At 38.6% G+C, this 72089-nt stretch overlaps 1 protein-coding gene and 2 pseudogenes across 3 annotated transcripts; 1 reads left to right on the forward strand and 2 right to left on the reverse strand.

Annotated features, from left to right (window-relative positions):
* Window positions 1–8111: 8111 nt before the first annotated feature.
* LOC101968488 (etoposide-induced protein 2.4 homolog pseudogene) lies at window positions 8112–8946 on the reverse strand (annotated as a pseudogene).
* Window positions 8947–15331: 6385 nt separating this feature from the next.
* On the forward strand, window positions 15332–28083 carry LOC101968781 (glutathione S-transferase-like; annotated as a pseudogene).
* Window positions 28084–29028: 945 nt separating this feature from the next.
* Window positions 29029–44232, reverse strand: Tmem14a (transmembrane protein 14A). Of its 3 annotated transcripts, none has more exons than XM_021721831.3 (5): window positions 43980–44232; window positions 35219–35304; window positions 33052–33153; window positions 31090–31177; window positions 29029–29622 (listed from the first exon to the last, which is right to left on the reverse strand). In XM_021721831.3, the coding sequence occupies exons 2-5, from the start codon at window positions 35286–35288 to the stop codon at window positions 29583–29585; spliced, it is 300 nt and encodes a 99-aa protein (XP_021577506.2). In that variant the 5' UTR covers window positions 35289–35304; window positions 43980–44232; the 3' UTR covers window positions 29029–29582. The 3 variants fall into 3 exon arrangements, with proteins under 3 accessions (XP_021577506.2, XP_077876021.1, XP_005318623.2); XM_078019895.1 differs by lacking the exon at window positions 43980–44232 and adding an exon at window positions 43689–43958; XM_005318566.5 differs by lacking the exon at window positions 43980–44232 and adding an exon at window positions 40245–40398.
* Between the last annotated feature and the right edge of the window lie 27857 nt (window positions 44233–72089).

Raw genomic sequence — 72089 nt, forward strand, 5'->3', positions numbered from 1 at the left:
CTCTTTCTACAGCATGACTAGAAAATTTATCATGTAGGCTTGGTATTATTAGTAACTGTGCTATTCTATCTCCTGGTGAAATTATTGATATACCCTTTGGAGAACTGGCTATAATTTTTATTTCACCTTCATAATCAGGATCAATTACCCCAGGACTTATCAAAAGTCCTTTCAGAATAGAAGAGCTGCGTCCCAATAATAAGCCTACTGTTCCTTTGGGAAGAGGTCCTTTTACCCCTGTGGGAATGATTTGAACTCCCATCTCTGGAGTTAGTACTGATTTGGCGGAGGCGCAGATGTCCAACCCTGCGCTCCCTCTGGTTTGTCTGATGAGGGATCTGATGTCCTTGGCACTACCCTGATGGGGTTGCTGGGGTTGCTGGGTTCCTCCAGTGCTCCATATATTTGTGGTTTGGGGCCCTGGAGCATTGGGGCCCCCTGTCCATTTTTTGGCAACGGAGCCCGATGCCTTTGTCCACGATATTGTGGATAAACACCTTGTCCTTGTTCATTTTTTGATAATGGAGTACCCTCTATGGTGGTTTGAGAACGGCATTCATTAGCCCAATATAATGGAGTACCCTCTATGGTGGTTTGAGAACGGCATTCATTAGCCCAATGTCTCCCTCTACGGCATCATGGGCAAATACCCGGTATTCTACTCCTTTGATACCTAGTTTTGTTAAACCCTCCTCCTATGGGGCAATTCCTTTTAAAATGTCCTGTTTGTTGACAATTGTAGCATGTTCTTGGCCTGGCATATAAAGCCTGTTTTACTGCAGCTGCCACAATTTGCCCTTGTTCATTAATGTCTCTGGCATCTAAAGCCTGTTTTACTGCAGCTGCCATGACTTGCTCTTGTTCATTAATGTCTCTACATAATTTAATATATGTGTTTAAATCTTCCTGTTTCCATGGTCTAATGATATCTCTGCACCAACGATTTGCTTGGTCATAAGCCAGTTGTTTTATTAATGGCATTGCTTGTTCTGTATTCCCAAAAACTCTAGTAGCTGTTTGAATAAGCCTATCTACAAATTCAGCATAAGGTTCATTAGCTCCTTGTATTATCTTAGATAATTGACCTTGTAAACCTCCATGTCCTTGTAAAGTCTTCCATGCCTTAACTGCATCTACAGCAATTTGTAAATATACACCAGGATCATATGCAATTTGTTGCTGCCGATCCTCATAAGGTCCCTTTCCTAACAACATATCTAGATTTCTCTGAGGATAACCAGCTGCTGCATTTCACCTAGCCGTCTCCTTGCAAAATTCCTCATTGGCAACCTTCCATAACAGGTATTGTCCTCCAGTTAGCACAGCTTTACAAACATTAGCCCAATCTGCTGGCGTCATGTTTAAGTTGGTAATGGATTCAACCAAGCTTACAGTGAAGGGTGCTTGAGGACCATAGGTTGTTACAGACTCTTTTAGCTCCTTCACTGATTTAAACCCTGGTGAATTCGCTGCCCTCCTACCTCAAATACAGGGCATACTTGAGATCCTGTCTCAGGATCCCAACTATCAACTGCGGGGGTTGGGAGTCTCCTAGCATATGGAGGTGGTGCTGTTGATTGGACACTTATGCCCTCTGGTGATAGAATGCTGTTAGTAGCAGTCTCCTGTAGAGGTGGTGCTGTTGGTTGGACACTTTCGCTCTCTGATAGAAAGGTGTTATTAGCAGTCTCCTGTTGTAATTTTTCCCCTGATGGCTTTTTCTGCTCTAAACTTCCTTCCTCTGTCTCACTAGCTCGAAAGACCTTCTCTTTTACTTGAATCTTTTCCTCTTTCTGACTAACTTGAGAGACCTTCTCTTTTACTTGAATCAATATGTCTTCTCCTTCCTCTACCTTTGTCTGAACTGAAGGCTTTGGACTAAGCAAACCAGATACGTTCGTCCACAATGGCAATGTGCCAACTGGCAGAGTCCCTGGGTTGTTCTTTTCTATTCTTTTTAAATCTTCACCATGATGGTCCCACTGTGATATATCTAACAACTCCTCCTTAAAAAGCCATGGGCTACATTTTTGTATTATATCAACATATGCCCTGACTGCTCTTGATTTTACTGGGAAGCCTCCTTGCTCTAACAATTTACTTAACATTCTTTCGGTTTGTTTTTTACTAATTGCTGATCCCGTATTTCTACTATAATACAACCCAGCAAGATAACACCAAACCAAACCGAGACAGAATCCAATAAAAATGGAACAACAAAAATTCATTATAGCCTTTCTATCCTCCTGACATGTGCATCCGTCCTTTCTCCCTATTTGTTCCTCAGACTCAAATAGTTTTTCCTCAGATGTGAGCGGTTTTTCTTCCCTCTCACTCATCTCCAGGGACAGGCAAGTTAAACAAAACTGAAGCAAAACAAAAGAGGAAACTTAGAATGGCTACCCATCCTCTCACCCTGCCCTCAGGGGCGAGCAGTTTACTTACCCTCAGTCGCTCCCCGTGTGAGCCACCAAATGCCGCAGTCTGGCTGGGCACAATTCAGGAGCCACTTGTCAAAAGAAACTAACTTTATTTTTAGAACTACAAACGCCAAGCAAAACAGCTCCTCAGGAAAAAAAAAAAAACCCTCAGAGCCCAACTGCCACCACCGGCTTCCACAAGCCTCTCACCCACACAAGCCTCCCCACCTCCCACAATCCTCCTGCTCTTGAGGCCGATTGGCTGGGTCACATGGGCGGAGCCAAAGAAGTCCCCCAATGAGCAGCTCCATGGTCTGAAAGGGCAGGGAAACAGCCCAATGAGCAGCTCTGTGGAGGAGCCAATCAGCTAGATGTTGCTGGGGCCGCTGTGAGCCAATCATCAGCTGGCAGCTGGAAGTTTGCTGGCAGCTGGAAGTTTGCTGGGGCCCCTTTGGCTGTGGGTCTCAACACTCACCCTGGCTAAGCAAGCACAAGAAAGAGGCAACCCCATGCAAGACTCCCTGCTACCTCAGCAACAGGATAACTGCTAGCATCACCTAGTTGAGATACCTCTGGTACAGCCAGTCCCACAGGGCCCTTGGTGACGTCTTACCAGGTCCTTATTGTTGTCTCTTGATAGAAGTGGCCATATTCCAGTTTCAAGGTGGCAGCAGCCTCAAGCTTATATATACCCTGATATTGCACTGTGGAGTCATGCTTTGGTGAATAAGGAACCCCAGCACAGGGCACCTCTCCCCAGGTTGCTGGGGCAGTGCGGTGGGGTGGGCCTCTCCCTGGGCCTAATTTATGCTTTTATATAGCTATGAATTATTAGAATTATATTTTGTCAGAGATGACTCACTTGTAATCTTTCTTTCTTTCTTCTTTCTTTCTTTCTTCTATCTTTCTTTCTTTCTTCTATTTCTCTCTCTCTCTCTCTCTCTCTCTCTCTCTCTCTCTCTCTGAGATAAACACACCAATACCATACAAAGACAAGACACTTTGACTTGAAATATCTAACATAACAACTAAGTTAAATGCTTGAGTTCCAAATCCATGTTTGCTTTTAAGAAATATTAAGTCAAGCATAGTGGTGCTCACCTGTAATAAATCACAGCTACTCAGGAAACTGAGTCAGGAGAATTGCAGGTTCAGGGCCAGCTTGGGCAACTTAGCAAGAACCTGTCTCAAAATGTTAAAAAAAAAAAATCTAAAGGGCCGAGCTTGTGGCTCAATTGTAGAGCACTTGCCTAGCAGTGTGAACCCCTGGGTTCAATCCCTAGTACTGGAAAACAGAAAGAAGAAAGAAAAGAAGGGAGGGGAGAGAAAGAAGGAGAGGACCAAAGAGGACAGGAAGGGAAGAGAAGGATAGGATAAGATAGGATTTGTTGAGAGCCACAGCCAAAGGGGCCCCAGCAAACTTCCAGCTGCCAGCAAACTTCCAGCTGCCAGCTGATGATTGGCTCACAGCGGCCCCAGCAACATCTAGCTGATTGGCTCCTCCATGGGGCTGCTCATTGGGCTGTTTCCCTGCCCTTTCAGACCACGGAGCTGCTCATTGGGGGACTTCTTTGGCTCCGCCCACGCGACCCAGCCAATCGGCCTCAAGAGCAGGAGGATTGTGGGAGGTGGGGAGGCTTGTGTGGGTGAGAGGCTTGTGGAAGCCGGTGGTGGCAGTTGGGCTCTGAGGGTTTTTTCCTGAGGAGCTGTTTTGTTTGGCGTTTGTAGTTCTAAAAATAAAGTTAGTTTCTTTTGACAAGTGGCTCCTGAATTGTGCCCAGACAGACTGCGGCAAGGATTAAAATATTGCCAGCCTTGCTTCTCAGAATAAATTCTAACATGCCATTTTTATGGAACTCTAAAACTCTGAGATCTAACAGAGTCTTGGAAATTATTATGAAGAACAGACTTGTGAATATAAAACAAGATAGTTTCCTCCATTTCTGTGACAAAAGTGCACAACATTGTAAAGTTTCTTTTGATAATGAAGAAATTGTAAGTAATGTCCACTCTGAAAAGGAAACTTTATTTTATATAGATGAAAAACTTTATAGAGACAAACCAATTCACAAATTCCAGGCTGCAAGCCTTTCTTTATATTTCCAAACTGAGTTTAATTTCTGTTTTGAGCTACATTCCATCAGGAAGCACAAACTAAATCTGACAGTTTCAGTCCCCGCCTCGACCCAAGGCACAGCCTACATTTTTGTGAAGGTGGCATCTATGTTTATGGAATACCAAGGCACTAGGAAGAGGGACATCTTGACCTCAACAGATATCTGTCTACAAACAAGACTGCCAAGATGTCTTCATCTTCACACCCCTCTAATCTCCCAGTGAAGATCTTTGCAAAAGACTGTTGCGTCTCCTTTGTTAACACACAGGCCTTTTAAACTTGGAACTGCATTGCTGTGACATGGAGAGCTCTGAGGCTCTTTCAAGTCCACTTTTCTAGGCACAGACCCAGACATGTCAACTCAATGTTTTTGAGTCATTCTGAATTTGCAAGAAACAAGGCAATGGTCTCCCATGTTCTCACATACCCGAGATCACAATGGGATTCTTAACCATCCTCCCCTAGGATTTGATGAGGCTAATATGAAGACTAAGAAGAATACAAACAAACCAGCAAATGTAAGATAAAACAACTCAAACTCATATAACTATACCTCACCTAAGACAAATCAAGCCTCAATTATAAATACGTGCAGAGTAAACCAATTAATATGAAAGTAAAATTATATGTATAAATATAATAATATATATTTTATTATATATACATATATAATTATATATATAATTATTCTCTCTCTCTCCCCCCCCAATATCTCCTTCCCTTCCCTCCATCCATAGATATGAACCATTTACTATTGCTAGTCATCCCCTGAGGGCTAAACACATTACATGTTTTATTGCATTCAAAAATGTCAATAATTATAAGATCGGTGCTACCATTCCCATTTTACAGATGAAGAAACTGTGGCATATGTTTTGTTTGTGGGAAGTCAACTTGCATTTGTGAAATTTTAAAATCGTACAAGTGTCTTGACACCCGCTCCCAACCCATATTTAGTCTCCTAAAATGACAGGAAAACTTCACCAATCACAGGCTTAATGGAGTTAAAAAGTTCACCCCTCCAGTTCCTCTTTGCAGCACCCTGCTTTTGAAATACCAGTCAGACCCAGCAACAGCCAACAGTAAATTCCCACCCTCCAAAGTTAAAAAGTTGCGGTTCTCTGTGCATTGGGTTGCAGTGACATTTGTCCAGAGTTGATACCTTCCAGAGCTGGGAGCTTTATATGTACCAGTGGAAAAGCCTATTTTGTCCTCAAGGGGTAGAAAGAAAACTATTTCTCAAAACCTGAGTTGGCTGTGAAGGTCTTTCTTTCTGTCCTGTCTTTTTGGGGTCTCCTCTCCACTCCACCCCTCTTTCTTTTTATAAGAACAAATCAGCAAAATAAAATTTCAGTTTATTGTTGGACAACTTTGTTTCCCACATACATCAAAGAGGCCAAAAATAAAATAAAATAAAACAAAAAGCAACTCCATAAACAACAACAACAAAAAGAAACCTTTTACCTTTTTAATGATCTCATACAAACCAACTAGTTACATGCAGCTAAAGTGCATAAACAAAAAACAATTCCTGGAATGCTTGCAGTAAGATTACTTTCTTTGTTTGTTATTGTTGTTTTTGCTTTTTGTTACAAGGGTTCTCTCTCTCTCTCTCTCTCTCTCTCTCTCTCTCTCTCTCTCTCATAATGAACATGGTCATGTCACAACTAAAAACAGAAGTAGGACAGAGAATATTCTGAAGGCTGGTTTGGTCATCTGACATCATTAAAACTGGCTGACCCCTAACCATATGTACAAAAATATAAATTTTTTAAATAAAAATATGAACATTTTCTTTTTTAAAGTACTTTTGAGAAAAAAAAAAGCAGGGCCTTGGAAGTCTTAGTTGTTTTTTGTGGGTTTTTTTGCTCCCTTGTTGCAAATTCACGCTGTGGTTTTGGTGGGGCAGTAGAGACCACGTGTTTTCTGTGGGTAGCACTAACGGAGCGGGGGGTACAGGTGGACCTCTGTACTCCAAGGTGAGTACATTTCATTCTGAGACTCAAAGTGGAGGGTGAAGAGGCATGGTGGTCTTTTTTTTTTTTCTGTTTTAACACAGAGCATGGATGGGTGGGTTCTTTGTCTCAGGAATTCAAAGAATGAAATCCTTGGACACAAGAGTGAAAGCAAAATAACATGATTTATTAGAGGAATAGAAAGAATGCAGAGATCCTGAAGAGGGATGGGTCCTGAGAGGGATGCGAACAGGTGCCGGTTGTCTAGGGGTTTTTAAAGGCATATTTGATGGCCCAGCACAGGTGATTGGTGGGGTGAGGAAAGCTAGCAAGGGCCAACGAAGCTCTTCAAGCTCCCACCTTAATAAGCCAATCAGAAGTGCATACTTAAGAGGATGGTCCAAACTGAGAGAAGGAGTGATTCAGGCGAGGGTAGATTGGTGGTCTGTTGCTAGGCGTAGGGGTAGGGTTAGCAAAGGAAGAGCCTTAGTTGACAATTAGTGAGCAGCAGTGACAGCTTGTTCTCCAGGCCTGATGTCTCCTTTCAGGATGGCATGGTCTTATTCCCTCTTTCCCTTCTCCGAGGCCATTATCCTTTCTGCTTGTGGGAGGTCTACCTTCCTGCTTCATTCCCCCACTATCTAGCCATCCTCATGGTCTTCTGCTTCTTGGTATCAACATCATCATCTTCAGCTGCCCGTTTGCCTGTAGCAGCCTCGGCCTCCTCATCTTTATCACCCTCCTCCTTCTCTTCTTCACCACCCTCTTCCTCCTCTTCTTCCACCTCACTGTCTGCTCTCCATTTTCCTCATTAGCATTTCCATGGGGGGGACATCTCTTCCATTCTCTGCTTCCTCCACAACTTCCTTCTCCTTTAAGTCCTTGGTGATCTTGGAGCTGGTATCCACCACATCTGACATAGTGGGACACATTGGTGATCCTATGTAGCGTATTAAAAAGAAAACTGGAGTTCAGAGACTCTGCCCATAAAGCTATCAGAGTCTGTGGTGGCAGAGGAGGTTGCAGCAATGGGGAAGCTGGACAATGCAAAAATGGCTTTGCAGAGTAGCCAGTATCTATCTATCTATCTTCCTTCCTTCCTTTCTTCCTTCCTACCTTTTCCTCTCTTTGCAGAAGAGCCATTGAGACCAAAATCTAACCAGAGTTACAAGACACAAGACATGACCATAAATGGTGTGACTAGGAGCACCTGAAATACTCTTCACTTCCCACTTGCAATGTATGTGCTTCACAGAAAAACAACAAAAATAACAAACCCACAAGGTATGACAGAGAGCATCATAAGATCCATTCATCCAAAGATGCTGGAGGGCAGGAAGCAGAGGTGGGAGGGTTGAATGGCACAGGGAGAAACCAGTCCAGGCACAGGGGCTGACAAATGCTAGAAAATAACTGCAGAAAAAAAATTTCAGACTAATGGTTATGTTAAAAAATTCACATATTGGTGTGAGGAAGGTTCTGCCTTATGTGTACCAGAAACAAAAATTTCAATTCCTCAAAGGAAAGGGAATATGAAGAGGACCCTTGGCAGAGTGAATCCTGTCTTTCTTGGCCAGGAGAGGTTGGAGAAAAGAGTTGCCACTGCTTCCTTCCAATCCATCATCCTCGTTGCAGGGCAGGTGGCTCAGGGACCTGCATGGCCTTAAGTTGTGCAGGAGATGGATGAGGTGAAGGGGACTTCTCTGCAGAGAAGTTGAACTCCTCAGGGCAGATGGAGGTGAACTGTCTTGTGGAAGAATCTTTTGCTTAAGAAGATCACCAAGGAAAAGAGGTGCAACTGCAAAAGTTTGCTTTTTTAAGGGTCTTTGCTCAATTGACACTGATGGTGAATGAAGGAAAGAGGCTAGAGAAGAGGAGCCACTGGTAATATGTGAGGACTGCATTGCTGAGAAAGCCAAGGGCAAGCCGGTTGCAAAGCAGAAAGGCCAATTCCTTTATGTTGAAAATCGCTGGTGCATTTAAATCCCTTTATTGAACCAACAGTGTTCAAAGGTGTACAGGGAGCAGAAAAGGGATTTATGCAGCAAACTCACCAATTAACCAACATGATGGATGGAAAGAAACTCACAATCATTCTCTGGATAAGGAAAAGAGCCTGCAGCAAAAGGTTGAAGAGCATGTCAGCAATTATTTTGCTGACACATGGGAATGGTGAGGCAAGTCTTCCCTGATAGCACAAATGCTAGGTCAGCTCTGTCTTGAAACCAAATGGTGTTAATGACTTTTCCAAGCACGAACACGGCAACTTTTCCAAAGAGCACTGGGAATTGACTCCTAATTCAGGCTACTACTGACAAGCACAGAGAAAATCACTTGAGAAAACAAAAGGATACCAAACCAGAGAACAGCACAGGGAGATTCTACTAATCATCATGGCTCACTCTGTTTCCACTCTATTCTCTGCCCCAGAACACTGCTCGCCCTCCTTCAACATTGCTCCCCTCTCTTTTACAGAATTCAAGCATCTAGCTTAGAGATGATACAAGGAGCCTTTGATTCCCCTGCCAAGGTCCAGGGAAAAGGTTTGGACACTATCAGCCATCTCTTTACCACTCACACCATCAACTATACAGAGGAGACAGAAGCTCCCCCAAACCTCTCATTATGAAGAACCTTCTCTTTAAGGAAGAGGAGACTCAAATTTATTTATTTATTTTATTTATTTTTTATTTTTGATTCTTTTTTATTATTAGTTTTTCAAAACATTACAAAGCTCTTGACATATCATATTTCATACATTTGATTCAAGCGGATTATGTACTCCCATTTTTACCCCGTATACATATTGCAGATTCACATCGGTTCCACATCCACTTTTTTACATACTGCCATACTAATGACTGTTGTATTCTGCTGCCTTTCCTATCCTCTACTATCCCCCCTCCCCTCTCTTCCCATCATCTCTCTCTACCCCATCTACTGTAATTCATTTCTCTCTCTTGTTTTTTTCCCCTTTCCCCTCACTTCCTCTTATATGTAATTTTCTGTAACAATGAGGGTCTCCTTCCTTCACCATGCAATTTCCCTTCTCTCTCTCTTTCCCTGCCCCCTCTTGGCCCTGTTTAATGGTGATCTTCTTCTCATGCTCTTCCTCTCTATTCTGTTCTTAGTTGCTCTCCTTATATCAAAGATGACATTTGGCATTTATTTTTTAGGGATTGGCTAGCTTCACTAAGCATAATATGTTCTAGTGCCATCCATTTCCCTGCGAATTCCATGATTTTGTCATTTTTTAGTGCTGCGTAATACTCTATGGTGTATAAATGCCACATTTTTTAATCCATTCATCCATTGAAGGGCATCTGGGTTGGTTCCACAGTCTAGCTATTGTGAATTGTGCTGCTGTGAACATCGATGTGGCAGTATCCCTGTAGTATGTTCTTTTAAGGTCTTCAGGGAATAGTCCGAGAAGGGAAATAGCTGGGTCAAATGGTGGTTCCATTCCCAGCTTTCCCAGGCATCTCCATACTGCTTTCCAAATTGGCCGCACCAATTTGCAGTCCCACCAGCAATGTACAAGAGTACCCTTTTCCCCCACATCCTCGCCAGTACTTGTTGTTATTTGACTTCATAATGGCTGCCAATCTTACTGGAGTGAGATGTTATCTTAGGGTGGTTTTGATTTGCATTTCTCTGACTGCTAGAGATGGTGAGCATTTTTTCATGTACTTGTTGATTGATTGTATGTCCTCCTCTGAGAAGTGTCTGTTCAGGTCCTTGGCCCATTTGTTGATTGGGTTATTTGTTATCTTATTGTCTAAGTTTTTGAGTTCTTTGTATACTCTGGATATTAGGGCTCTATCTGAAGTGTGAGGAGTAAAAATTTGTTCCCATGATGTAGGCTCCCTATTTACCTCTCTTATTGTTTCTCTTGCTGAGAAAAAACTTTTCAGTTTAAGTAAGTCCCATTTGTTGATTCTTGTTATTAACTCTTGTGCTATGGGTGTCCTATTAAGGAATTTGGAGCCCGACCCCACAATATGTAGATCGGAGCCAACATTTTCTTCTATCAGATGCAGAGTCTCTGATTTGATATCAAGCTCCTTGATCCATTTTGAGTTAACTTTTGTGCATGACGAGAGGAGGGGATTCAGTTTCATTTTGTTGCATATAAATTTCCAGTTTTCCCAGCACCATTTGTTGAAAATGCTATCTTTCCTCCATTGCATGCTTTTAGCTCCTTTATCAAATATAAGATAGTTGTAGCTTTGTGGATTAGTCTCTGTGTCCTCTATTCTGTACCATTGGTCCACCTGCCTGTTTTGGTACCAGTACCATGCTGTTTTTGTTACTATTGCTCTATAGTATAGTTTGAAATCTGCTATTGATATGCCGCCTGATTCACACTTCCTGCTTAGAGTTGCTTTTGCTATTCTGGGTCTTTTATTTTTCCATATGAATTTCATGATTGCTTTATCTATTTCTACAAGAAATGCCATTGGCATTGCATTAAACCTATAGAGAACTTTGGGTAATATCGCCATTTTGATAATGTTAGTTCTGCCTATCCATGAACAGGGTATATTTTTCCATCTTCTAAGATCTTCTTTTATTTCTCTCTTTAGGGTTTTGTAGTTTTCATTGTATAAATCTTTCACCTCTTTTGTTAGGTTGATTCCCAAGTATTTTATTTTTTTGAGGACATTGTGAATGGAGTGTTTTTCCTCATTTCCGTTTCAGAAGTTTTGTCGCTGATATACAGAAATGCCTTTGATTTATGCGTGTTGATTTTATATCCTGCCACTTCGCTGAATTCATTTATTAGTTTTAGTAGATTTTTTGTAGACCCTTTTGGGTCTTCTAGGTATAGAATCATGTCATCCGCAAATAGTGATAATTTAAGTTCTTCTTTTCCTATTTTTATGCCTTTAATTTCTTTCATCTAATTGCTCTGGCCAGTGTTTCGAGAACTATATTGAATAGAAGTGGTGAGAGAGGGCATCCCTGTCTTGTTCCAGATTTTAGAGGGAATGCCTTCAATTTTTCTCCATTCAGAATGATGCTAGCCTGAGTCTTAGCATAAATAGCTTTTACAATGTTGAGGTAAGTTCCTATTATCCCTAGTTTTTCTAATGTTTTGAACATAAAGGGATGCTGTACTTTGTCAAATTCTTTTTCTGCGTTTATCGAGATGATCATATGGTTCTTATCTTTAAGTCTATTGATGTGGTGAATTACATTTATTGATTTCTGTATATTGAAACATCCTTGCATTCCAGGGATGAATCCTACTTGATCATGGTGTGCAATTTTTTTGATGTGTTTTTGTATCCGATTCGCCAGAATTTTATTGAGGATTTTTGCATCTAGGTTCATTAGAGATATTGGTCTGTAGTTTTCTTTCTTTGAGGTGTCTTTGTCTGGTTTTGGAATCAGGGTGATGTTGGCCTCATAGAATGAATTTGGAAGAGCTCCCTCTTTTTCTATTTCCTGAAATAACTTGAAAAGTATTGGTATTAATTCTTCTTTAAAGGTTTTGTAAAACTCTGCTGTATACCCATCCAATCCTGGGCTTTTCTTGGTTGGTAGTCTTTTGATTGCATCTTCTATTTCATCCATTGATTTTGGTCTGTTCAAATTGTGTGTGTCCTCCTGACTCAGTCTGGGCAAATCATATGACTTAAGAAATTTATCGATGTGTTCACTATCTTCTATTTTATTGGAAGACAGGGTTTCAAAATAATTTCTAATTGTCTTCTGTATTTCTGTAGCATCTGTTGTGATATTGCCTCTTTCATCCCGTATGTTAGTAATTTGAGTTCTCTCTCTTCTTCTCTTTGTTAGCATGGCTAAGGGTCTGTCGATCTTATTTATTTTTTCGAAGAACCAACTTTTAGTTTTGTCAATTTCTTCAATAGTTTCTTTTGTTTCCATTTCATTGATTTCCGCTCTGATTTTAATTATTTCTTGCCTTCTGCTACATTTGCTGTTGTTTTGCTCTTCCTTTTCTAGGGCTTTCAGTTCATTTATTTGTTGGTTTTTTTCTTTTTTTGAGGAATGACCTCCAGGCGATGAATTTCCCTCTTAAAACTGCTTTCATTGTGTCCCATAGATTCTGATATGTTGTGTCTGTATTTTCATTTATCTCTAAGAATTTTTTGATTTCCTCCTTTATGTCTTCTGTAACCCATTGATCATTCAGTAACATATTGTTCATTTTCCATGTGATGTAGGATTTTTCCTTCCTTCTTTTATCATTGATTTCAAGTTTCATTCCATTATGATCAGATAAAATGCATGGTATTATCTCCACCCCTTTATATTTACTGAGGGTTGCCCTATGGCATAATATATGGTCTATTTTTGAGAAGGATCCATGTGCTACTGAGAAAAAAGTATATCCACTTGATGATGGTTGATATATTCTATATATGTCAGTTAAGTCTAGGTTATTGATTGTGGTATTGAGTTCTATAGTTTCTCTATTCAACTTTTGTTTGGAGGATCTGTCCAATGGTGAGAGAGATGTGTTGAAGTCACCCATAATTATTGTGTTGTGGTCTATTTGATTCTTGAACTTGAGGATAGTTTGTTTTATGAATGTTGCAGCACCCTTATTTGGTGCATAAATATTGATAATTGTTATGTCTTGTTGGTGAATGGTTCCTTTTAACAGTATATAATGTCCTTCCTTATCCCTTTTGATTAACTTAGTCTTGAAGTCGATTTTATTCAATATGAGAATGGCCACCCCTGCTTGCTTACGAGGACCGTGTGAGTGGTATATTTTTTCCCAACTTTTCACCTTCAGCCTGTGTATGTCTTTTCCAATCAGATGTGTCTCCTGGAGGCAGCATATTGTTGTATTTGTTTTTTTAATCCATGTTACCAGCCTATGTCGCTTTATTGGAGAGTTTAAGCCATTAACGTTTAGAGTTACTATTGATATATGGTTTGTACTTCCAGCCATGTTTGATTACTTGCCTTTTTTTTTTTTTTAATTTGGTTTGTTTCTCCATGATTAGCTTTCCCCCCGCCCTCTTTCTTTACTGAGGTACTTCCCACTGTTGGTTTTGGTTATTGTTTTTCATTTCTTCCTTGTGTAGTGTTTTGCTCAAGATGCTTTGCAATGCTGGTTTTCTGGCTGCAAATTCTTTTAACTTTTGTTTATCATGAAAGATTTTTATTTCGTTGTCATACCTGAAGCTTAATTTTACAGTGGAGAAATGGGTACACTTGTACATTGCTGGTGGGACTGCAAATTGGTGCAGCAATTCATAGCAGCACAATTCACAATAGCTAGACTGTGGAACCAACCCAGATGCCCTTCAATAGATGAATGGATTAAAAAATGTGGCATTTATACACCATGGTGTATTACGCAGCACTAAAAAATGACAAAATCATGGAATTTGTAGGGAAATGGATGGCACTAGAGCAGATTATGCTTAGTGAAGCTAGCCAATCCCTAAAAAACAAATACCAAATATCTTCTTTGATATAATGAGAGCAACTATGAACTCAGCAGGGAGGAAGAGCAGGAAGAAAAGATTAATATTAAACAGAGACATGAGATGGGAGGGAAAGGGAGAGAAAAGGGAAATTGCATGGAAATGAAGGGAGACCCTCATTGCTATACAAAATTACATATAAGAGGTTGTGAGGGGAATGGGAAAATAAACAAGGAGAGAAATGAATTACAGTAGATGTGGTAGAGAGAGAAGATGTGAGGGAAGGGGAGGGGGGATAGTAGGGATAGGAAAGGTAGCAGAATACAACAATTACTAATAGGGCATTATGTAAAATTGTGGATGTGTAATCGACGTGATTCTGCAATCTGCATTTGGGGTAAAAATTGGGAGTTCATAACTCACTTCAATCTAATGTATGAAATATGATATGTCAAGAGCTGTGTAATGTTGTGAACAACCAATAAAAAAATAAAAAATAATAAAATTATATTTTTAAAAAAGATAGTTATTTCTGCAACCTATCCTTTCCTCATTTGTTTTGCTGAGTTCTTCATGTGTAGAGGGGCCAGTTTTGAAAGTGAGCCAATTGACTTGCTACAAAATAAATCAGCTCCCCCTTATACCACGAAGACCCTCCCATTCCTAAAGCCACTCTCCACCTCCCCACAGCTCCCTCTTGCAACCTTTGAATGTTCAGAACCTGTCACCCCATCAAGCCAAACTCTCACATCCCTCAAGCCACATAGGCTTTCTTGGGATGGTGTGAGGATGGGCATTTAATTTCTATACTTCTGCATTATTTCAATTTCTTCAAAATGAGTATGAGTTGTTATTTCTTAAAAATTTTTTTTCCAAAGGGAAAAAAATGTGAAGGTGGGAAAAGTCACCCTTTGCCTAACTGTACTTTTGCTTTAAATCCCAATCGTCAAAAACCCTCTTGCATGCTGCTCTTGGCTCCAGAGTATGCTGTGACTAATATGTCAAGATGACTTTGGAAAGTGAAAAATGCTAGCTTCCTCCTCAGTTCTCCATTCTCACTCAGTTTCTCCAGCATAGGCTTGTCCTGGCAGGAGGAGGGAGGAGGAGCTGTATAAAAAAGAGAGAGAAGAAAGATTAAAATGCTAAAATCTTGTCACCTGCACAAGAAGAAAAACAGGTTAGCCTTAGTCCTGAATTCTTTCCTTCTATCTGACTTGCTTACACTTATCTTCTTTCTATTTTTAAAGTCAGTTATTAAATTAATTTTTAAAAATCTAGAACACCAGTTTCAGAAGACAGGCTCCACTCGTGAGGAAGGAACCTAGATTACAGGCAGTCTTGGAGCTAAGATCCGCTTGGGTCTGGGGCATAAGTTGCAAGCCCATATCTTTCTGATGAATTTTGTGATGCTCTATAAGTTTCTGTTTCTCTTTGTGAACAAATCTCAGTTGTTCCCTCTTGATTTTCAGGGATTCTTAGTCATGGCGGGGAAGCCTGTGCTTCACTACTTCAATGGCAGGGGCAGAATGGAGTCCATCCGATGGCTTTTGGCTGCAGCAGGAGTGGAGGTAAGGTGGCTGGGTGGACTGCTATTGTTTTTGTCTGCAGATCATTAAATACTTATTTCAGGAAAGTTATAGAAAACTACTTTTGAAAATTTTTGCACTGGGGTTGAACTCAGAAGTGCTTCACCACTGAGTTGTATCCCCAACTCTTTTTGTATTGAGACAGGGTCTCGCTAAGTTACTTGGGCCCTCGCTAATTGCTGGGGCTGGCCTCAAACTTTCAATCCACCTGCCTCAGCCTCCTGAGTTGCTGGGATTACAGGCCTACTCTACTGTACCAGCTAGAAAACAAAAAGCAGTTATTACCACATGCTCTTTAAATGTTGGCTGTGAAAGAATTAATTAGTCCTTTTAATTAAGTGCCTAAAGACTGTAATAATTGTTAATACTAAACATATCCAAGATGTTACAGTGTTCTATAATAATTAACAAAAAAAGAAGAAGGAAGGGTGTGGGAGGAAGGAATGAAGGAGGGAGGCACAGAGGAAAGAAAGGAAGAGACTCATTTTGCTTCATAGCTTCTGATTCCATTCTTCCCAGCCAAGTATGGCATTCATTTAACTACATTTGAATCAAGACTATTAAGATAATAGTACTTTTCTTTAAAAGCACAAAACAGTACTGACATAACATTATCGTTTACCATTAAATTATAGCTGTCCTACACGTCAATGATTTTTTTAATTATTAAAAATTTCTCAATACATTTTAAAAGTAGTTTATTAAAGTTTATAAAAAGCTTTCCAAAGAAATCTTTGTGCCTCTAGCACATTCTGAGTATAAAGCAATTGGCCTCTTCTGGAATCCATACAAAAGTATTTTTCAGTTACTCTTAAATGGTCTCTTAGATAAAGGAACAAGTTTTCTTTGAACTTATGGTCTGTCCCATGGTGACTTAGTGAAAAATTAGCAAGCAATACTGGTAACTTGACATTCACTAGGATATTCTATATGCTGTCTGAGATCTAACAGAGGTCTCACGTTCATCTGTTCTCCAGAAATGAAAATACCTTATATGAATGCATCTCAGAACATGGTTTAATTTGGAATATTTTGTGAAATGTACCACATTATGTCTTCCAGAAGTGTTTGAATAAAGCAACAACAACAAAACATCTGTAGAAGTTTCATTTTTTTCTAAAAGTCGTATCTGGATTTTTTTTTTAAATTTTAAATCAAGTTAGAAGGTTAAGCATGTGCAAAGAATATTGTAAATGAACATGACCCTGCTACCTGAGATGAACAATTGTTAAAATTTAGTCCTAATTCACTTAATATAGTCAGATAGTCTTCTGTTAAAAATAAAACATTAACAGATAAAACTAAAATTCAGTTGGACCGTCATCTTCCGGTCTGCTTGAATAACCTGTATCTAGCAAGTCTAGCTTTTATATTTTTGCATTTTTATCTGTATTTGCCAAAATTTGACTTGTGCACTTTTGGGAAAAAATTTACTTACTTGGCTCCTTCTGTGTATCATTCTTTATTTTTCTCTTTAAACTCAGCTGGATAAATGACAGATGATAGATGTTGAAGATGAAAGAGAGAGACACAAGGTCATTCTTTTATATCTTTTTTTTAATCTCAATTTTTTCATATTGTTGCTTTATAATACTATGGTATTTATAAGAACAAATGATATGGTCAGTAAATACTTTTAACATTCAAGAAGAAAGAATATGCATCATAAAACATGCACAGGAGACAAGGGTTACCTATCAAAAACATTCCAACTTCTTTGGAGGTTACTAAATATTTTTTAGTATAGTTTTTTAAAAAAACGTAAACTTCTCATTTTTCCTTCTAAAGGCCTAATTTTTACAAAACAGTAATAGATCAGTCTTTTTCTCTGAGCCTCATGAATCTCTGTCTTGGGCCTTCTGATTCCTCCCAGAGTTTTAGATTCATGTTGATACCATCATAACTTGTCAGAATTGGAAGGCAATTCTACAGTAGTATCCATCTTCTTTTCCCAACTTTTCCTTGTCATTATGAGTCACAGTGAATTTTCAAAAGCTTAAATATGCTCTTGTATATACCAGTTTGCTAAAATAGCTATGCTTCACTTATCTTTGGAAACCCCACAGTGCCCAACACAGATTCTCACTCAGCCTTTATGCAAAGCACAAAATCATTAAAAAAAAAAAAGTTCAGGAGGAAAAACTCAAAATAAAAAATAAAAAGGGATGGGAATGTAGCACAGGGGTAAGACATCCATGGGTTCAATTCTCAGTAACACCCCCCAGCCACCACAAAAATAAATAAATAAAAATAAAAATAAAAGGAAGAAAGAAAGCTTTGCTTTATACCTTGATTGTCCTTCTCTGTACTCCCATACTTGGTACCAAGTGCGGAATATGGCTTCAAATTGAAATGATTATTTAAATAAAGACAACACAGTTACTAAGCTAATAATATCTGAAATGTAGTGGAAACCTTTTCCCTTGGAATGAAGGGAACCCAGCCCTGGTTCTTCTATCCTTTAGCCGAGGGTCTTCAGGCAAGTCACTTGGCCTCTCTGGGCTTCCTAAGCATCAAATGAAAACTTGGAGAAGAAGAGCTCCAATATTATGCCAGCTGTCAGCAGAGCTTGTTTTTGTTTTTGTTTTGTTTTGTTGTTGTTGTTGTTGTTTTTTGTGTGTGTTTCTTTTGGCTTTTGATTCATGGTTCTTTTTACTGATGAAAATATAAAAGAGAGAACACCACCAACTATCTGAACCAAGAATAGAAGGTGATGGTAAGATAGTACTTAATACTTAGTACTGGGGATCATCAAGCAGAAGAAAATTTATCAAATCAAAGGACTAAGAGAAAAGAGACCCCACACACACACATACATATTACACACCCTATTCCTGCACAAAGATTCTTTTAAATGTGTAGCAAGTGTCCAACTTCCACCTTTTGAACGCCATATTTGTGCTGACTTAGCTATAGGGAAAGAACATGTCTACTGAATACCTTCTCATTTCTAGAGGAGAGCCCAATGAGGATGACTTACAATTTTTTAGCATATCTTTATTTTCTGATTTTTCTATGAAGAGTTCTATAATTTATACAATAATATTGATAATATTTTAAATGAGTAAGAATTCTTACATCTTTTTTTTTTTTTTGGCACCAGAGATTGCACCCAGGGGCACTAACCACAGAATCACATCTTCAGTCCTTTCGATTTTTTTATTTTGAGACAGGGACTCTAAGTTGCTGAGGCTTACTTTGAACTTGAGATCCTCCTGCCTCAGCTTCCTGATCCACTGGGATTACAGTCTTTGTTGTCTTATAAAAATAGCAGAATTCCCTGGAGACTGCTGAGTTTCCTGCTCTTGGATTAGAGTTAAAGTTAATGCTGGTCTTTGAGGTGTAGAAATGAGGTGATCTGACACTTCAGTTTCATATTGTTAAAGGATTCAGGAGTGACACAAAGGAACTACATATTTGGTATACTTAAAACTTTACTTTAGTCAGTAATTAGGCCTTGTGCTTGTTAGCTTTTCATCACTGTGATTACTGTGATCAAAATACCTGACATAAACAGCATAAAAGTGGAAAGATTTATTTTGGCTCAAGGTTTCAGAAGTTTCAGTCTATGGTCAGTTGAATCCAAGGCAGAAACCTCATGACAGAAGGACATAGCAGGGGGAAACTACTCAGCTCATGGCATCTGGAAAGCGGAAAAGGAAAGAGAGAGAGAGAAAGAGATGCACATGTAGGGAACAAGAAATACCCTACCTACCCTTTCAGAGCAAGCCCACAGTGATCTACTTCCTCCAACTAGGTTCCCCCTCCTAGTAATCCATTCTATCATCAAATATCAGCTACCAAATATCAAATGGATTAATCCACTGATGAGATCAGATCCCTTGTGATCCTATCAAATTCTCAAAGCCCCACCTCTGAACTTTGTTCACTGGAGAAAAGGCTTCAACACTTGAGTCTTGGGGGTCACTTCATAACTAAACCTTTGACTTCCATGTAACTTTTTTCCATGGTATCAACAGCAACAATAATAAAATGCTAATAACAATGTATTCTTACATTCTTTTTGTTTGTTCCTTAGTTTGAAGAAAAACTCTTTGAAACACGTGAAGAATTTGAAAAGTTAATTCAAGGTGAGATGAAAATCTTATTACTTTTGATGTTACATTAGATCAAAGAGATGAGATGGTGTCTCCATTACTATGATCACTCTCCCCGCCCCCATCCCCACCCCTCTGTTTAATACTCTGAATAAGAGAAATAAAAATCGTACTGACAGTAACTATCAATATCTTACTTCTATATCAGGAAGGAATTACCTGAGTCTTGCAACGAGCAGGAACCCTGCCTCCACGCTTCTAAGTCTAATAGTTCCAGCTCTCTCCTTTTCTTTCCCCTGAACTTTGTCTTCTTTTTGTGGTTTCCAACGTCACGATACTGCACTGCTCCTTTGTTTCTTTTCAGTTTTCCAGGACTTGGTTAACTTCTTTATATTAAATTCTCTCTGCAAAAGTAACTGGCGTGGCTCAGTTTCCCAGTTAGACCCTCAGATAATGGAAAGGAGAACTGGCCCAGCTTCAGGTGTTTGATGGGGAAAGTGCAGAGCCAGCCTTACGGTTGCCCATCTGAGGAAGAGATGAGACAGATGGACACACAGAGTTGAGGGAGAGAGACAGAATTCTTTTTAATCAAAACATGGCCCTCTCTAGATACTATTAGTTTGTTAGTCGGTTTTATTACAGAGAGTAATACAGTGGTTAAATAGTTCTGCTTACTCACTGATAATTAATAGGGATTGATGGAAATATGTTCAATAGTCTCATGACTTCATGAAAACAACCAGGCAGAGAAGGTGGGATAGACAAGAATGGCCCATCTGGAGCCTGAGTTAACACTCAGGGTATTATCATGGTAGCTCAAAGGTAAAAAGAATGGAGTGGCCATAGGAAAGGAGACAAGGGAGGACTAGGGTTGTGGCTTAGTGGCAGAGTGCTTTCCTAGCGTGTGCAAGGCCCTAGGTTCAATCCTCAGCACCACATAAAAATAAATAAACAAAATAAAGAATTGTGTCCATGTATAACTAAAAAAGAGTATTAAAAAAAAGAGAGAGACAAAGGCAAAGGAATTAAAGAGGAATCTTTGGCAAGAAAGAGTGTGTGTGTGTGTGTGTATACACAGACTTATATTTATCTATGATATATATAATATATATAATATATATATATTATATATATTATATATATATATATATATTTTGTGTGTGTGTGTCTTCCAGGATATTCAATATTGTGTCTGGCCCTCCACACTTTGTTTTTGTATAAGTGAATGCATAAATATTTCTCCTTTTACTTAGTCTCTAAAAATATTTTGATAAAAATTATTTTATTATAATAGTTCCATTTTGTATCATCTTTAGAAAAGAAAACTCAGTTACCACTATCAAGAACAATATATAATCCAGCTTTCTTTTGTGTTTTTCAAGGTGGAACCCTGATGTATGAACGAGTGCCTATGGTGGAAATGGATGGAATGAATTTGGTAGAATCCAGGGCCATTCTAAGATACATAGCTGCAAAATATGGCTTGTATGGAAGGAACCTGAAGGAGCAAGCCTGGTACAGAAAACACTTGTGACTTAAAAACAGAATAAAAACCTAACATTGAGGTTTATTAGCTGCCACATTTAGTGTAATTCTTGATTAACAGAAAATTCTTTTCTTGTTTTTTAACATTTTATCATGAAAAATGTAACACATATCAAAAGAGAGAATATAATAGCACCTATTAAAAAACATTTATCTTCATAGTTACCAATTCATGGCCAAACACTACAGTTTTTTTTTTTTTAACATCCAGATGCTATATTTAGCTCTCATTCATAAAAGAAATCAGGCATTTCTCATGATTTGTTTGCCTCCACTAGGTGGAAGCAGCACTCAAGAGTAAATCCAAAGAATACTGAATATTTTGTCAGGGAGCCATCTTACCCTGTGAAACTGAATCTGGACACGGTCCTGGAAACTACCTCATCAGTCTCAGAATACACCAGATACACCCCCAGCTTCCCAGACTCTATAGATAATTCTCATGTGCACCAACCAGTCAATTTGTGATGGGCAGACCATCTACAAACTAGTAAAAGTCTTGTCTTACCTGTTTAAAACAACCACCCTAAATTGTAAAGTACTGCACAGAATTAGAAAGCCATTATTTGGTAAACAACAAAGAGTTCGTTTTTACTAAATAAGAAGTGTTTTCTCATTGATTAAGCCATTGTTTCATTTCAAAAATGTATTTTTAGAAACTTAGTTTAAAATTTTCATGCAATACAAATTTTTAGATTGACCCTGTGTTATGTCTTAACCATAAGCATTCTCTTGCTTTCTAGTAGTTCCTTCTAAATTTCTGCCGACTACATTGCTGCAGTGTAGTTTAACATGTTCCTTTGTCTCTATTTTTATAAAGGGCTAGTTGGATTTAAAGGGTTTATCAGACTCGGGTTTTTTAGATACAGGTTCCAGGGGATTTGCAAGACTACTTCATGGGTGTTGAGAAGCAGAACGTCTACTTATCTATCCATCATGATATTAGTAGCTGTAGGCTTCAGTGCTATCATTCCTTCCACATTTATTATCTGGAATACTTCTTTAAAAAAAACAACTCCCTCACCTACTACCTGGTTACTTGGAGGTACATTTTCCTATAGAGAAGACAGAAGACAGGATTGATGCTTGGTTCTTTCTCCTTGTTGACCAGTTTTCCAAATAATGAATTGGTTCACATGCGTCCTCCAAAAGTGACCTATTGCTTGTTTTTATTCTTTATGCATCTGAAGGAATCAATTTGCACATCTTTAATATGTTTCAATTTATTTCCGTTGTTATATGCTCAAATTGTTCTGCCTTTGGTCAATGGGATCCAAATGGCTCCTGGAATTTTTTTACCTTACCCTAGTGGCTCTGATAACTTATTTATTTTCTGGTATAATGTGTTGATCCAGATCAGTCCTATTTATCTCTTGCTTCAGGCCTGGTCTCATTCATTTCTCTAAGGAGCTGTGGTTCTTTTTAATGTAAAATAGTTTTAAAGTAGTTAATTTCTAGAACTAATGTTTGTAAATTGAAAATGAATCAATGATTTACTTATATATACTTTAATTGGTTTGTCACTATGATAAAGTCTCATATGTGTTTATATTTTAAAACTCCTTTAACCAACTACACAGTCCCACAACATCTCTAATGCTTAATGGTTCTCTAATATTAATCCATTGCTGCCACATACTCTCCCACAGTTCTAAGCTGACAGGGCTCAGCTCTCATGCAGCATTTCACTCATGTCTGCCACCTGGGTTGGGAGACCTGGAACATGTGGACAACGTCAGGCATTTTTCTCTCTCCCCAAATACCTTCTCCATGTGGCCAGCTTGAGTGTACAGCAGGAGGTTCTCAGAGTAGTTAGACTTCTTAAATAGAGGCTGGCTGCCCTTAGAGCAATTGATAAGAGAACCAGGTGGGATTTGGAAGGATTCTTATGGCCTACCCATGGAAATCCAAGAACATTACTTCCCTACACTGGTCTAGAAAGTGCCCAAAGCCCATTCATATCCAAGGGGAGAATGAGACTTAATCCAATGGCAGGAGGAGCAAAGAATTTGAGACCATTTTCAAGACACACATTACTATTCTGGGTTAAAGCTAAAAGGCCCATGTTTCACAAAGATTAGGAAACTCCCCTTGGACAGAGATTTTTCCAATACCCACACCAGGAGTATTTATTCTCACTATGCCTTGGTTCCTTGACAGACATAAGGCCATCTTTCCTTCCATTCAGGCATGGAAATGAAGGTGGAGGCAAGTGGGAACTTGCAGAGCAAGTTTTGTGCTCTGTTAAATTGCTCTACTGTCTGTGTTTGAGAACTTCTGAACCAGATGGAGAGGCTTGGGGCCAGACAGAGGTCTGTAGTTACCTCTTCCTCCACATGCATCACATGTACTAACATGGTGATCACACTATTATTACATTCAAATAACCAAATACAATCTTTGTCCAGTTTATTATTATGGCATCCTTTTAATACTTTGTGTGAGTATGTCTATGTGTGTGAGAGATTAACATTAGTGTTACATAATTGACGTCACACACACACACACACACACACACACACACACACACACACCTGCCTAGATATTTGAGTTCTATAATTATTCCTATCTCTCAGATTGATCTTTCTTAATATCCCAAAGGAACAGCATTCCATTATTATGCTTGGTGTTAGCTCACAAAACAATATTCCAGGAGGACCCCTGGTAGTCAAGAAGATGAAACTGAGGCACTACTTTAAATGTTCCTTTGGTCCATAATATGATATTCCCTTCTTCTGGAAAAACACGACCTGGAAAGTTAGGGTACCTATGACCTATGCTAAATAACTGTTAATTAAATAATTTGTATTATATGATTCAGCCATGATAAATATATTTAAATGCATATATTAAATCATTTTTGGAACTATCACCCTTCCTATAGGATTGACATATATGTAGAAGGCTTGAGGGACCTGAGTGACATGATTATGTAACTTTCCACTATCTCTGCCTGAAGAGAAGGAAATGAATCTTGAGTATATTCTCCAGCGAGCCACTACGAGATTCTTCCCTGTCTATGAGAAGGTAAGTGACAGACTTATGTTTTGCTTGATGACTTGGATCAAGGAGAAGAAAAATGAACTAAACTAAGTGTAAATAAAGAATTTTATTGGTGGATGAAGGATGGCCAAACCCTCTGTAAAAACTCAAAATTCTTCCCTCACTTGCAGTTATAAAACAAATCTGCCTTCTTCCCACTAGGCTCTTCTGAATTTTATTTTATTTTTTAAGGATTTCATGCATAATTTCAGAACCATTTGTAGTTCTGGTGCTGAGAGAATTTCAGTTACCTGATTTAATTCTGGAGTAAAATAAAGCTTTAAAACAGGACTTGGGGTGGAAATCAGAGTCCCACACTAATTAAAGAGTTGTTGGGGAGGATAATATTATTTCTAAAATACACTGGCTAATACTAGGGTTCAGGGAAGTTTATCAAGTTATCAGAATCCTATGCAACAGTCTAAAACTTTAAAAAATGTTTTCAAAATAACCCTTTTTTCTTGTGTCTCTAAACTTTTAGCATTTATAAAATTATGTCTGAAAAGCTTGTGCCTTAAGCAAACATCTAGACTGCATTGCTAACACCAGGGTTAGGACCTTCTTTAGCTATCTACACTCTTACCTCTAGGAACACTCATTATAAATTAGTAAGTGTCGGAAAGAATCATTAAAAATGTCATGGTTTTGGTAAAAATAATAAATGATCCAGGTGAGTTTTCCAAATCTACTGCCAATGCTGGTTTAGTCCACCCTTTCTGGGCTCAGGAACAATAGTTCTAAAAGAATGACTTAGTATATATATTTAAATGTATTTATCACCATCAAATCATGTAATCAGACTATTTAATTAATACTTAGGTATTTAGCATAGATTACAGGTAGCCTAACTTCCCAAACCACACTTTTTTTTCTCTTAATCACATTCAGTGAATTTTCGGTGTCTTTGTTCCAAGTTGTATCAAACTGTAAATATTCTACACCTTGCATTTTCTCTGTATCATTTCCTTCATAAATATATAAGATAATATACTAACTTGTAATCAGCACATAATTTAAGACATTTTTACCCTATAATTTTATAAATATTGGCAATGAAAGGATGTCTGACACCACTCTTCCTAATGACTGAAGTTTTTGTCATACAGTATCATAAAGTATAGACACTTCTCTCATGGCTGAAGATAGTGACAATGACAATATCATTAACTGCAGTATTAATCATGATGATGTCATTGTCATCTCCACAGAATGATAACTACTGTGCTGTGTATTTGGCATATTTGCCCTTTTAATCTTAGTCCATGAAAGAGGTGCAATGATTGTCCCTTTTACAGATGAGGCAACAACAGCTGAAAGTAACTTGCCCAATGTCATACAACTAACAAAGCTGACACTTGCACTCAAGTCTCTAAATTCTGATCACATGTCCATGCACCATAAGATCATAAAGTTGGGGAGCTAGCATATCCTTTACTATCTAATTTTTCATTTTGTATTCAATCAATTTTAACTCAGAGTGACTCATAAATTACAGTCCTATTACAAGAAAACTCACTTGTAAAAACTCCCTGAAAACAAAGTCCCCTCCAGAAGCAGCATAACTAAGGAATCTGCTCAGAGGCAGGGCAAACTCAGACCTGGAAAAGCCACCAAGCCAGGTGCTGCACTAAAACCATTCATAGAGGTTCACAGGGTAGGTAGAGGGAGATAAAAGACGACCAAGCTCATGGGAGCAAGCTGTTTCCTGTGGTCAGGTCAGGGGGATTGGAGTTGCTCCACCTCTTTCAGGTGAACTGAAGCTCCAAGAGACGGGGTTGGCTCAAGCTCATACAGCTGCCCAGGGGGCAGAGAACAGATTAGAAACCAGGTCTCTTTAACTTCTAGAACACTTTCTAGAAGACTTTTCTAGAACACTAGATCACTAGTTTACATGTGAGGTGTGCCCTTAGTCCTTTACCTTCTTCTCAACTATCATGCAGGCACTAAGAGACCCTGGGAAAGATTTCCTTGTGGGCAGTCAGCTGAGCTGGGCTGATATACAGCTCCTTGAAGTCATCTTAATGGCTGAAGAGTGCAAACCCAGTGTCCTCTCAGACTTCCCTCTGCTACAGGTAATGCTATCCAGAGTCCCCAAGAACTTCAGAGAGAATGAATATGCATCATTCCTTTTTTTATTGTCATTCACTCAAGAACGTTCTAACTTCTTTATGCCAAGGCCTGTACTAGAAATATAAAGATGCCCTCCAGAAACATACCTAGTCAGGGAGACAGACACACAGACAGGTATCTTCTATACAATGTGATAAATTAAAAAATAAAACATGGGAAAGCAGACGAGGGTCACTTGCACCAGCACAGAGATTTGAGGAAGGCTTCTTTCAGGGCTGAAGCCTCAGAGTAGAGCCTCAATAAAAGTTGCTTAATTTTCTAGATGAAGTAAGAAGAAAAACTTAAGATAATATCATAGCCAGGTGCAGTGGTGCATGCCTATAATCCCAGCAGCTAGGGAGGCTGAGGCAAGAGGATCACAAGTTCAAAGCCAGCCTCAGTAAAAAGCGAGGTGCTAAGCAACTCAGTGAGACCCTGTCTCTAATAAAATACAAAATAGGGCTGGGGATGTGGCTCAGTGAGCAAGTGCCCCTGAGTTCAATCCCTGGATCAAAAAAAAAAAAACAGATAACATCATCCCAGCACAGACATTACTCAACAACAACCATATAACCATTAGTGAAGTTTCTTCATGTCATGCATTGAACCAAGAATCAAATGCACTTTACCTCAGTTATTTTATTTATCTTTTTTAAGAGAGAGAGATAGAGAGAAACTTTTTAATGTTTATTTTTCAGTTTTCGGTGGACACAACATCTTTATTTTATTTTTTTTATTTTTATGTGGTGCTGAGGATCGAACCCAGTGCCCCACGCATGCCAGTGAGTGCGTTACCACTTGAGCCACATCCCCAGCCCTACCTCAGTTATTTTATTCCATCCTCAAGATAGACAGGAAATGAGACTCAGAGGTTAAATAACTTGCACATACTTGCACATGAATAACTTGGGTGTTGGGACTCATACTCAAACCTCAGTCTGTCTGATTCCATGACCCAAGTTCTAAAAGATTTTGCTACATTAGTGGTTTCCTTTATAATCTTTAAAATATTTCAAACATTGCTAGGTAACCTGAGGGCTGGGGATATAGCTAGTTGGTAGAGTGCTTATCTAGCATATGCAAGGCTCTGGGTTCAATCCCTAGCACCAAATTCACACACGCAAAAAAAATTAAAATATTTGTAACATGAGTTAATGACAATTCTGCAGCCTCAATTTTCCACTTCATATTACTTTATAACCATGTTTTACTATTGTTATTTAGTCTACCTCACTTGTACACAATGTTATCTGTTGTATGCTTTTTGAAATTTCCAATACATAATATTCCATTTATTGTGCTTGATGAAAATCACAAACAACTTAAATGTCCAATACCTGAAAAATATCTACATAAATGAGATACATCAGCTGGATAGAATTTTGTGCAGCTACTTAAAATGATGTTTTCAAAGATCATGTAAGAACATGAAAAATGTTTATGGTATAGGAAAACTGAGGACTTCTCCTTACAAGTCAGCAGAATTTTACTTTGTTTATTGTACTATATTCTTCTCTCATGAATTTTGACATTTTATATTTTAGGAATTCAAGGTCAGAATTAGCCACATCCCTACAATTTACAAATTTCTCCAGCCTGGAAGCCAGAGAAAGCCTCCACTGGATGAAGAACCCATTAAGAAAGCGAAGAAAATATTCAAATTTGAAAATGGCATGTTTCTCAAAAACATGAGCACTATAGAAGCTGAGTATTAACAATTCAAGAGGTTGAATTCAAGAGGTTCAGGTCATACTGCACACTTCATTTATAGGAAGGCCCAGTAAAATATTCTAAAGATATGTTAATAAAGAAACGAAAGTAATAAATGCATAAGGAAATAAAGTCCCTAAAACTTGCCTGCAAATTAGAAAACTCCTTTTCTATTTTTCCTAAATATTCTGACACCACTTAGAATGATCCAAATATGAATTCTTTAAAAAAAATAATAAAGAATTTCTTCTGGATTTTCCATGTGCAAAGAGTGAAATCATAAGTAAGCAAACAGATATCAAGGATTTCTTTAAAAACCAAAAACCGAACGACAAGAAGGACATGTATCACCATCATTCACTTCTACCATCTTTTGGGAACAGTCCAGGACTCTGTACAGCTTCAATTAGTTCCTAAAACTTTGTCACTTGAGTATGTCACAGGTATTGCATATACTTCTATGATCAGTTTCTATATCACTGTCATAATCAAAGGCTGAGTAGAAGCTGTTGTCAGTCTGAACCTGTAGGCTCTTCCCTTCATCTTTGACAGGTGACAAATAAGGAGAGTAGCTCAGTTATGACAGTATGTTCCAGCCTTGCTTGTGGTTAATAATTTCTTTGGCATCATTAGGATTGATTGGATTTTTTTTGGGGGGGGGGTTCTTTTTTAAAGTATATCAAGGACTTTGTTTAAGTTTCCTTTGGGGTTCAACCAATAGGGTTTGGGTTTTTTTCCTCTTAATTGAATTCCTTGTCACTATCAGCTGGCAAATGAAACCAACCTAGCACAACCAGATCTATTCTGCTGCTAAGGGCTGAAGACTCTGCACTCCCTCGCTTAAACAAAGGGTATGGAAACCGATAGGACTAAAATCACAGGCTTTTAGACCTCTGAGGGGTCTTGTTGACCATTAAGTTAAAGTCTTCCTTGAGGAAGAGGAATTGAGTCCAGAGACAGGGAGTAACCTCCCAAGAACACACTAGTCAGCGGCAGATGCCTTGGACATTAGAAGTTCTAACTATGCCCAAATTTGAAGTGGTGATTTGAGGGGAGAAAAATACAACAACAAAACTTTTTAAAACATTTTTATTACTTTATTTGAATACTGATATATTCTGTTAGAGTATACCTAGAATGGAATTCTTTTAAAGGAAAAATAATACTGGCAGCAATTAAATGCAATTTAATGGAAAAAAATAAAATTCTGATACAGCACAAGTAACAAACATCTAAGTTAGTATTTTGTGAAGTCTACTTAGGAAATTCCTTTATTGGATAAGTTGTAGTTTAATTTAAACTTCCTTGAGTCATCAGTATTTGGAACTGTCAAAAACAACATTACAAATATAAAAATAGCTACAGCAAGTGAAAGAGCGTATCGGGATTCATTAAACACCTTTAATGAAAACAGCGCTTAACAAATAGAAACAGTTTAAATTTTTGCTGTTAAAAAAAAAAAAACTACCTTAAACTTTTATTCATCTTAGAGGAGACAGTATAACTTTTGCTTCTGACATAAAATAAGAGACTTGACATTCTATATTGAAATTTATCTTTTAAGTACAAAGAATACTCTGCCCATTACAGTAGAATGACAGGAATTTAGTTTTCGGTTCTTCTGGATGCTCACAGCAACAGTAAGACAAGTCTCAGGATCATCATGAGGCTGAATTAAAATAAGATAGAGGCAAAGGGAGGTCATTCTTACCTGGCATAAGATAGAAAGGATCACACGCTATATGCAGGCATGTTACTAAGCCTTGGCTTCCAGGACTCTCTCCCAGCTCCACTCCTTGGAACAGGGCGAACACATCATCTGTGTGTTCTAACTTCTCAGACAGGAAATAAAAATGTTCACTGAATGAATGAGAAAAATAAGAACTTGCTGTTCCAAAGCTTGGGATGAGGGTTCGTGAAAGAAAGGTCTAGGAAAAAACAAAAACCTTCAACAGCTAGTCAAGTAAAGCCACTTAGAAAAATAATCAAGGAGATGGCCATTAACTGGGTCTTGTCCTCTTGACAGCAAACCCTTCTTCTGATTCTAACACAGAGCATCCTTTTTAGAGTAGGATTATAACTGAAAAGCAGTCCTTTGTAATCAAATTTTCCCCCTCCTTAGAAACATAACATCTAGCTACACTAGAAAATTCTATACAAAAGTGGAAAAAAAAGAACATGGAAGTTATTATTATGCTATTATTACCTAGAGAAAAAACACTATTAACAGTCTGAGGTGTTTCCTTCTTATCTTCTTTGTTTACATACAGACATTTTAAAACAATAGGTTCTGCATTATGCTCTGTGGATTTTGATTTTATTTTTATACCTTGTTATGTCATCAAGATTTTCTAATGCTATTAAACAGGTTTTGAAAACATGATGTACAAATGCCTACTCAATATTCCATTACGTGGGCAAAATATTTATTGGAATCTTTCCTTACTGATGAATTTCTAGACAGTTCCTAATTTTTCAGTTTAACATGTTTTCCATTAGAAATAAAGTCTCAATGAAGGCTCAATCTTTGTGTACATCTCACTTCTTTTAAATAAATTCCAAATAGTGAAAATACATGTCAAAGGGAACTGACTTACTGATGGATTTTAACACTTAAAAGTCAGCTAGGAAGAATGAAAAAACATATTATCTCTAAATTTTTATTTGGTAACATGCTTAATCTCATGGACAAAATTACCAGATCAAATTGACAAAAATTGGAAACCCCCTACCTATCTTTTTAAAAAATACTAAAATTTATCTCCCTTCAAAAAACTCAAAATAATTACACGAGATTATCACTGTCTAACTCTCTAAAAGAGACGTAAATGAAGAAATTTACTGCTTTAGGTGGATGAATCTTGTGGGGAAACAAGGCTGAATTTAGCTCTGAATTATGAAAAAGGTAACTGTGTACATGTGATCAGATAATAGAGACACTAATTGTTTCTGGGAAGAATGACTATGAATACATCAGTGCCAAAGACTGACTGAATCCACTATGGTTTATGGTTTTTACAATCATGCTTATTATAATAGAAACTATTTTCACCTTTCAAATTAAAATTGACTTTTGAACAAAAATCAGCCCTTCAAAATGATGGCAGAGGAAAGTATAAATCTCAATAGTTCTTACCTTAAACCTGCAACCAGCCCAGCAGGCATTATTTTCTTAGAACGCTTAAATCTCACACCCATTATTGTGGCCAGGAAGAAAGCTGTAACTGAAAACCAAAATCAATCCATAAACCAGATTATCAAACATGTTATCAGTGCTTGCTTGCAGAAAAATAAATAAATAAATAGGAAAATAGGATATTGTTTCAAAGCTTTCCATACAATAACTATTATGTACAGGCACTGAGTTGCTATTTCTTGGAAAAATAAAGGGCTCTGTTAAAATGCTTTATTAATCAGTCTATCAAAATTTTTGAGTAAACAAACATATTAAGGTCCATTCCTGAAATATCTTCCAAAGATTCTTTTTCTACCTAAATTTCTCTTCACAGGACACTCCTCAAAGGCAAGAACTATACAAGGTTCCCACAGGGAGTCACTCAATAAATGCTGGTTAACTTAGTAAGGAAAATAATACAAGTGTTTCTTTTAAAAGATCTGATTATAAACTAATACTAGAAGGCAAACTGTTTTCTTGATAGCATTCTATTTTGGGAGATTAAATGGCTGGAGACTAAGTAACAACCTTATTATATTCAGAAGCATCAGGTCAGGAGCTGAACCCACAGGAGAGAGTGATGTTTCTGCGTGAGACTTCAGGGTGTCACTATTACAACTTAAAAACAGTTTCAAAGCTGTTGACATAAAATTGAAATATGTATTCATATAAAATACATATTGATGCAAAATATGATTGATAACAAATGTAGGAACTATTTGTTATGGTTTGGATGTGAGGTATCCCCCAAATGCTCAAAGGAGAAATGATTGAACTGTGAGTCTCTTAACCCAATCATAATTTAATTCCCTAATAGGGATTAACTGAGTGGTAACTGAAGGGGTAGGGCGTGGTCTCAGAAGGTGGAAATTGGGGCGTGATTTTGGAGGTTTATATTTGTATCTGGCAAGTGGAGTCTCTCTTTCTCTGTTTCACGATCATCATACGAGCTGCCTCCCTCTGCCACACTCTTCTGTCGTGATATCCTGCTTAACCTCGAGCCCCCCAGAAATGGAACCGACCTTCTATGGACTAAGACCTCTGAAACTGTGAGCCCTCTAACAAACGTTTCCTCCCATACAATTTTACTGGTTTGGTCTTTCACTCACAGCAGTGAAAAAGCTGACTAAAACCCTACTTAAGTAGGCATGAATAAAAGGCTCAACATATCTATACCCTGCTGAATAGGTTCAGCTCTGAAACAATCTTCATTATTAGAAATATCCCTACTCTGGTATTTAAAATAAGGGAAGAAAAACACACCTAATCTCTTTCTCTTCCTCAAATATAAACAAAATAAAATTTTGTTTTTATTTATATTTTCCTCTATATCTCACCATGGCATTTTGAATAAATCAAATAAAGACAATTTTCTTGGTGTAGTTTTCTAAACCTTTGCTGTATTTCTCTTTCCAGCTAGACAAAAGAAAGCCGAGTACTCTGAGGGCTTAAACATATAGGTTTCCATTTTTTTCTGTGGACACTCTCTCACTAAAGCCCACAAAGGAAGAAGCTAAGAAGGGGTCAGTCTTGCTTTCTCAAGGCAGGACATAATCTAAAAGCTGTTTGTGGATTAAATAAAATAGGTTGCCTCTTTTTAGATATTTTCACAGCAATATAACAACGATGTTCAATTTATTCATAAGAGAATTAGCAGAAAATCTAGAAATGGTTCCTTGCTTTTTCTAATTTTATTTTTCTTATAACAAGTTTTAGAGAAATTTGAGTTGGAAGGCATTGTGGCAGTACCATTTTTTTTATCAGAAAGGAACAAGGGTTGTGTTCAGTCTCCACCCAAGTGCATGGCCACTCAACATTTGACAACATATTTTCTAGTCAACCCAGCACAGGGTATCAAGAAGGCTGCTCCAAGGTCTCAGGTCTGTAACTGGTGCAGGGTGGGGGAGGGAGTGCCTTACTTACATAGTGATATTTTAACATCTCGTTTGTCCATGGAGACACGGTAAGCTCCATAGGCCGCCAAAAATCCAACAAAAAGACCAGCAATCAAAGATGGAAGACCACCTGGGGAGAAAAGTATGGACTCACAAAGAGAATCTCAAAGTGAAAGGAATTCATTCATCACTTCAAGTGCAACACAGGCACCTTTGAACATATTCCTACTAGAGCATCGTGACAGAGCCAAATTAAGTACAGGTCTCTTCAGGGACGGTTTCTAAGAAACAACTGTTTGATGTTGAACCCCAAAACATAAGGCAGAGGGACTCTAAACACAGGGCAATGCAGGGGTCAGGTGTCACTGGGAGGAATAAAAAAAAAAGCTTGTATTGTTGTATTGTAGTAGTTGTGCTGACTTGATTGTATGATCTTGGGCAATCAGTTCACTTTTATGAACTCTTTCCTCCCGGCTTTTTCCCTTGGATCTACATTTTTACTATGAAATTATGATGATGGAAAATGAGGCCCAAAGGTATTTTTAGCTCACAGAGGTAAAGACAGAAGGTCTGTGCAAGCCAAGCAATGGTTTTTTCCTGAATAATTAACAAATCATCAAGCCCTAAGGCGCCAGAGGAGACTATACCAAGAATGTCGAAGATACAGGGCACTGACCCAACAAGCCAGTCCCCAGCCCATCCACCCAGCCCAGGACACCATGATAAACACTGAGCATTTCTGTGCACTAGACAGGGAGCTATATGCTGGTGACACTGTGATCAAGGGTGACACTGTGATCAAAGCACACACAATCCTTGCTTCACAGAACTTGTTTTCATTTAGAATCTATTGGATTAAATCCATGAGGGTAAGACTGGTATTTCTATTTTTTAAATATTCATAGGGAATTCAGATATGTAGCCAGGCATAAGAATCACTGCAGGAAATGCAAACATAAGCACATGTGCTTGTGCATGAGCGTGCACACGCATGTGCGCGCGCGCGCACACACACACACACACACACACACACACACACACAAATTCTTTACATCCCTAAAAAAGGCAAGCAAAAACATTTAAGCCTAGCACAGCGGTGCACACCTCTAATCCCAGCAACTTGGAAGGATGAGTGGTTAAGTGCCCCTGGGTTCAATCACTGGTAGCATTAAAAAAAATACTGTTTAGGTGTTCTTTTCTGTTATATAATATAAGTTTTTAGATATGTTTTTGACAAGAAAAATTGTTTCTTCAGTAACAATCCTATCAGGGTTTTACACTGAGTCCTCTTTGAAGTAGATCATAAAATATCATCCCTTAAAAAATTATTTGCAGGTATTACTTTGGTGGCATCATTGTTTGTCCTTCAAAAAATATCTACAATACACATACTCAGAGAAAAACAACAAACAAAAATGTAAGGTGAACTACAATCTGTAAGGAATCTTAGAAGGGAATTTATTCTAATCTGCCAGTTGCTCTGCTATGAGACAGAACTGTTCTTCTGCCTGTTGCTTCTGAGATACCTCTAAGGAAGTTCCTAACTTCTAACTATGTACACCTGGTTTTTTCACTCAAATTCAAATTCACCCATGTCACAGATGTAATGCCCTTTGAAATACCGCTTTATTTTTAAAAGCTCATTAAAAATAGAAGAAACAAACATGTGACACCATGAGTACACATGCATCTACTTAGAACAAAGTATAGTATAAAATCTTGACCTTTTACTTTTCTCCATAAAAACCCTTTAAGTAATTAACTAGGCTCTTCTCCCTCTTTTAGATACAGATGAAGAGATGGCTTTGGGTATTTTACCTTGGTATTTAACAAATCCCTTCCTTTGCAACACATACCAATAAAGCTCAGTTTTTGACATAATTATGTAAAACACAAAAAGCCTTATTTAATAATAAGCGAGCTCTGAGGAAGGTTAAATCAATTAACTATGCAATTCATAATGGCAGGTGAAATTAAACTTTTATGCTGGAGAAGCCCCACGTTGGAATGCTCTGTCACGCTCAGTCCCATGTAAACCCCTTCCCTCCATGAATCCCTTCCATGACATGCTGGTCCTCACCTCCTTCTAAGATATCATTAACTTCTTGTCCTACTTACAGACCCTCAGATGATCCTAGCCCATTCAGCAACTCCCCAGTAAGTTCCTTTGATGAAAATTTTATGTTTTGGCTTACCTCTCAGCTTATATCCTAAAATGCTTCCAAACGTCACAAGGGCTGCATAACCAAAACCAATCAGGTCCATTGGTGAGGCCGCAATGCTAAAGAAAGGAAGAAGGAACAAATGATACAAAATAAAGAGTCTGGGGGAACAAATAAATAGTAAAATGAAAGGCACCCCACAGAATCATAAAAATTAATTTCTACAGTCCTCTAAAGAAAGGGTCAAGGCCACTCCCAAAACCACTGTCCTGCTATCCCCATTCTCGGGCATGGCCGGGGGGAGGGGAGCACCTCAGGTTAACTCTCCTCTTTCTGTCTTCAAGCTGTACCCTCAGCTATTTAGGTCCTTCTACTTCTCAAATAAGGCTTCTGCTCTGCCAACTGGGTCTCCTCGCTGGATGGAAACACTACAATCTACACTTCCTACTTCCATTTCTATAACATCCTCCCTCTCCTCCACCTACAGGACCCCAACCAGCTTCTGCACCTTCTCCTCGCCTCTGCCCTTAACTCACCCAGATCCCCTTAATCACTCTAGCTTCTTCTTCCTCTAAATGACTTCTGAAACTCCATCATATAATTCTTTCATATTTTGCAGACATTCATCCTTCCATGCTCCCCATACTGTAGAACAGAAAAGGAAGACACCCATGCATATAGCTCATGGGTGTCTGCTTGGAGACTGAGCCAGAGTTTCACTTTAAACATATGCTCTGTCACTAGACAGTTCTAGGGAGGCAGAGACATCTACACCAGAATGATGACAAATCAGTAAAAAATATAAATGAAAGTGAAGGGCTGGCACAAAGTCAACTGCATGACAGTGACATCTTATCCTGCATCACAGCAACGGTCAAAGCATATCTCGGGGTGAGAAGGTGAGAAGATCCCTGTGGACACTGCCCTATTTTTTTTTTTTTTTTGGTAGTGGGAATTGAACCCCAAGGGTGCTTAACCACTGAGTCCCATCCCCAGCTCCTTTTTTATTTTTTGAGAAAGGGTCACCCTAATTTGCTTAGGGCCTCACTAAGTTGCTGAGGCTGGCTCCAAACTTGTGATCCTCCTGCCTCAGTCTCCCAAGTCTCTGGGAATACAGGTATGCACACTGGTGCCCAGCTTCTACATTCTTTAAGATGTAGTAGAAAGTGTGCTGGCCACAGGCTAGAGATGTGGTTCTGGTCACTTGCTTGCGGTCAGTCCTAAAACCATGCTCTTTCCTTCTTCCAAGTCCTCCCAGTGAGAGAAACAAATGAAAAGAGCTCTGAAGTCCTTCTGCTTTTTGAATTCTAAGAATCCTAGTGGCGTTTTTATATCTCAATTTTCTTATATCTACATTTCTTCCACATGGAAAATAGTTACCTTTGTAAATAGGAGAATGATATATGGGATTTCTTATATATTTTTTTCAATTTTCTCACTGCTCATCATTTAAGTTAACCAGTCTTTTATTCCCTATACTGACAATAAACTGACTCAGAAGAATGGAAAAGAAGTGTTGCACTTCTTAGAAGATGATACACAATCAATTAATGAATATATGAAAAAATATTCTTAATCTCTAGCAATTAGAGAAATGCAAATCAAAACTACTCTAAGATTCCATCTCACTCCAGTCAGAATGGCAGCTATTATGAAGACAAACAACAATAAGTGTTGGTGAGGATGTGGGGAAAAGGCACACTCATACATTGCTGGTGGGACTGCAGCCAATATGGAAAGTAGTATGGACATTCCTTGGAAAACTGGGAATGGAACCACCATTTAATCCAGACATCCTTCTCCTCAGTCTATATCCAAAGAACTTAAATATAGCATACTACAGGGACACAGCCACATCAATGTTTATAGCAGCACAATTCATAATAGCTAAACTATGGAACCAACCTTGATGCCCTTTAATAGATGAATGGATAAAAAAATGTGGCATATATACACAATAGAATATTACTCAGCAATAAAACAGAATAAAATCATGGCACTTGCAGGTAAATGGACGGAGTTAAAGAAGATAATGCTAAGTGAAGTTAGCCGATCCCAAAAAAACAAATGCCAGATGTTTTCTTTGATATAAGGAGGCTGATTCATAATGGGATAGGGAGAGGGAGCATGGGAGGAATAGAGGAACTCTAGATAGGGCAGAGGGGTGGGAGGGGAAGGGAGTGGGAAGGGGATTAACAAGGATGTTGGAATGTGATTATTATTATTATCCAAAGAACATGTTTGAAGACACGAATTGGTGTGAACATACTTTGTTACAACCAGAGATAAGAAAAATTGTGCTCTATATGTGTAATAAGAATTGTAATGTGTTCTGCTATCATACATAAATAACAAAAAGAAAAACAAAAAAAGAAAAAGAAAAGAATTGTTGCACTTATCTCAAAGAACCAATCAAAATTACTATGAGGGAGGGTCTGCCAGAGGGACACAGGAGCAAATGATGGCACTAAAAAGCCTTCAACACAGACAAAAAGACCCTCATCTGTGCCCAGGAGGTGGTGCAGAAGGATGTGGCAGGTAGGAAGGCCCTGGGTTCAAAACCCTTTGTTGACTGAATGATGGTTAAACTAGTAATAATAATACTGAGGTTAACAATGTTTGTGAGCGATTACCATGTAATTGCACCATGCTGAGGTCTCAGATGTATCATCTCATGTAATCACCACCACAACCCTATGGTTGAATGTTACATTATTATCCCCATTTTCCAGATGAGGAAACTAAGTGAGGCACAGAAAAGGCAAGCAATCCCAGAAGGTCACAGAGCAGAGCTAAGATTTCACATTCAAGTAAGTCTCACTTCTAACCACTATGCAACACCACCTCTGAGAACTAAGTTAGCTGGCTGAGCATGCAAACAAAGCTGATGTGCTTCAGAATTTTCAACTATGGATCAATCTCCTGCTTGGCCTCCTATCTTAAAGACATGGTCTTGGTCCTTCAGGACCCACAGAATAGCACAGCAAGAGGAGGGAGATGCTAAGTGATCCTTAAGGGGCAGGCATCTGACATGGGGAGAAGGATGCCTACAGGTTGCAGGGCATTCGCTGGTACCCTGGGGAGATCAGGATGAAGCTGAGGAAAGAGGGATCCGGGCAGAAGAAGGAAAACGTGCGAAAGTTTTCTGATGTAAAAAAGCATGACAAAGATCTCAAAATAAAAGGAAGTGCATAGGGGTCGTGAAAAGAGAGGGCCTGGCGAGAAACAGGACCCTCAAGTAAGCCCTGCAGAGGAATTTGGCTTCTGTCCTAAGGACAGTGAGAGATGAATGAAGTGAGCCTCACAACCAGATTTAAACACCAGCAACAGCATCCTGGCTGCGATAGTGAAAGATGAATTAAAGTGAGGCTGGGAGATAGTTGCAGTAAACTAAGCAAGAACTTAGTTGACGATGGTAACCTGGCCTAAAGAAATGACAAAAAGGTAGAGGGAGACAGATGAACTTAAGACAGGTGAAGGAGGTAGAATCAAGAGGCCTGGGTATGGGGAGGGAGAGGCAGGGATGAGTCAGGATGACTCAGCCTCTAGGTCTCTGGCTTAAACCATCAGGAGAAGTAGGGGTGGAGGGCCTTAATGATTCCCTGAGACACAGAATGCTGGAGCGGCAGCAGATATGAGGTGGGGAGGAGGGAGGTAGCCCAGAATAATTTGACTTGTTTTTATATTCTGACTGAGTCAGGAAAATACCTTTAGTTCAGATCTGAAGCTTATGAGAGATCATTCATCATCAGGTAGTAATTGGAGGATTTACTTTTCTCCTAAAGCCAAGCAAGCAATGAAAGGCTCCATCCCCCAGGAGTTCCTACGACTCTCTCTTGGGGACACATTCCCTTTTACCTGGTGTAGAATTCCTTAGGTTGGGATCCTTTCTCCTCTTTCCATTCCCTCCCTCCCTAGCCCACACACCCTCTGCAGGCTCAGGGAGCCAGTATTCTCTTCTCACCTTGAGGACAAACCCAGATTCACTTCTTTGTTCTGACAGCACCAAGCACACTGCCCTGCACAAGGTAGGTACTAAGTAAAGAATGAATTAATGGGACATAAACAGCTTCTACCTGAGGATAACCTGTAGTTCATCTGTTCCCTACCCCCACCTCTAGCTATATTGCCAAGAATCAAACTGAGTGAACTGTTATTCTAAAGAGGCAAAAAAAACATTCCTAATCCTACGAAATGTTGTTATTACAGAGAAAATCTGTACAAACAATAAGCACCCCTCTTGCTCCTCTGCCACGGCAGGGCCACGTGGCGTGGCCAGGCCAGAAGCACACATTAAAGCCAGAGGCTGTGTTAACCTGAAAAAGATGAGGTGTGGGCAGGGCAGCCCATCACACCCTCACATGCTCCTGTCCTAAAGTAGATCCTCAAGACTTATAAAAAGCCAGAAAGCATCTTGGGTGCAATGCAGCAAAATGGTTTACTGCACTGCGAACAGAACCAGGTGACAAGGCCATGCCTTGCTCCCAGCGCCAAGTCCTCCAAAATTTGGAAAACTAAGAGATCTTCTGTAAACTAATATACAAAGCATTTTCACATGCTAAGAATTTAACAATTACTTATCCTTGTGCTCCTTGGACTTGACATTTTCGAGTGAAATCTGGGTGGTGCTGGGAAGGTTAAAATCCTATCCAGCGATTTTGCAATGGTACATGAATTCATCCCACCACCTTAACCAACAGTTCAGCTCCAGAAGGGTAGAAGGCAGTATGGGTGGAAGATTTAGGGCCGCAGGAAGGCAGAAATTCAGAAAATTCCCAGAAAGAATTTAAAAAAAAAAAACAACAACGCTGAGAGGGCAGACTCCACCCTTTGCACAAACCTCCCAAAGTCCCTCCCCACCCCATCCCAGGTCCTCTGCATCCTTGTTTGCTGTAGGGATTGGAAAGGTCGAGGAGAGCTCAGCAAAGGCCCTTTTATTTCTGTGCCTTTACAAGAGAATCCAGGGCAGGTAAATCTCGACTGTGGGATGCACAGTAGAGCTGCAGCCTGAACCCTCCCCGTGAGATAGGAGGGGACCGGACGCTGGCAAGAGCCATACCTGGAGTCCGGAAGCGGTCTCCACACCAGCACCTTTCTACCCGCGAACTGCCTTCACGCGGAGCGGAGCAGCTCCTTCCGGGCACCGCCTTCCCTGCTGCGCGCACGCGCTGCGTCCCGCCCTCTCTCGACTGAACCCGGTGCAGCCCAGCCCGGGAGCGCCGGTTACACCCCAGGCGCCCGGTCCCGCCTATTTGCTACTCTTTTGTGCTTCGTCCCAGGCCAGGAATCTCTGGCTGAAGCACGCTGTCTCCTGCGGGACTGGCAGGCACTCGCAGGGAGCTTGTCTGGGTGCAGGAAAGATCCCAGAAGGTGAGACAGAGTAACAGAGAAGGTCATTCATCATTCATCATTTCGAGGGACGTTTGTGGGACCTTTAGCAAGGGTTTTACGCACTAGCAAGCAGATTGCCCCCATTTTCAGTGGAAGAAGCTAAAGTTCAAGAGGCGAAGTGATTAAGATGTCTAAAGTCAGAACCCAAATTTGATTTCATTACATCATCTATGGGGTCATAAAATGTGTTTGGGAGATCAAGATTCTGGTTTAACACTTCAGGCCCGAAATGGCTGGGCTTAAATATCTAGAAGGACTAGTAAGAATCCCAGAGCTGGAAAGCACTTTAAAACTTTTCTAGTCCAGGATAATTCATTTGAAATTGTGCTTCCCAATGAACACTCATGTCTCACTCCAATTCAGCCTTCTCGGCTGGATGTAGTAACTCCAACCCTCCTATCCGCAGTCCTTAAGGGATTTGAAGAAGCTTTTCCTTTAGGAGCCCAAGCAGCTCTAGGATTCTGTTGGGCTGGACTAACAGCAAAATTTCAGGAAGGAAAGAAAGAAGGGAAGCTAATATACATATTGAATCTTGTGATATTTACTGAATCTATTCCTTGCACGTGAAAGTATTTCAGGGAAGTAATGCGACAGTATTTAACTCAAGAGAAGTCTGTTGGTCCTAGGGAGTTAATAGGATCCCTGGAGATTCGTGGGAGAGTTGATGGCAAGACACTGGAGTGTGGAGGAAGTGGTATTCTCAAGTTTGACTTTGAGTTCTCCCAGCTGTCCTTTCCATTGCCTTCTATGCCCATCCTTATCTCAGCCATCTCCCCCACTCCTCAGACTCCCTTTCTCTTTCAACACTTTCTCTTTTCAGAATAAAAATAAAATCCTCCCCAGGCCCCTTGGCCCTCTCCTATAATCCCAGCTACTCAGGAGGCTGAGGCAGGAAGATCACAGGTGGGAGCCCAGCCTGGCAATTTAGCAAGACCTGTCTCAAAATTTTTAAAAAAATGGTTAGGGGGTGTAGCTAGGTGATATATCATCCCTGGGTTAAACCCCAGTACCCCAAAAATAAATACATAATTGCTTTTTAAAAATAAGTAAAGCCCTCTTGGAATGCCTCATTATTCCAACAATGTGATCTAGATAAGTGCATCATTTAAAATGGATACACTGTAGAAAGTATGATTGGTGGTGAGATGTGACAAAATCAGCTTTACACAGTAAGGGGCCAATACATCTGTTATCAAAATTTCTCATTGTTCACCCACAGGATTTTTTAATTGCAACCCTTCTGAATCAGAAAATGTAACTTTACTCAGTTTTTTAGAGCAATCAAGGAGCAATACAATTATGCATGACTGTTTGTGTGATATGCCCAAGCTAATTCAGCAGCTGTTAATTTTGAACATTGATGTCTTTCTGGAAAACAAGTATTTTTAATTGGCTTAGAAATATATGCCTTTCTCATTCTTGACTTGTGAGATTCAATCTCCGTATGAGCTTTCACATCTCCTTCTTCCCCCATGCCTGATTCCAAATTATTTTCTGCATAACATGCAGCATGCTCTGTTTTGGTTAATTAACTCCCTAATACAGTGAAATGTTTCTTTCAATCTATTATTAAAATGTCACAGATTTTTAGCCTTCTATTTCTGTGATGGGGGTCCTACTTGTGTTGGTTATTATTTTTTTTTTCATTTTCATTATCTGATCTTTTAGAAAACATGGTCAAATGTTCAATAATGATTTCTTAAAAATCAGAACACAGCAAAAGTGAAAGATGGACTGTCAATTTTAATGGTTACAATATGTTCAATCACATTACTCTGAGTAATTCAATAATGGGTAGAAAACCATTATGAACTGCAAACCACAGTTGTCCTTCTGAGAAAGGAGAAACTGATTTTAATTCTCATTGGCATTTCTAACATTAACACCAGCAGACTCTCATTCCAATTCTCACTGGCATTTCTTAGGAGCATTGCCCAGGAGTTACTACCTTCACTTTGAGTCACAAGATTCTACCATAGGTACATAAAATATTTCATCCCTTCCAAAGACACCATACTCTACCCAAGTCTGTCCTCCCAATATTCTCTAAGCCTGAAATCCAGTTTACCCAACACACATAAATCTGTACTCACTCCCTTGGAGTTTGTTAACTGTGATCCTTCTTCCTGCCATGAAAGTCCCATTCTAAGGCTTGTTTCCTCCAGGAGTGAAGCAGCAGAGATTAAAACAATTGCCTGGATCTGGGCTGCTAGGGTTGGCATTATGGTTGTTCCACCCCATACTCTCTGTGTGATCTCTTCTACTTACTTACACTCCTCTCTGAATCTGTTTCTTCCTCTGTAAACAGCAGTTCAATGTCTATCTCATAGCATCCTTGGATGTTTTTCTAATCCTCATATGTGAAGCATTTAGCACATTCCCCCAAAACAGAGACATAAATAGGTACTAAATATCTACTATCTCCTTCCTGGGCCACTCCAATTCATATACCTCTCACTACCTCATTTAATCTGTACAGAAACAAGTGCTTGAACTCTGCACCCACCCCTCCATGTACTTGGCCACATGTAGCTCAGTCCAACTAAACATGATCCAGAAATGTTCCCTTAGAATCATATCCCATATACAGGGGCCCTTGATGGAGTACCCAATTTACCTTCTCCACCCTGGCTTCATCTTTAGCCCCAGCCCTCTTGATTTCTAGTGTTGGGATCCATTTTTACAATAGTCAACAATCTCTCCAAATTTGGCAAAATAGTCTTTGGGGGTTCTTTCTGCTTGTATCCCAGTTTAGCTCATCAGTGAACAATTTTCTGAAATGGTAGTGTAATAGTCATGGGAACAAGTTTTACAAGGAAGCAGTGAGCTTAGAAATTAGATGGAGTTTATGAAGACGGAAGGATCACAAGCAGAGCCACTATCCAAAACAAGGTCTACACCAAGTGATACATTCTACATCAAAGATGTTCACAGATCTGCACTATCGTCTTCCTGAGATCTCAATTCCTTGACAGAAACAAAACTGAACAAGACCTCAGCATCCCCGGGCTTTGGCGAGGGAAAGCAACGTTACCCTGCCTTGGCATCATCCCTGGGCACTGCTCACAATGGAAAATTAATTTGTCTAAAATCCATCTTATAAAAGGCTCACCTCGCCACATTTCTTTCCCTTTCTTCCTTGGCGCCCAGACATCGCATTCAAAGAATTCTACCTTCCCAGGGCCGAGACCTCAGTCTGACAATGACTTGGTACCCGGGAGGAAGGAAAGAAGGGAGGACGGAGGGAAGGCTAGGGAAAGGAATGGGGGCCTTTCAGGACCCAGACCCGGGCCCCCGTGGGCCCGGAGCGAGCAAACACGCCCCTCTAGTCGCGCATCTTCTTTCCTGGGTGACTGCAGGACTGCGCCAAAGTCCACCAACAACTGTCACAACTCCACAGCACCTGCCCCGTGTCCTCCGGACTCCTGCCGCCTTCCGCCAGGTTGGCCGTTCTGGTCCGTGTCCAGGGGGTCCTGGTCCTGCACGGGGACCGCCTTCGGGGGTGGCTTGATGTGGCTGCTTGCTGTCGCTTGTTGGCTCCACCTGCTGCTTGCTTTCATCTGCCTGTGACTTAGTGGGTGGCCGGGGCGGCTCTTCTCTCGGCAGCGTACGCTGCGGAGCGGGTTCCTCACGGCGCCTGGCCCGGGCCAGCTCGGTTATAAGACCCAATTCGGGGGCCGGGCTCACGTCACCCAAAGCGCATTCTCACTGGTTAATTCTGCCCGACAATCAGCCGTGCACCAGGGTTTCATTGGCTGCAACAACGTGCTCTCCATGTGGATTTGTCCTCCGGTTACTTAATACACAGCCCAGCCTGGACCCTGCGGAGGATCCCCGAGATGGGCAGGAGGACCCCCTGTCCATGCCCAAGGTCTAGAAACCCCTTACTCTCTCGGCCACGCACTGGAGTCCGGGCCTTGCCAAAGTGAAAAATAGCAAAAGAGCCACAAATCAAGGAAATCAAATATAAGTGAGAAAAGAATAATTAAGCAAAAAAAAAAAAAAAAAAAACCAAACAAACAATTTTTACAAAGGCAAAATAAAAATCTAAAAGTCAAGGGGTAAGTCAAGAAAAGATAAACATGATTCTAACTTCAAGTTTAGCACATTTATGGAGCTTTCTATTCGGCTTTGGCAAATAAACATTGAGTAAGTGAAGCTTCTGTCGTTCGCTTGCCTTTCCTGTGAAAAGGCAGCAGGGGGCACTAGATACTAGGGCTGCATTCGGGTAGGCATGGCGCTTTACCCCTTCAAGAATTATTATCATGTATCAAATAGTTTGCTCTTAGTAAATGCCGGAAACAGGGCGATGGCCTATGTGGAAGAATGTGCAAAAACCATACACTATCTCTGGACTACACTCTGAGGACTAAGGAGTACAATTTTCTGAAATACTGTGTCAGGAAGAAAAAAAAAGCCAATCACAGGAGAGAGAAGGATATTTTTTGAGGTAAGCTCTGAAGGAGATGCAGGGCAGTGGATAGTGACCACCAGAACACTGGCTGACTCCCTGTGCTAGACTAGTCATATGGATCCAGGATGAACTTTTGCCAAGGACTGTGCATGCTAAAATGGGACTGAGGAGTTTCCTGGGACGCTGAGCTTTCCTATAAGCAATGATAAGGACAACATCTCCTAACAGTAATATCTTCTGTGTACCAGGCACCATTCTAAGCATTTGACCTATGTCCAACTTCATAAGCTTTATCCTCTGAGGTAGTCACTACCATCCTCCCCATATTACAGAGGAGAAAATTGAGGTAACTTGGCAGAGGATATGTAAAGTGTCAGGCCCAGGATTAAGAAAAGTGTGTGTAGAGGTCATGTGGTCATTCTGGGTCCTTCTGGCCTGGGTTTGAACTATGGATTAATTGCATAGATTTATCATTACGGGAGAGCACATAGCATTATGACTGTCTCACAAGAGATACACAATAGCATTTGCCATTATTCTTTAAAGACTTGTGCCTGTTCTCCAGGAGCTTAATAGCTTGTGGAAGAGGTCCACAAGACTCATAAAGCATTAGAGAGGCCTACTGACTGGATGAACAAGATGCATAACAGATGCATATAATCTTTCTGAAGAGGGACCACATATGAAATTGAATGGTCAGATCTGATGTACAGGTTGCTCAATGTGGCACTTTGCTTAAAATTCTGCATGACTACCTCTTGGTCACTGTTAGAAGGCCGCCTCTGATCCCAAATGACTGAGCTAATCATTATGTTCTTTGTTTTTATTACATGTGTGCATTTAACTAAAAATATTGTTATTAAAATTCAGTTAGGGAATGGTGTGATATCTGGGGAGGTTTTTTGTTTTGTTTCTAGTTAAAGAAAGCATTTCGTTGATGTATTAACTTTTGGAGGAAGCACTTATTAATTCATAGATATTTTTCTATTAGATATCAAGTCTGGAGAAGGACTTGGAAATAAGCAGAGTGCCAACTCAAAAGACTAACTCTAGAGGGAAAGGGATGGGACGTGATATTATTTTAATTGAAACCTGAAGTTTGAGAGGCAGCCAATGGGCAGGGAGCCAGGGGAAGCACATTTGGGGCAACAGGAATGGCTTGAGCCAAGGCCCACGGTGGGGAAAGGGCCCGTGACATGTGAAAACAAAATGAGAGTACTTGGGGCTGGAAAATCGTGAATTAAAGGCAGAGTGAGTTGGTTCAGCAAGAAGCTGTGTTCACAAAGAACCAAGGCTAAGTATGGTTTCCTGCCTCTGAGTCGTCTATTTAAATCATCTGGACTTTGTAGCCTCCAGATGTTGCTGAGTGGAAACTTTACATCATGGGGTGAAAGGTAATCTTTGTGCGCAGCCTGTTTTTCATTGGTTGTCATAACTAAATTTAACGCTATGTGTCTGTGTATATGTAAGTTCAGAAGAGCCTCAGTCTTAAATGAAATGACTCTCTACTCTTCTGTTTTGCTTAACAATAAAAACAATTTTGCTCTTCTGTATGACAGATGAAAGTTACTGCATTAACTAGCATAGATGAACAACACTTGATCTTACTTAAAAGAGAGTTCTTGGAAATAGGAAAGATAGTTCAATCTTTCCTATTCTATTAGTGCCCAGAGTTGCTACTGTACTTGTGATTCTTGGGGTGTAAAATCCAATAGAAAATGGGCGTGGTGAGGGAGAAGACTTGATGTACAGGGTTAATCCAGATGTCTTCCTCAGGCCTCTTTGAGCAAAGGAACCTTAAGGCAATAAGAACAGAAAAACAATTATCACCTGATAAGACTACCACTTCTCATTACAATAGTGTTACTCTACTAATGCATTTAACAATGTTTTTAATTTAAAAGAAAAATCCCAAGAGAAGATTTAAGCCAAATATAGAGCATGATAATACTTGAAAACATCCAATTAGGGAACATTCTAGAAATCCTTTCAATGATACAATAGGATTCACTGTAAAGGTCAAATTGGGTACAAGTTTAATGAGTTTAATTTTTCTCTTCTTTATGTTTACAGCTTGGCCTAAGAGGCTGCTTGTTTTAACAAGTATAAGTAGGATCTCTAAGAAATTTCTTGGAAGGAAGGAGAGTAAATCTTCAACACCACCAGGTGTGAATGGAATGTTACTTTTAAAACAGAGCAACATTCCTGTGATACTTTGGGCAGACTCAGGAACACCTAACAGTCGAATAACTCAGCTCGACTAGACTTTAAATAAAGAGTATTAAATCTGCGTATGGTGGCATAGGTCAATAATACCAGCGACTTGGGGGAGGCTGAGGCAGGAGGCCAGCCTTAGCAATTAACAAGGCCCTAAGCAACTTGGTGAGACCCTGTCTCAAAAAATAAAATAGAAAGGGCTGGGGATATGGTTTCGGTGGTTAAGCACCCATGAGTTCAATCCCCAAGACCAAAAACAAAAAAGTATTAGGATGGAGACAAATAGGGAGAAATTGCAGTATTTATGAAATGACTTTTAAAAACATTTTTGGTAAATTATTCCAGTAATGAAATGGTTAATAATGTTGGCTTTTAGGTTACTTTTCATCTAGTGAAGCTTTTTAAGGTTAGGAGCCTACCAGATGAATAAAAAGTGCCCAAGGCCTCTCCCTCATATTGACTGTGCTTATAACCAGAATACATGATAGAGTGCTTCTTTGTTGTACCCTTTTACAAAAATCTGTTTATAGATAGAACTTTGGGGAAACTTCTCTCCACCCTCCTCTTTAAAGATCTCCTTAGAGGCTTTTGAGATGCCTAATTCATTGGTTACCAAATTTGCTCACAACTGGCTTCCGGTTGGAAAGATACTGATGCCTGGCTCCCACCCATAGACATGGTAATTTAATCAGCATGGGCTGCAACACAGGCACGAGGAGTGATTTTTAAATTAGTCTTTTTTATATTGAGATAATTGTAGATTCACATGTAGTTGTAGGAAATCACAGAGATTCTCTGTACTCTTTATCCAGTTTCCCCCAATGGTAACATCTTCTAAAACTATAATACAATATCACAGACAGGGTATGGACACTGATACATTCATGAATCAAAACATTTCCTGTGGGCCTTTATAACCACACCCACTTCCCCACCTACTCTACCCTCCTCCTTCACCTCTAGCAACCACTAATCTGTTCTTCATTTCTATAATTGTACATTTAAGAATCAGATATAAATGTGATACTCTCACCCGCGTCCCACGCAGGCTATGGGAATGGGGTTCCCGTCGGTGGAATGGGCTGGCTGCGAAATCCAAGCTAAGGAAAATAGAACAACGAAAAAACCACAGGACCCAGGGAATATTTTCAGAAAGCGGGGACAGGATGGGCTAGCCAATCACACAGATCCAGCTTCTATACTAAAAAGGCCAAATGGAACCCGCACTTGCTTTATTTGTATCGGGGACATCAAAGGCCTTCCATAGAAGGTTCTTCACCAAAAAAGGTTCTAGGTAGGTTGTCCAGTTCCCAATGGGTTATGCCCATCTCTGGAGCTACTATGAGAGATCTTCCTAGTAGAGAGGAGATAAAGGACACGTGCCTTGGGCCATCTATTGTGTGGGAGATAGTTCCCAAGGTTAAGCCTAAAATCTCCCTGGCTGCCATACTGAGAGAAGACCCTCACTTCACAGGTGGCCTCCGGCATGATATAGCATGTGACCTTTGAGGATTAGCTTTTCACTGGGTACAATTCCCTGGACATTCATCCAGCTGGTTGCCTGTATCAATACTTACTCCTTTTTGTTGCTACTTTTCCATAGTATTAATGTATCACAGTTAATTTAACCATCTGGATTGTTTCAATGTTTGGCTATTAGGAATAAATTTTCTATAAATATTCAAGTACATATTTTTGTGTGTGCACATACATTTTCTTTTTTCCAGAATAAATGCCATGGAGTAGAATTATTGGGTTGAATGGGAGCGTATTTCATTGTTTTGTTTGTTTTTTGTTTTGTTTTAGAAACTGACAAACTATGTTCCAGAGTGGATATACTGTTTTCCATCCCTACCAGCAACATGAATGATTCATTTTCTCTACATCCTTACCAGCATTTGATATTGTCACTCTTTTATACTTTGGTTCTTCTGATAGGTATAAAGTGATATCACATCATGCTTTCAATATGCATTTTTTTAGTGGCTAATGATGTTGAACATATTTTCAAGGGCTTATTTCATCTTTTTCCCGTTTTCTAACTGGATTATTTATTTTCTTACCATTGAGTTCTGAGGGTTCTTTATATATGCTAGATACTAGTCTTTTAGAACATTTGTGATGAGCAAATGTTTTATTTGCAACTTTTATTTGCATGCTCTCAGAGAGTCTTACAGAAAAAAGTTTTACATTTTGACATATTCAGTTTATTAATTTTTCCTTTTATGAATTGTGATTAATTATCCAGCATTACAGATAATTGAACAGCAATTACATCCAAGACAGAACCTCTTGTTACAAATAATTTTCATGTTAAAACTTTTCAGCCTAATGAGGATGCTATTTATGTTTTCTTGTTTCGTTGTATTAACTTTTGAAAATATTTGTAGTTTCAGACATTCCCCCAAGGACATATAGATAGTCTTGAAGCTTCCAAAAGTTGAATTTTGAGACTCCTATTGCTCTTGTTCTTGACATTGCAGACAAGATCCTCTTTTTAAAAAAGTGCTTTCTACTTGTGGAAAAATGGCACTGACAGATATAAGGAGAATTTCTGGACTCTCACACATAGGTCACATAATCTCATTAAATAAATAGTTCATTAAGTAAAGAAATAAAAGAACTCTTGCCATGCTGGGAAAATAAGAAGCTCAGGTTTCCCAAATGAAATGAAGTTACTATTCATTCACTTAAATGGAATTGCTCTTATTCATTTGGAAAAAAATGAAATAGAAAGATTGTGAACACATTCTATGGGGACTAGAACTTTCAGGCAATGCAGTATACGTATTTAGAATGTAGAGGTGAGGAGAACTCTTGTATAGAAAGAGCAACAAATTTCTAATTACAGGAGCTTTTCAATCAGAACCTAAACCACCACATAGCTGTTGTAAAAGTGAGTCTGGCACCAGAGAGTAAGGTAAACCAGAGGAGCTTTGAGAGCCTACTGAATCCTGAGCATCTAAGACATCGTGATCATTTCTCAAGGCAAGATGCAGAAGTCCTAGGTTGGAGAAGAACCTAGGCAGGACAAATCAAGTTTGAGCAAAGACCCAGAAAGGAATCAGAGGAGTGGAAGAGGGCTTTCTTTACATTAAGTTGGACTTATGGAGCCAGAAATGACTTTGGTGGGAGGCTCTTTGTCTCTTGATAAAGAGGTGGAGAAACTGTTAGGTAGGCTGGATGAGGATGCATTAATAAACTATGAAACAAGAAAAGTTTATTTACACACCTGGGAAAACTTCTTCATAGATGTTCCTAGTCAGGAACCCTCCTTTAAGGGATGATTCAATGATCAGGTTCCTTCCCTTTTCTCTCATGGCCCTAAAACATACGGTCATTGTGAAAGGAAAGAGACTTCAGGAAAGACACTCTGATACTTCAGATGTCCGAATCTGAAGTATGACATGCATCACTTTCCCTCACAGTCATGGGCAGAATGGATCATGCAGTCAACCAATTACAAAGGAGGCTGGGAAACAGGTAAGATCACACAGATATTGGTATGTACCAATAATTCCTGCCACAAGAAACCAAGGTCCAAATGGGTGCCATAACTTAACTGTAGCTATGGTATTAGTGTTGACAGAACTATGATCAGATTCTGGATAGGATGCTCTGAAGGATTAAATGTGATATATGGTGGTGTTTGAAAGGTTCCATGACCACCAGGTCCTTGGCATTCCACCCTTCTTCTCTGCCACTCCCTGCTTGACAGCAAGTATCCCAACCAAACAGAACTAGCCTTATATTTTTGATCATATTATCCCTTACTTAGATGTGCGAATACCTTCTACTTCTCCAAGTCCTCTTTGTCTACAATTTTTTCAGACCTAACTAAAGTATCTTTTCTTCCTGGAGGCCAATCTCAAATGCCTATCTCTATTTCCTAAGTTAGGTTAAGTATCCATCTATGCTCCCTCATTGGCCTATCCATATCGCTGTCATCATGGGTACCAAACATTATGTCTTTACCCATTTATGATTCTATTTCCCACACTAGATTGAGCACTTCTTATAAGCAAAGGGCATCATATGAACTTTTGAATTTTTAAACTTAGATATCATGAGTGAATTTTTAATGTGCAGTTTATGAGTTTGTAAATATCAAAGTTGACATTTTCTTGGTTCTTCATAGGCTGAATAATTTCAGACTATGTACTGGATATTTTGAATATCATCTTAAGAAACTCTGGGTCTTATTTAAATCCTAAAAAAAAAGTCAATTTTTTTTTCTTTAGCTATCAACGTAGGTGGTTTTAAACACCAAGTTTTCTGACTAGTCTTCTGTGGGTAGTGGTTTTCCTGTCAGTTCTGTTTTGAAAGCTTTTGCAGTAATTTTCAGATCTAGCTGATCTATATGCCACCTAGTGGCCTACTTGGGCAGTTGGGCAATGGTTTCACCTCTAGTTCTGTTCCTCAAAATCTATAATATAGTCTTCATGCACAAATTGGGAATAAGGTGCAAAGATCCCTCTGATACTTTCTGGTTCTTTGAAGTTTCCCATTTTGATTCTCATCTGCCTAACATTTCCCAATTGAGCCCATATTCAGGGTTGTTGTAGATACTTGTAGAAACGAGATGGACCCTCTACTCTAAATTTGTTTTGGATATTGAGATTTGTGATACCAACATGCAACAAGAGGATATAAAAAGGTCCACGTGATGAATGAAGTTCTCTGGGGAAATCAAAGATGACATCCTGAGCTGATCTGAAAATGGTTGCAAAAAGCTAAGAAGAAAACTGGCTGGGCTTTTAGGCTATCTGGGGTAGAGTTCCTATGTGTGGGCTAGAGTTTTCATGGTTTGAACTTCCCACCAGGACCAGGCTGGAGGGGAAGGGAATTTGGTAGGGCTTGAAGTTGTCAGCAGACATCAAAAATATAATCAGACTCCTTTTCACAGGGGGCCAAGTGGTACTAGGACAAGCAGAATAAAATAGACACTATTATTGCTGTATGTATCTATGTGACTGTATGACCAATGTGATTCTGCAACCTGTACACTCAGAAAAATGAGAAGTTATACCCCATTTGATTCAAATGTATGATATGTCAAGATCATTGTACTGTCATGTGTAACTAATGAAAACAAATAAAAAATAAAAATAAATTAATTAATTAAATTAAATTTTAAAAACCAGGAATTTGTGCTACCCATTGGGACCACAATTCTTCCAAGCAGAAAGGAGATTTCCTCTCCCTCAGAGTTTTAGGTCAAGTCTGGATTGTGAGGAAGTAGAGAAAAGAAAAAGAAGAAAAAAGAAAAATGGGGGATTTAGGACACGTTTTCCCTCCCTACTCCTCTGTCAGTGCCTACTTCTAGGTTTTGTGGGCTTCCTTGGATTCAGGCCAAGGGATACCAGATGGAGGAAAAGTAGTAAACTTACCATCAGCTTAGTGATCCATCAGATTCTGTTCTTTTCCCAATCCACATGCTACTATTTACTTTTCTTGGTATTAAATATCTGTTCCATGTAGTCTGTCCAGGTTTTATGGCTTCACCAAGTGGGGGAAAAAAACCAAGCTTTCTCATTCTGTCTTGTTCATCCAACATGGAACCAGAGCCTAATTTAATCTTATACATTCTGTGTCTACCAGTGTTACTAACACATAGAAGGGACTTAATAAATGTTCACTAGATGAACAAAATGAAAAGATTAATGGATGAGTGGACAAATAAGTCTTGTGATTTATTTACAGATAACACAAAAACACTCATGTTTCCATAGAACAAATTTCCTATAAACATGCTATGGTCAATTTTTCTTCCATTCTCTTTCTGAGAGAGTGAGGGATATTGTACAGGGAGTTTCTAGTCTAAGTTAACAATTAAAAAAATAAATAATTTTTCTTGTTGAATCTTTAAGTGAGCCTTTCAAAATACCAATGTTGCTATGTCTCTAGAAAGAGTTTAGATTGCCCAGGTTTGAATAAACTTTCTTAAACTCTGTTCCTCCTTCTCTATTCCAAGATTAAAGTAAAATGAAACAAAATTGGCAAGGCTTTTTGACAGCAGCACTCCCTTTAGTTGCACATGTTAAAACAGGGTGAACTGCATGTTAAAAAAAGACACTGCAGAGTTCTGTTGTTCATTCATCTCCTTCTCAATGGTTTGCATGTAAATTATTGGATCCATTTACAGTCAGAATGCTAGAAACCCCCATGTATTTGAACAGCTCTTTTATTCCTGCCTCTTTCATGCTAAGGTCCTCTGACCTGTGACTGCAACAGAAATTAGCTGATGAGACCAACAAGAAAGAGACTCCAGCTCATCTTTTCCATTCTTAAATTTGGCTTTGACAGGGACCATTGGAATCAATGGAACCTCTGTATGTAGATGAGATTGCCCAGTGAGGCAAGAAGGGACTGGTGAATCATAATCTAAAACATCCCAAAGGGACTCTTCTTACCTTTTGATTTTGTATCATTGTGAGGAATATTGAAAAATGATGCCAATAAGGACAAAATTCCCATCAAATGCTAAATGAGATCCCTGACAAACAGGAAACATGAGCTTCTGAGAACCAGGATCCAATTCTCTTTGCATAGAGACCACATCAATGGAGAAGGGCACAGAGCCAAGAAGGGTGTTCATGCTTCTAAATGTGTTGAGGATTTGACCCCTTCTGAAGAAGCTTTTTTCACTCTGATTCTATAAGAACAAATTAGTTATCTGCCCTGGGTCATCAGCACCATTTCTTTCTGTATCTGATTGTTCTACTCTCCTTTCATTCTCTCTGGATGCTTCAGTTTGAATAGTGTGTTCTGTCTGGGTTTATCACAGGTATGAGTGCAATCATAACATGAACTCTCTCTTGTGACATATTTAGCATCACACAGTAAAGCTAAAACCTTCCATAAGTCAAACCCAGTTCCAAGGAGCTCCAGAGGACTATTCATGCACTTTGGATGCAGTGAGTTTGTTTTATCTGGGATTATTATCATTTACTGCAACCTGGAACTCAGGAAGCCAGCCTGAACAAAAGCCAAGGCTCTAAGCCTCTAGAACATACTCCATTGTTCTGTTGGACATTTACAAGACATATGGTCAAAGATGAAAATGACTCAAACCTATACTAAGATTTCCTCTCACTCCCAGTCTAAATGGCAATGATTGGGAATACAAACAATAATAAATGTGGCAAGGTTGTGGAGGAAAAATATACTTGTACATTATTGGTGGAACTGCAGACTAGTACAACCACTCTGGAAAGCAGTATGGAGATTCCTCAAAAAAATAGGGACGAAACTACCATATGATCCAGCTATCTCAGTCCTTCGTATTTTCCCAAAAGATCTAAAATCAGCATATAACAGAGATACAGTCACCTCAATGTTTATTGCTGCACAATTCACAATAGCTAAATTACAGAATCAACCCAGATGCCCACCAATAGGTGAATGGATTAAGAAAGTGATATATATATATATATACAATATATATATATATATATACACTATATATATTACTTTTCTTAATATATACATAACATTTCTTATATATATAATATCACATTTATATATATAATTTATATGTATATATATATATAAGGAGTTCTACTCAGTCATAAAAAAATGAAATTATGGCATTTGTTGGTAGATTAATGGAATGGAGACTATTGTGCTAAGTGAAATAAGCCAAACCCAGAAACTCAGAGGTCAAAGTTTTCTCTCATATGCAGAAGCTAGAATGAAATAAAGAAAGGGGAAGGGAAGGATAGGATATAATAAAGATAAAGGGAATACCAATAAAGTAGAAGAAAGGATCCAGAGGCAGAGTGGAGGGATGGGGAAGGGAAAGCAATAAAGAATGAATTCTTAAAAAATAATGTTTTGTGCACATAAAAATATACCACAGTGAATTTTACCTTTATGCATAAATAAAAAGACCTAATCAAATATAAACAGATGAGCATAAGGAAATCTAGAAGAGTAGAGGAAGGAGAATGGGGGAAGGAAGGGAAGACAAGAGGGTAACCTTCACTGAGCTTGGTGGCGGGCACAACTACACCAGCCACACACTATGAGCCAGATTGCCTATAGTCTAGATGCACAAAAACCAGGAAATAGACTTCTCACTTCTGTTTGCACTCCTTCCTTGATATGATGGAAATAGAATGATTCTAGCTGCTTCCTGGAATGAAATGAGGGGAAAAGCATAGATAAGGGTAGCTCCTGGGTTCAATAACAACTATGAAAAAGCAAAAACCCTGAATTCCTCTTTCTAAAGTATTTCTCCATCATCCAGGTATCACCTGATTTTAGCACTTGTGGACTTTCTGCATGTAGCAAGGCATCTGATTCACAAGTGGGCTCACCCGCAGGGGACCATTAAAAACTTCTCCAGCAAATTTTTAGTTATAATTTTATAAAATAAATATTGGATCCAGTGCTCAGAGTTGACACTTCTGAGAATTCTAAGGTTTGGCAATTCCAACATTCATCCTCCAACCACATGCTGCAGTATGTGGAATTCTGCATTAGAAATAGCTTGGCATCTCTTTATCATTCTCTTTTAAGAGTAAAGGGTCGGATTTGATAAGTTGACATTAAAATGCCTGTGATATCGGTCATATTCTGCTTGCCATGGCTTCAGATGGGAGGCATGAGATAGAGATATAATAATATATAAATAAAATGAGGTAGAGATCAGGAAAGAGTATGTTCAGGAAAGGAGAGGCCCAAGCTAGATGAAAACTCTGTTCATGGGCTGCCATTAACTAGCTAAATCTTTGGTTTCTTAAATTCATTTTTTAATAAAACATGCTGGTATGTGATATCCAAGACATTATGTTGATCATGATTTAGTTGCAAGTGTCAGAAAATCCAACCTAAACTGGTTTAAACTGTTAGGTGAAAAGGTAATCAATTGGCTTTTGCAATAAAAAGTCTGGAGATAGTTCTTCTTGTCCAGTGTTCAGAAGAAGCTTACAAGAACCCAGTTGCTCATTTCACTCTCTACTGCTCTGTGGATTGGCTTCCTTTTAGGACTATGCATGGAAGCAAGATGGCAGTCTCAGTTCTGGCTCAGTATTTCCATGGTTCAAGTCTGGATTTGAAGGCAAACCTAGAAACTCCAACAAACTCCCTAAAATGAGACTGGTTGCCTCTGATTTGCCTCCCTCGAGTTAGGCACCTATTCCTGACCACAGGAGAAATTATCGCTGAAAGGGGTTGGGGTGGGGAGGTACTGTAACTCCACAAAAACCACAGGGACTGAAAGTAGGGAAGGTTGGTTTCCCCCACAAACATTGGAGGCTGTTACTGGAAACAGGGTAAATGGGCAGGGACTGGCCAAGAAGCCACACACATCCACCACAGGATCTCAGTTCCAACCTTCTGCAATTCTGTGAGTCCCTCCCATGGCCAGGAGTGCAGGCATAGACAGCCACAGCCACCAGATGCTCTCCAGACAGAGCAGGGATTGGGCTTGGGGGAATGGAATCCTACTTCTGCTTAAGATGACTACACTCAGGCCTTCCAATGGCTGTGGCTGGCAAGGCTGCCCCTCATTTCTCAGTAAGACATGAGTACAAAATTTTCCATACTCCTCCTCCTGGCAATACCTCTCTGCCAAGTCCCTGTTCACCCTGTCTGTCCTCTGGGCTCAGGATGCGTCTCCAACTTTGACTCTGTCTCCTGCCTGACTTTCTCTGCTTCCTCTCTCTGGTTCTCTTTCTTTCCATGACCGACTGGTTCTCTTTCTCTCTGTCTACCTTTCTTGGAGTTTCTGTTTCTTCTTCTTCTTTTTTTTAATTTAATTATTTATTTTCTTCTTACAAGATTCTAGATTCCTGGGAAAGTCTACAAAGTTTTTTTCCCCCATAGGATTTCACCAAGAACCTAAGAAAACATTCTTTTTTTGTTTTTGTTTTTTTATTTTTTTATTGGTTGTTCACAACATTAGAAAGCTCTTGACATATCATATTTCATACATTAGATTGAAGTAGGTTATGAACTCCATTTTTACCCCAAATGCAGATTGCAGAATCACATCGGTTACACCTCCACAATTTTACATAGTGCCCTGTTAGTAATTGTTGTACTCTGCTACCTTTCCTATCCCCTACTATCCCCCCTCCCCTTCCCTCACATCTTCTCTCTCTACCTCATCTACTGTAATTCATTTCTCTCCTTGTTTATTTTCCCATTCCCCTTACAACCTCTTATATGTAATTTTGTATAGCAATGAGGGTCTCCCTTCATTTCCATGCAATTTCCCTTTTCTCTCCCTTTCCCTCCCATCTCATGTCTCTGTTTAATGTTAATCTTTTCTTCCTGCTCTTCCTCCTTGCTCTGTTCATAGTTGTTCTCATTATATCAAAGAAGATATTTGGTATTTGTTTTTTTAGGGATTGGCTAGCTTTACTAAGCATAATCTGCTCTAGTGCCATCCATTTCCCTGCAAATTCCATGATTTTGTCATTTTTAAGTGCTGCGTAATATTCCATGGTGTATAAATGCCACATTTTTTTTTATCCATTCATCTATTGAAGGGCATCTGGGTTGTCCACAGTCTAGCTATTGTGAATTGTGCTGCTATGAACATTGATGTGGCAGTATCCCTGTAGCATGCTCTTTTAAGGTCTTCAGGGAATAATCTGAGAAGGGCATTTGACAAAGTACAGCATCCCTTTATGTTTCTTCTTAACTCCCACTTTCTGGGTTTCTCCACCCCTGTCTCACTCATTCTCTGTCTTAGGCTGTTCTTCTCTATCTCATCTCTCTCTGTACCTCCCTGTCACTTTCTCTACTTGCCAATTTCATTCTTTATGTCTGGCCTCCCTTTCTCCATCTGCTTTTGTCTCTTCTTCCTTTCTGAAATAGTTCTCACTATTCCAGATGGGACTCTGAGAATGTTCAAAAGACCTCCTGATTCCAAATGTTTATCAGCAGGTTGATCAACAGTTTATGAGGACTGAGGAGAGACCTTGAAGGGAGAGAGAATTTGGAGAGAAAGAGAAGCACAGGTGGGCCACCAGCTCTACTTGAGTCAAAAATTAGGTAGCACATACACATAGAGAGTACATAGTCAGTGCTAATATTTTTCTTTCTTTCTATTTATTTATTTATTGGTACCAGAGATTAAACCCAGGTTAAACTGCTTAACCACTGAGCCACATCCCCACTTTAAAAAAAATTTAGAAGTTCAGGGTACAGATTAGACTAGCTATGTGAGAATTTCTGGGTCCAAGACTGATGAATTAGTGTTTTTAAAAATCATAGTACATCTGGGCATGGTGGTGCACGCCTGCAATTCCAGCGTCTCAAGAGGCTCAGGCAAGAGGATCACAAGTTCAAAGCCAGCTTCAGCAACTAAGAAATATCCTGTCTCAAAATAAAAAATTTTTGAAAATGGGCTGGGGATGTGGCTCAGTGGTTAAGTACCCCTGGGTTCAATCCCTGGTATAATAATAATAATAATAATAATAATAATAATAATAATAATGTTGTAAAAATCCAAACACACATCACACTCTAGGTGTGATGAGTTAGTAAAATATATGTTTATGACATGTTGTATAAAGAGTCAGTGCTGGGGCTAGGGATGTGGCTCAAGCAGTAGCGAGTTTGCCCGACATGCATGGGGCTCTGGGTTTGATCCTCAGCACCATATAAAAATTTTTAAAAAAAATAAAGATGTTGTGTCCACCGAAAACTAAAAAATAAATTTAAAAATTCTCTCTCTCTCTCTCTCTCTCTCTCTCTCTCTCTCTCTCTCTTTAAAAAAAAGAGTCAGTGCTAATATTTTTCTTTCTTTCTATTTATTAATTGATTGATTGATTGGTACCAGGGATTGAACCCAGGGGTGCTTAACCACTGAGCCACATCCCCAGCCATTTTAATTTTTTAATTTTGAGACAGTCTTGCGAAATTGCTTAGAACCTCACTAAGTTGCTAAGGCTTCCCTTGAACTTGCCATCCTCCTTCCTCAGACTTCCAAGTCACTCTGGTGACTCCTTGCGCAATCAAGCCTGATAACCATTGGTTTTAGGAGGTCTCCATTAACTGTGTAATTATTTTGTATTTAATCAAGAGTCAGAGGTCCTTGTTTTAAAAGTATGTTCAAGGACCCAGAATTTAAACTTGGACTACAAGACCCAGAAATTAATTTCTCTAATTTCCAAAGATTGCTTATTGCTATAAACTCACCTAAAATGAAAAAAAAAATCCCCCATATGTCCTTTATTTGATCCAAAAGAAGCACAGGTTAAACATTATTTTCAACAATATATATTAAATATATTTTCAGGTATAGGTCATGGATTTGGGTGGTTTTGGGGGGGAATATTTGCATATACATAATGAGACATCATGGTTGGGGATGCAGCTCCATGGGAGCGCACTTGCCTAGCATGTATAAGGCCCTGGGTTCAATCCTCAGTACTGGGGTGGGGGTGGGGCGGGAGAAAAACGAGGAGGAAAGAGAAAAGAAGAAAGATAAAGAGGGGGGAGTAAAGAGAGGGAGAGAGAGAGATCTTGGGGATGAGACCCAAGTGTAAACACAAAATTCATTTTACGTTTCATGTATGCCTTATCTATATGGCCTGAAGGTAAGTTTATATAGTATTTTTAGTGTACTGTGACCTGTCACTTAAGATTAAATGTGGTGCTCAACAGATTTTGGATTTTGGATTTTTGGATTAGGGATGTTTGACCTGTATGTGGAATTTAGGCTAAACCAAACATCTCTATCTGAAAAAAGTAATTCCTAACTTCAAAAGACGTGCCACAAGTAAAAAGCAATGCTTTCTAAACCATGAAACAAAACGAAACTTCCTTTCCTCGGAAGTTAAGGCCTTTAAACACACACTCTGCCAAGTGAATTTTTTGCTGATTACCAGCTCTACTGCCGCCTATAATGAAGAGCCTGAGAAGAGGAACACAGTTAGGAACAGGAAGTTTGCAATGATGTTGGGAAGTTCATTGAAAAATTCTCTGCTAAGAAAATCATTTCAGCGGTTAAATTCGCTAACAAAAATACATTGAGCTGACCAAAAAAAAAAAAATGAACAAGCTTTGTGTGCTCAATGGGACACAGTATTTTGGTTTCTCCACACTGAAGAATTTAATTTCCAATGCACTGAGGTAATCTTATGAACAGTAAAATACAAATATATTTAAAAGCTTTGCTAAATTCATAGTCATATGTTACAATGTAGTTTCTCAATCTATTGCACAGGGTTGGATTTAATTTTCCCCAATTTTGTTGAGTTATAATTGAAAAATAAAATTTTGTCAATTTAAAATTTGTTAAGTAAAATTTTATGTACTTGTGGTATTATAATGTGATGTTTTGATATACATACACATTGTGAGATTATTACTGTGTTCAAACTAAAACCTATCCATCCCCTCACAGAGTTGCCTTTTTTCTTTCTGTGGTGAGAACATGTAAAATCTACTTTCTTAGCAAATTTCAAGTACATATAGCATATGTATTACCAACTATAATCATTGTGCTGTACATTGAATCTGCAGAGTTTATTCGTCCTGCATTATTGAAACTTAGTACCCTTTGACCAACATCTCCCCACTTCTCCTACCCCCAACCTCTGGCAACCATTCTACTCTGCTTCTGGGACACAGTGATTTTCATCTAAAAAGGAGACAATTATGTGGTATTCTATCTGTACATTTATGGATTTCTTCCTCCCTTGGTAGCTTTCTTGACATACTTCAGAAATGATACGTGGTCTGTTTTCCTCTGCTGTCCACTCTTCATTGCTTGTTCCTGGTTTTGGAGAAGACAGGTAACCTCGGAATGGAGATACATGAAAGAAAATCCAATTCAAGAGAATCCGCCAGAGTGTCATACTGAATCTTTGCTCTGCAAGCACTGGCTGTGAAACTGGTGGCCATCATCTCAGGTCTAGTCTGTACATCTCCACTTCTCACCCTGGATCTCCAATATCACAGATGGTGCTTCACCAAAAAAACCCAAAAAAACAAAAAAACAAAATTGGGTACCCTTAAGGGAAGGGTACCCAAGCTTGCCCTGTTGGCCCACTCAACTAGCTCTGTTTTCTAAAAACTTGAAGGTGGCATCTAGCCTTAATGGCCAATCAGTGGGCCAGGAAGCCGGGATTCAAGACTCGATCTTATTCTTTCCCTTCTATATGATTCCAAACAAGCACGGAACTTCTTTGAGCCTTAGTTTCTTCATTATAAAAGCAGAAATACTATATTTTTTTGGCTTTCTGTTGGTTTAACAAAATACCTAAGGCTGCATACTTTATAAAGAAAAGAGATAAACTTGACTTCCAGTTTTGGAGGCTGAAAGCCCAAAATTGGGCAGCTTCCTCTGTTCAGCCTCTAGAGAGGGGTCCCACCATGGCAGAGAAACAGGAGAAGAAACTGTTGGCTTTGTGTAAAAGTGACTGAACACCTGGGGTGGCCTCACTTTAGAGTAACCTACTCTTCCCAGGAACTAACCAGGGCCCCATGAGAATTACACTATTTCCTTCAAGGATAGGGCCTCCAATGACCTAATCACCTGCCACTAGGCCCCAGCTCTTGAGGGTTCATCACCTCTCAACATTGCCACACTGAAAAGAAGCCTTCAGCACATGAACCGTGGCAACAAATCATATACAAATCATAGCAGATACTAATATACCAATATTATCTACCTCACAGATTGGTAAAGAGTTAGTGAAATATACATTTATGACTTGCTGTACAAAGAGTCAGTGCTAATATTTTTCTTTCTATTTATTTATTTATTTATTAGTATCAGGGATTGAACTTCGGGGAGCTTGGCCACTGAGTCACATCCTCAGCCATTTTAATTTTTTTTTTTTTAATTTTGAGACAAGGTCTTGCTAAATTGCTTAGAACCTCACTAAGTTATTAAGGCTTCCCTTGAACTTGCCATCCTCCTGCCTCAGCCTTCCAACAGGTATGTGCCACCACGTGAGACTGCTAATGATAATTTTTAACACTTTGAACCTGTTGTTTTGTTTCATTAATTTGGAAAAATTTCACCCTTAATGTGAAGAATGTATAAGTGATGAACTGAATATACCAACCAAACTTTTCCAACCAAACTTTTCCAACCAAACCTTAGCCTATAAACTGCTCAGCATACGTCTTAGTGTGTGCAACTGTGCCCCTTCTAGCAGGTAACACTGAGGACTGCAGAAAGAAAGTCAGCCTTTAAAACATATTACCGTGTCTTTTCTCTTTTTCCAGCCTTGGCATCCCAGGTAATTTATTACAGAGATCTGGCTGGGCTTCACAGTGAATGAAGTGTGGTGGCCTTGCAGGAAGTGACAAAGACTAAATGGATCCTGTCTTTAACACAAAACTGAAGGAAGGGCAGAGAGCCCACATTTGGTGGCAGGAGAGGCCACCATGTGCTGGCTTTCCTGTGCACATACTGGGGAGCATTGTTCAGAGTTTGAGAGTCATTGCTGCAGCCCATGCTGACGTCTCCACCACCAGCTAGAGGGAAAGTGGCTTCCCAAGCATCAGCCAAGTCCAGGATCAATGCTTCCCAGTCAACAGTAAGAAACAAACACAACGACAAGAAGAAATGGGTTTTCCAAATACTCGTTCCCAGAGAAAAAGAGAAGAAGCTATTTTCATCAAACAATATTTTCATCGTTAGTTGTTATGTTCATGATGTCTTAAGAGATAAAAGGTGAGGATCCCTCAGCCCTGCCCACCTCACTTACCTTGACCTACCCATCCCCACCTCATTTATAAAAGAGTTTAAATGGACATGTATAAATCCCTTGAAGAAGGACAAATTTCAGAGAGTCCTTGGAAATGCAGAGGAGGCACCATTCTTCACCCTTGCTTTCTGCTAAAGAGGTAAGGGAAGTAGTAACATTCACCAAGCTCCTGGCACATGGAAAGGCACAATGAGGTAGGTATTCCTATGCTTGTTGATATGGGAAACTGAGGGTGAAAGATTAAGAAATGTATTCAAGGTCACACAGCAAATGATTGGTAAAAACAGCACTCTAACCCAAATCTGCCTTGTTCTCTCTGTATGAGTTCATCTTCTGAAACACAAATGAAGAGAAGTGTAGCGTTACCTGTCACTGTAACTATTTATTTGGTGAAAGAGCAAAAATTGCAGGCTTACTTTAAAATCAATCAATCAATCAATCCTGGGTGTTTCCTCCTAAAAGGCAAAGTTGACTGTGAAAAGCCCTAAAAGATGAAGTCCTGCTGATATTTGAAAATGACCAAGTTTTTTCAAAAGGTCTCAATGGGTCAAATGCTGACATTCCATTGAAATCCCTGAGAAAGCAAAAACAATACCACCATTCCTCAAAGCATGAGCCTGTTGAGATGGGGAGGGGCGGGCTTTCATTAGAAAGTGAACAGAACACATAGTCATTCTTGGCTCAAGAACATGTGGGGACCAGTTGTGGCACGTGTGTAAAGCATTTTACCAATAACTGAAGTTAGCAAATGATTACTCAATATGATAGAGCAGTCTCTACGGTATACTTTCTACTTTTTTGTATGTTTGGAAATTTGCATATAAAAGATTTGTTTATTTCTTTTAAGTGTTTCCTATTTTATTGAAGTATAATTTATAGTGAAATGACAGTTCTTAGCTATATATTTGGATAAGTTTCAACAGTTGCATACATCTATACAATACATACCTCATTAAGATATAGAATAGTACCATAATTCCCAAAATATTCCAGTCAATTCCTCTCTCTCTCTCTGTCTCTCCTTTCTGTCTCTCTGTACTGAGAATTGAATTCAGAGGCAATTTACTGCTAAGCTACATCCTCAGTCCTTAGTCATCTTTATTTTTTATTTTGAGACAGGGTCTCACTAACTTGCTGAGGCTAGCCTCTAATTTGTGATCCTCCTGCCTAGCCTTTCCAATCATTAGGATTACAGGCATGCCCTGCCATGCCCTGCTATCCCAGTGTATCTTTTCCTGGTCCACTAACAATCACTGTCCTGATTTCTTTTGCCATGGAATGATTTTGCCTGGCCCAGGATTTCATATAAAAGGAATGATATAATGAATATCCTTTTATATAAAGTTTTTTTCACTTAGCATAACAATATGGAGCCCATCAGTTGTGTTCTGTGTATTAAAAGGGTTTTTTTTGTTGTTATTCCTGCTGAGCAGTATTTCATTAAATAGACACGCCTGCCTATTTCTTTTGTTCATTCTCCTGCGAATGGGCTTGGGTTGTTTCTAGTTTGTTGTTGTTCTAGTTATTGAGGCCAAGGCTAGGAAAGAGAAAAGAATTAGGTAAAGGGTTTTTGTAAATCATTGTTTTTTGTTTTGTTTGTTTTTTGGCATTGATTTTGGTTTTTTGGTGCTAGGAGTTGAACCTAGGGCCTCATGCATGTTAGGCATACACACTGCCACTGAGCTACACCTATAGCCTGGTAAAGTTTTTTTTAATATAATTTTCTTTCTGGAATGTCCAGCCTTATGAATAAAGCTTCTATGAACATTCATGCGCAAGTCTTTTTTGTGTTCAAATGTTTTCATTTCTCCTGGATAAATACCTGGAAGCGTATTTGCCAGGTCATAGGGTAGGTGTATGTTTAACTTTACAAGAAACTGCCAGACTAATTTTTAAAGTGGTTACGCAATTTTATATCACCACCAGTAATGTATGAAAGTTCTTGTTGCCCCACATCCTTTGCCAGTATTTGGTGCCATCAGTAGTGATATCTCATTGGGACTGAAATTTTTGAAGGTGATGAAATATTCTATATAGAGAACAGTTATTTTATTTATTATTTATTTATTTTATGTGATAGTTGTAGTTTCACTGTTATGTGCATGCCTTATAATTCACCATCTTATTGTTTTGGTAACTTTTATTTGATTTTAAAATTTATTAATATTATTTTTAACTTTTTTTTATTTTTTAGTTACAGAGTCTTGCTATATTGCTTAGACTGGTCTCCAACTCCTGAGCTCAAATGATCCTCCTGCCTCAGCCTCCTGAGTGGGACTAGAGGTAAAGACCATCACACAGAGATTAATATTATTTTTGATTGACAAATAATAATGTATACATTTATGGGATGCATTGTTATGTCTTGATGCATATATGCAATGTGGAATTATTAGATTGAGCTAATAAACATATCTATCATCTGCCCTTTTATTTATTAGGGTGAGTCATTTGAACAAATAGTACATTATAAGGGACTACACACTGCAGGCAAATTATAACTCAATCATGTTCATTTAAACAAAAAACATATTGAGGAGATACACTATAGGATACAGGTGAGGCAGAAAAGCAAATGGAGCAAGCATGACTGATGCTGTAAGGAAAAGACAAGAATTATTAGTAAGAAGCGTGGAAGGATAGGAAGTTAAAATGAGAGAGTACATAAGAGAGTTTTGGAAAGAAAAGTGTTGTAAAGAAAAATTGTTCTAAGTTGAATTACGGGTCTTAGTTAAACCTAATTGAAGTAGTTTAGATTAAAAAGGGTGACTTATCAGCTCATGGTGTAGAAACGTCAAGCAACTGGAATCAGACTGGGTAGAGCCAGGGCTTGTTCTGTGGGTGTCTGATCTCTGACCCCACCCAACAGGAGAAGGAGGGCGAGTTGAGGAGTGCTCAGTGTAATCTCAGCAGGTGGAGGTTCAGGATCCCCACTGGCTCTTTGCAGGCAGGGATGGGGTGGGGTCACAGATTTTCCAGTGTTTGGCTAAAGTAGAGTAGTTACTGTAGTTACAGTTTTCTGTCTTCTTAAGCTGACCCTTTCTGGTCCATTAGCTGGAGTGAACAGTCTTGTCTAGGGGATTCTGTGTATGCATGTGTGTCTATTGGCATTTCCAGTGCACTGGCTTCTTGAGTACCCTGTCTGAGATACAGGAGGCAAAAAGAGAATTCATTTGTCCCTCTGTTCCTTGGAACTATAGCTGGTCTATCTTCTCTCCACCTTTCACAGTCTTCTAATGTTCAGAGTTTTTAGCAGTGCTACATATGCAGAATAGGGCAAATATGTCTGCTTCAGTTTTTTGAAAGCAGAAATTTTCATGTCCATGTCACAGGATTGGATTATTTTTTTTTAAATTGCATCATAGGAGGTTTATAGTCTGAATATAACTCCTTTGTCAGACGTATGTGCTGTGAATGCTTATTCAATTTCTTAACAGTGTCTTTTGATGAATGGAAGTTTTAAATTTTAATGAAGTCCATTTTATCTACTTGCTTATTTTATGATTAGTGTTTTGTGAATCCAGAAAAAAAATATTTGTCTACATCTAAGTTGCAAAAATAACCTGAATTTTTTTCTAGAAGCTTTATGATTTTTGCCTTCATGTTTAGGGATATAATCCATCTCAAATTAATTTTTCCATTTGATACAAGGTATGGGTTTTAATTAATTTTTCTCTGTGGAGATAGCTAATGATTCTAAAACCAGTTGATAGAAGAATTTCCTTTCCCCTTTGAGTTTCTTTTGCAACTTGGTCAAAAAGCAAATACATGTAGAACCCTTTTGTACTATATTTAATCTCTATTTGTCTCTGTTTATATCAGTAGCACACTATCTTGATTACCATTTTTGTTTTTCAAAATTGATTTATTTCTTTTAGATCCTTCAAGTTTTTTTTTTTTTTTTTTTTTTTTTTTTGTGGTCCTGGGGATCAAACCCAGGGCCTTCTGCATGCAAAGCAAGCACTCTCCAACTGAGCTAAATCCCTAGCCCATAGGTCCTTCAAATTTCTAGAAAAAATTTACAATCAATTTATCAATTTATGTTTTTAAAAGATTTCCAGGATTCTGATTGGGTTTGTGGTGAATTTATAGATCAATTATGGGATAATTTGCATATTCTTGCATATTATTATCTTAATAATAAATTGTATATCTTCCCATTTGTTTGTCTTCTTTTATTCTTAGCAGTATTTTACAATTTTCAGAGTATGTCTTACATGTTTTAAGTGCAGTCCTAAGCATTTTGGTTTTTTAATGTTATTCTAAATAGTATTAAGTTTCAGTTCCCAGATATTCATTTGCTAATATGTAGAAATATAACTGAGTTTGGTATATTAAACTTATATCCTACAACCTTCCTAAATTTGCTTATAAGCTCTCACAGCTTTGTTATTTAGGAGTTTCTGTGTACCTGTGTACCTAATTGTGTCATATGCAAATAAAGACAGTTTCATGCCTTCATTTACAGTTCTGCCTTTTATTTCTTATTCTTGTCCTGTTGCATTGTTGAAGACCTCTGGTAGAAGTGTCTAGGGTGAGAAGTATCTAAGTGATGAGAATTTACACACTTGCCTTGATCTTAATCTCTGCAGAAAAATGTTTTAATCTTTCACATTAAATGTGTTGTTAACAATAGAGTTTTCATAGACGCCCTTATAATGTTGAAGAAGTTTCCTTCTCTTCTATGTTTGTTGAGAGATTTTATCATGAAGACCATTGAATTTTATCAAATGTTTTTCTTGCATCTATTAAAACGATCACACACTTTTCTTCTTTATTATGTTAAATTGCATCAATTTATATTCAAATGCTAATATTGCATTCCTGGCATAAACTCCATTTGATTATGATACATTACTCCTTTTTATGTTGCTGAGTTCAATTTGCTAAAATCTTTAGGTCTTTTGCATCTATGTTCATGACAATGTAGGTCAGTAGCTTTCTTATTTGTAATGTTCTTTTCTGGTTTCAACATCAATACTTCACCTCATAAAATAATTTATCAATTATTTCACTCATCTCTTTTTTCCAAAAATAGTGGTATAGGATTGGTGGTTTTTTTTCCTGAAATGTTTGAAATAATTTATCAGCAAAATCATTTTTTTGTATATGTCTGGCACTTGAAACAACTATTTTATGTACATTTTGCATAATATTGTTGTTCATTATAATGGATAGTTATCCTGTACAATTACTCCAAAATGGGTAGAACAGATGTGTCTAGTAAGTAGTTTTTAAAGCTCATTATTAGAGCTTATTATTAGAATGATTTTAAATCCAAGAAGTTCAATATTACCCCAATAGTCAACTTTCTTCAATAGATTGTACTGATTGCATTTCTACTGAACCTAACCCAAATTAAATATTAATATAATTAATACAATTCGATATTAGCAAAAATTAGTACAATGAAGGGCAGCCTTGTGCTCACCACCTAGATTCAACCATTAATAACCTATTTATACTCACTTAAATTCTGATGTTTTCTTGTATGAAATAGAAGGCAATGAAGTTACAGGTAGAGTTGTTTTGTTTTGTTTTTTGTAACTGATTTTTTTTAATGAAATTCTGATATACTCCAGGAATATGTCCTACATTTCACTCATTACACTTACTAACAATAGATTAAAAAATTTCAAACCATTATTTAGAGATTTTTATTTTCCAGGAATGTTATCATTTGAATGTACAAAACTTCTCTTAACAACAGCAACAAAAAAGTAGGTATGATTCTGGTATCTTAGCAGGAAAAAACAGTGTTTGCTAGTGGAATGTACAAGAAATTTGCAATTATGCTTATATCTTCTGCATGTTTTTATTTCTGCTGCTTTTTACCTTGAGAGTAGGCCATGTAGAAAACAATAATTTTCCAAAATGATTCATAATATCCAACTTAAGTGGACAGATTATTAGGATCACATCTCTCTACATAAGGAATCATGATGGAAACCTAATACTTTGCTTATCTGGCCTCCTTTGGGCTTAAATATACTTTCTTATTCAAACAACCAGTTTCCTTTTACAAATGATAAAATAAAATTAAAAGTCACTAAGCAGTTGTGGTTCTGCCTTCATTTAGGGTAAGTGAAATAGTCTAATCTTTGCTTACCTAAAGCACCCCTATACGCACCCTTTGGCCCACCAAAATCTGAAGGATGCATCCCACTCCTGAGTCCAAAGAGAAAAATCCTCAGAGCTAGAGGTTATTATGATATACCACTGTGAACTTTGAAGAAAGAGTAAATAGAAAAAGAAGGGCATTACACATTACACATTGTTATATTGTTACTGTTACTAAGGGTAATGTTATGTCCTTTGAAAAGTCTTAAATGATATTACAATGCAGAAAACATGTGAAACCATGTTAATTGAATAGCTAACACTGAGGAAAGCAATTAAAAACAATAATATAATGTAATGAAGTAATTAATACATCCCTTTGTCAACGGTACTGATGAATTCTGATTGCTGTGATTGTTCCAGATCTTTTCCTGCTATTTGTTGCCAATCAAAATTAACCATTAGTATAATGTGGGTCAACAATCTTATGGATCTCTGCCAACAAATTCACAATAACAGTGTTGATACTTTATTTAATGAAGATTGCAATCTCACAGCATTTCAAAGTCATCAGGGAGACTTAAAAAATTCAAATGTCCATATCCCCAAATATTTGAATTTTTACTGAGAACTGATTTAAACTGCCCCAGAGGGGTGAGATTCTTATTGCAGCTTCTGATAAGAGCACATACTCTTTGAACCATCTCCCTCAATAATCTATTCCCATGTTAAGTAACTGTCCTCTAAAATATTCTCACCTGCCTTGCTCAATACACCACCTCTGCCCTATTTATAACTAGATATAAATCCTAACACCCTGGCCTCTACATTCCATTTGTATTGAATTTACGATCTGTCCAGATTCTGATTATTTCAACTTTAGCTATTTCTCAGTGGATATGAGGAACAGCTGTTTGCTGTTTCTAGTACAGAAACTAGAAAGTTCTTGTTGTTTGGATGATTGGTTTGGTTTGGTTTTTTTCCCTTTTGGCTTTTGATTTTTGTTCCTTCTGACACATACCATTTCCAGAGTTGACGAAACTATTATGAGATTTAAAGGGAATGAAAGGACATCTCTCTTTAATACTGTTTTGTGACTCCTTTCGATAACTAAGTAAGGCCTCAAGCAGCTGGAGGTATTGACACAGGACATAGTCATCCTGACAAATAGCAAGTCCATGGCTATATGAAGCTTTGGAATAGAGTCAACACATAGATCCACCTGTGGCCATTGACTGTGACAATACCAAATCTCTTCCCTTCCCACCTTATAGACCTTGTGGCCTCTCTAGTCGTGATGCCAACTGTACTTCTGAAATTCTTGTCTATGAAATGCCTGGAGATTGAGGCATAGTATGGACTTCTAGAATATTGGAACTGAAAGTCTCAAAGTGCTAGTGTGTTCCCTACTGTGACACAAATAATGAATGAGGTTCATAAGCATGCCACTTTTCCATACTTTATCCAGATATAGAAAAAAATAGAAATATTTTATTGAAAATATGAAAAGAGTATTCCAAGTCTTTTTTCTTGATTTGATATTCATAAAATCATTTTATCCGTCTGATAAATCAGTCATTTAGAATATCAAAAATTATAACAACAAGGAAAACCATAAGATAGTCTAATTTTTAAACTTTATTTAAAAAGCTATAAAAGTTATTTTCAACACATTTCTCCACATATAATAACAGGGCAAGGAAGTAGTATGCTAAAAGAACAAGCTTAGATAATTTTATTATTTTAATGTTGGATCTGTTGAATTTTTTTAAAAAAAGTACCAGTAATACAAATAGCATTAATGAAGATTTCTTTCATCACATTGTTTTGATAATATTATTAATATAAGTGTATGTTGCATCCTTCACAATTATAAACTACTTATATATATTTTGCCTTTTATTCCTACCATAAATCTGTGCATGTTTCTCACTTAAAAGGAGGAAACTACAATGATTCACAATGATTTCCAGTGTTCTTCATTATTATTGGTACCTTAATACTGAGGGATAATTTGAGGTTTTGTAGAAAATAGGGCAAGATGTATGTTTGTTTTTTCTACTGGAGAAGAAAAAAAAAAAGCATGATACCTTTGTCAGAAGTGAGAATAATCCTGGATTTTTTTTTTTTTCAGGTGCTGGAGATCAAACCCAGGGCCTTGCCCAGCCTAAGCATATCCTCTGCCACTGAAACATATCTCCAGCCCTGCTCTGATTTTTTTTAAAAGTACCATACTGATACAATATTTCACTACTATCAGTAAAATGTTAATTACAACATGCTTCACAGTTAAAGGCTAAAGCTAAAATCTTCTGCTCTATACCATCTCCAATTTCTCTCTTTCTTTCTCTTTCTTTTTTTCTTTCTTTCTTTCCTTCCTTCTTTCTTTTTCTTTCTTTCTTTCTACATGCACCCTTAACAATAAAGAAAATGCAGGTGTGTGTGTGTATGTGTGTATACACACATATATATATTTAAATATAAATTTTAAATTATATACTTGCACTAGTGTGCTGACATATTCTATGCACAGAAATTTTTAAACGAGAACATAAAAATAAATATAAATAAAACTCTACTATCTTCTTGCTCCATCCATATAGATTGTGCTGCATGAAGGTTGGTAAGTTTGTTCTTTACCTCTAACTTCCAGAAAAAATAAAGCAGGGATTGTTTAAGGGTTCACGGGGGAATATAAAATTTCTTGTCTCAAATTTTGCTTGTTGGTAAAGTACCTTAAAACTATTAAAGAGCAGATGAGATGTTTGCTTATGTACATAATCTATGTTGTATGGGTATTAGCAGGATTTGGGGTTACTTCTAGAAGATTCCAGATTGGATTGCTTGAACTCTCCTGTGAACTCTGGGGAGAAGATAAAACAAGGCCTTATAAAGGCCTTTTCTTTTATTTCCCTTCCTCTTTCCACTGAAGAAATAGCACAGAATTTTATGCGGCTTTCATGGTCTTTCCCCCTTCACAAGACACCACAGAGCCTCTGTGAATCCTCTGTAAGGAAAGGTGTGTCATGAGAGTCTTCATAGAAGCACCGTTTGACTTTTGATCTATTCAGTACTTTGTTATTTTTGTTATTTTAGTCTCCAGTGTAAATTGTAGGGAAATTGCAGTCAACCGTGGAAA

Source organism: Ictidomys tridecemlineatus, chromosome 8 (assembly GCF_052094955.1).
Source record: "Ictidomys tridecemlineatus isolate mIctTri1 chromosome 8, mIctTri1.hap1, whole genome shotgun sequence".
Taxonomy (NCBI): Eukaryota; Metazoa; Chordata; class Mammalia; order Rodentia; family Sciuridae; genus Ictidomys; species Ictidomys tridecemlineatus.

What these genes read in the sequence shown, in the direction of transcription:
- Tmem14a (XM_078019895.1), bottom strand. Translation starts at nt 43,735, where the DNA reads ATGCGATGTCTGGGCGCCAAGGAAGAAAGGGAAAGAAATGTGGCGAG. An exon ending in AGGGAAAGAAATGTGGCGAG is followed by an intron (nt 35,305 to 43,688) that starts GTGAGCCTTTTA and finishes TCCTTTCTTTAG; the next exon opens with CATTGCGGCCTCACCAATGG. An exon ending in AGATGTTAAAATATCACTAT is followed by an intron (nt 31,178 to 33,051) that starts GTAAGTAAGGCA and finishes TTTGGTTTTCAG; the next exon opens with TTACAGCTTTCTTCCTGGCC.